At 44.6% G+C, this 72,089-nt stretch overlaps 2 protein-coding genes and 1 non-coding gene across 4 annotated transcripts; 2 read left to right on the plus strand and 1 right to left on the minus strand.

Moving 5' to 3' along the window:
* The first annotated feature begins 418 nt into the window (after positions 1-418).
* On the plus strand, positions 419-20,059 carry gclm (glutamate-cysteine ligase modifier subunit). The gene is made up of 7 exons (XM_033028920.1): positions 419-605; positions 766-831; positions 8,999-9,083; positions 11,661-11,717; positions 15,110-15,312; positions 16,492-16,606; positions 18,250-20,059. The coding sequence occupies exons 1-7, from the start codon at positions 471-473 to the stop codon at positions 18,417-18,419; spliced, it is 831 nt and encodes a 276-aa protein (XP_032884811.1). The 5' UTR covers positions 419-470; the 3' UTR covers positions 18,420-20,059.
* Positions 20,060-24,287: 4,228 nt separating this feature from the next.
* Positions 24,288-44,254, plus strand: dnttip2 (deoxynucleotidyltransferase terminal interacting protein 2). Of its 2 annotated transcripts, XM_033028922.1 has the most exons (8): positions 24,288-24,406; positions 28,304-29,136; positions 31,582-31,720; positions 38,575-38,670; positions 38,852-39,016; positions 40,177-40,286; positions 43,674-43,775; positions 44,039-44,254. In XM_033028922.1, exons 1-7 carry the CDS (start codon positions 24,365-24,367, stop codon positions 43,765-43,767), a joined length of 1,479 nt encoding a protein of 492 aa, XP_032884813.1. In that variant the 5' UTR covers positions 24,288-24,364; the 3' UTR covers positions 43,768-43,775; positions 44,039-44,254. The 2 variants fall into 2 exon arrangements, with proteins under 2 accessions (XP_032884813.1, XP_032884812.1); XM_033028921.1 differs by having other exon boundaries at positions 43,674-44,250.
* A 5,455-nt stretch (positions 44,255-49,709) lies between these two features.
* trnar-ucu lies at positions 49,710-49,795 on the minus strand. The gene is given in 2 exon segments: positions 49,710-49,745; positions 49,759-49,795. It is a non-coding gene; the product is annotated as a tRNA-Arg (tRNA).
* Between the last annotated feature and the right edge of the window lie 22,294 nt (positions 49,796-72,089).

The raw sequence follows: 72,089 nt of genomic DNA on the forward strand, positions 1-72,089 counted from the left end.
CATTCAGCGCTGCGGCAGCGGGGAGAGGGCGGGGTCATGGTCCTGTCATTCAACGTGCGGGCGGGGCCAACGGGCCGCCTGGGCGGTGACGCGCGCGGCCTTGGCGCCTGCGCGAGGAGAAAGCGAATGGAATTTCGGGGGAGGGGGCGTGCCTCCGTACTGCCAATCAGCGCTGGGGCAGCAGGTGGGCGGGGACGCGTTGGCATTGGCGCGTGCGCGGGGGAGAGGTGGGCGGGGCGGGGCTCGCAGGTTTGGGGTGGTGGCCCGCGGCTACCGATCAACGTGGGGGTGGACGGGGCGGGGCCGCGTGCACGGGGAGGAGCTAGTGTGGGCGGGACTAATGGAGAGGGGCGTGGCTCTGGTCCGTCAATCGGTGTGAGGGCGGGCGGAGCGGGGCCCGGCGTGCGCGTGCGCAGTGGCAGCGGGAGGGAGGTGGGTGTTGGGCTCGGGGTCGGCGTGTGAGCGGCGCGATGTCGGCTCACTGCGTGCAGACGGAGGGCGGCAAGCAGCTCTTCTCTCAGGCCTCGGCCGTCTCCATCCACACCGGGAACATCGTCAACTGGAGCCGCCTCAAGAAGAAGTGCCCGACCTCGCCGAGCGAGGAGGTGAGCGCCTCGGGGGGGAGGGAGGGGGGACCGGGAGCGGGACTGAGCAAGGCCTCGCCTCTTCCACCGCTGCTGCGCCGGTCAGGTCGCAAACGGGCCAGGGGGCAGCGACCTGGTGCCGGCCCGCTCTACCTCCCTCTCACTCTCTCCTCTCGTCCAGTTGCAGGACTGTATCCGTGAGACTCTGGAGAAATGGAGCACCCAGGTCAACCCAGAGCTGCTGAAGGTAAGCGACTCTCTCTCCCTTTGCACTGATCCCTGCAGCAGGGGTGGAAATGTCACAGACTAGAGGGCACAGCTTTAGGGTGAGAGGGGCAAAGTTCAAAGGAGATGTGTGTGGCAAGTATTTTTTTACACACAGGGTGGTATCTACCCGCAGCGTGCTGGCAGATACCGTAGTGGTGGAGGCAGATACCGTAGTGGCGTTTCAGAGGCTTTTGGTTGGGCACAGGAGATATGGATCATGTGCAGGCAGATGAGATTAGTTTGTGGCTGGAGGCTACATTGAGGGCTGAAGAACCTGTTTCTTGTACTGACCAATGTCATAGAGCTGTACAGCATGGAAATAAGCCTTTTTGCTTGCCTTGTTCCTACCAACCAAGATGCCCAATTGAACCAGTCCAATTAACCATTTTCACACCTTTTTTGCCCAATTAAGACCAAAGTTGGACCCTTGAAGACTGAAACGGGTGAATTTATTGTGGGGAACTAGGAACTGGCAGACCAATTGAACAGGTACTTTGTATCTGTCTTCACTAAGGAAGACACAAACAATTTCCCTGATAGTGGCCAGAGGATCCAGGGTGAAGGAGGAACTGAAGGAAATTCACATTAGGCAGGAAATTGTGTTGGGTAGACTGATGGGACTGAAGGCTGATAAATCCCCAGGGACTGATGGACTGCATCCCAGCGTACTTAAGGAAGTGGCTCAAGAAATCGTGGACGCATTGGTGATCATTTTCCAATATTCTATAGATTCAGGATCAGTTCCTGTGGATTGTAGCTAATATTATCCCACTTTTTAAGAAAAGCAGGAGAGAGAAAACAGGAAATTTTAGACCAGTTAGCCTGACATCAGTAGTGGGGAAGATGCTGGAGTCAATTATAAAAGATGAAATAGCGGCACATTTGGATAGCAGTAACAGGATCGGTCCGAGTCACCATGGATTTACGAAGGGGAAATCATGCTTGACTAATCTTCTGGAATTTTTTGAGGATGTAACTAGGAAAATGGACAAGGGAGAGCCTGTGGATGTAGTGTACCTGGACTTTCAGAAAGCATTTGATATGGTCCCGTGTAGGAGATAAGTGGACAAAATTAGAGCACATGATATTGGGGGTAGGGTACTGACATGGATAGAAAATTGGTTGGCAGACAGGAAACAAAGAGTAGGGATTAACGGGTCCCTTTCAGAATGGCAGGCAGTGACTAGTGGGGTACCGCAAGGCTCGGTGCTGGGACTGCAGCTATTTACAATATACATCAATGATTTGGATGAAGGGATTCAAAGTAACATTAGCAAATTTGCAGATGACACAAAGCTGGGTGGCAGTGTGAACGGTGAGGAGGATGCTATGAGGATGCAGGGTGACTTGGACAGGTTGGGTGAGTGGGGGGGATGGATGGCAGGTGCAGTTTAATGTGGATGAATGTGAGGCTTTTCCACTTTGGTGGCAAAAACAGGAAGGCAGATTATTATCTAAATGGTGTCAAGTTGGGAAAGGGGAAGTACAAAGAGATCTGAGGGTCCTTGTTCATCACTCACTGAAAGTAAGCATGCAGGTAGAGCAGGCAGTGAAGAAAGCGAATGGCATGCTGGCCATCATAACAAGAGGAGTTGAGTATAGGAGCAAAGAAGTCCTTCTGCAGTTGTACGGGGCCCTAGTGAAACCACACCTGGAGTATTGTGTGCAGTTTTGGTCTCCAAATTTGAGTAAGGACATTCTTGCTATTGAGGGAGTGCAGTGTAGGTTCACAAGGTTAATTCCCGGGATGGCGGGACTGTCATATGTTGATAGAATGGAGCGGCTGGGCTTGTCTACTCTGGAATTTAGCAAGATGAGAGAGGATCTTATTGACACATAAGATTATTAAGGGATTGGACACGTGAGAGGCAGGAAACATGTTCCCGATGTTGGGGGAGTCCAGAACCAGGGGCCATAAGGGGTAGGCCATTTAGAACTGAGATGAGGAAAACTTTTACCCAGAGAGTTTTACCCTGGATACTTTCAAGAGGGAGTTAGATAGAGCTCTTAAAGATAGCAGAGTCAGGGGATATGGTGAGAAGGCAGGAACGGGGTACTGAATGTGGTTGATCAGCCTTGATCACAGTGAATGGCGGTGCTGGCTCGAAGCGCTGAATGGCCTAGTCCTGCACCTATAATCTATTGTCACTTACCTGCCTTGCTGGACCCATATCCCTCCAAATTTAACCTTGTACCTGCCCAAGTCTCTCTTAAATATTGTAATTTTACTGACCTGCCATTTATGGAAGATTGTACCATGTATGCACCATTCTGTGAAAAAAGGTTGCCCCTCATAAATAACTCTTAAATCTTTCCCCTCCCATCTTACACCTATGTCATTGAGTTTTACTTAACCTACCTTGGGGGGGAATTGGTTATTCACCTTATCTATGCCATATCTGTGCTGGAAGGTAAACAGCCCCATCAGAGAATGCTCATTACACATATGCCTTGAGGCTGCTTTATGCACAGCTATTATGCAACCATGGGCCCAGTTAGTCTATGGGATTTTTTTAATTCTTATTCCAGCCGAAGAAAGAACTGGTCACTAATGCGTGCATTCCTTTTATGAATTGACACTGTTAACCTTTTACACTTTCTGAGCTCCTTTTCTGATATTTGAGGCTGTATATGTCTCCATTTGTGGCAACAGAATTTTACTTTCACATTCAAAAATTCCACCTTTATCGTTTGTTTCCACAGTTGATGGCACACTTTCCTCTTTTCGTCTCACTCCAGAGAAATGAGTGCACAAATCTAGGCTGACACCATTTTGGTTCTAAGTGTAGCTGTCAGACGTCCCCATCTGTCCCTGTGGATAATTATCAAACATTAAACGCTATAAAAGCTGGGAAGGCTATTGAGAAGAGTTATGAGTATCTTGCCAGGACTCGAGGGCTTGAACTATCAGGAGAGGTTGAGCAGGCTGGGACTTTATTCCTTGGAGCACAGGCTGGTGCCGAATAATCTTATGGTGGTGTATAAAATCATGAGGGGAGTAAATGCACAGTTTAAGTCTTGCCAAGAGTAGGGAAATCAAGAACCAGAGGACATGGGTTTAAGATAAGGGGGTAAAGTTTTCTTAGGAACTTGAAGGGCAACCTTTTTTTACAAAAAGGGTGGAGGGTGTATGGAATGAGCTACCAGAGTTGACACAGGCACTATCACGATGTTTAAATGAAATTTGGACAAGTGCATGGATAGACGAGGTTTGGAAGGATATGTGCCAAATGCAGGCAAATGGGACTAGCACATGTTCATTGGCATGGGTACCTGGTAGTGGAACTTTTGCAAAGAAGAGAATTATTGCTGGTGTCTGGGCCAATACTTACCCTTTAACTTAATCTATTATCACACAAGGGATCTTGCTTTTTGTGGGAACTTGCTGTGGTCCCTCCTACATTTTCCTTTTTGCTGCATTGACCAAACTCCCTCCTGCATAGCTGAACTAAAATGCTTTCCTTTTCACGTATCTTTCAAGGGAGTTGCCCTTTTTTAGATTAGATTAGATTCGTTTATTGTCATTCAGACCTTTCGGTCTGAACGAAAATTTGTTTCCCTGCAGTCATACATATAATTTTAAAAAATGACAAAAACACACAATCAACACAAATTTAACATCCACCACAGTGAGTTCACCAAACACCTCCTCACTGTGGTGGAAGGCAAAATCTTAAAGTCTCTGTCTCTTCCCTCTTTGTTCTCCCTCTGCGCCGAGGCGACGGTTCAAACTCCTCCGCTGCCTCCGCCACAGCTCCGAGGCCGAGTCAGGTCTCCGCTGCCGCTACCTCCGCCACAGCTTCGGGGCCGAGTCGGGTCTCCGCTGCTGCCGCCACCGCCACAGCTTCGGGGCCGAGTCGGGTCTCCGCTACCGCTGCTGCTGCCGCTGCCGCCGCCACAGCTCCAGGACCGAGTCGGGTCTCCGCTGCTGCTGCCGCTGCCACAGCTCCAGGGCCGAGTCGGGTCTCCGCTGCTGCCGCCACTGCCACAGCTTCGGGGCCGAGTCGGGTCTCTGCTGCTGCCGCCACAGCTCCAGGACCGAGTCGGGTCTCCGCCGCTGCTACAGCTCCGATGCCGCCAGCTCCGCCATTAGGCCTCGGCGCAGACGGAGACGGGGAATACGACCGAAGAAAAGTCGCATCCCCCGAAGGAAGAGGCCAAAGCATGTTTCTCCCACCCCACCCACACACATACACAACTTAATAAAACAAAATTAACTAAAACATGACAAGGAATAAAACGAAAGAAAAAAAACAGACGGACTGCAGGTGGGCCGCAGCTGTTAAGCCAGCGCCGCCATCTTGAATTTTCTGTGAAGTAATGCACTGCAGATGCTGGTTTAAACCGAAGATAGGCACAAAAAGTTGGAGTAACTCAGCAGGGCAGACAACATCTCTGGAGAGAAGGTTTGGGTGACATTTTGGGCAACTTCTCTGAAGAAGGGTCTTGACCTGAAACGTCACCAATCCCTTCTCTCCAGGGATGCTGCCTGTCCCGCCTGCTGGGTTACTCCAGCTTGTTGTGCCCTTTTATGTGATTTTACTTTCCACGTTGCTTTTCTGGTTAACTGTTCATAATATTTTATGCAAAAAGCAAGGAAGTCAGCAGGTCGGGCAATATCTGTGGAGTTAAATGACGGACTATGTTTTGAGTTGGGACCATTCTTCAGACTGTCCCGACCCGATACATTGTCCATTTCACTCCACACCTGACCCCCCTGAATTAATCTAGCTGATTATTGATCAAGATTCCAGCATCTGCAGTCTCTTGTGTGTTCTTTCCAAACTTGGTTATAGATTTACCAATGTGGTTTGCAAGATATTAAACCACTGAAACGCATGAGTTGTTTGTGGTTAATGTTTTTACATTTATAGCTTTTTTTCATTAACAATATCTTATTGCTTTACTATTTTTATTTATGCTTAGCTAGGTGGAAATGGATTCAGGACTTTTTTGATGGGATAATTTAGATTGACTTTCCATTTGTTACTGCAAGAATACAGTTGTCAGGGACTACAGGTCTCATATTCCATGTGGACATAAAATAACCACATAGGAAGTGACGATGTCCAAGTATCCCGATTAAGATGTCTTCCTAGATTAATATTTTATACCGATTATTACCTCATTTTGTCTGTAATTGGATTTCGTTTTTCCCAACTTTTGAAACAATTCATTCGGGTGTCAGAGGTTATGGGGAGAAAGCAGGAGAATGGCGTTAGGAGGGAGAGATATATCAGTCATAATTGAATGGCTGAGAAGACTTGATGGGCCGAATGGCCGAATTTTGCTCCACTTATGGTCTTATGATCAATCTATGATAAAATATTGATTGCTTTGTGTGCCCAAGAGATATGAAACAATGTAATCTTAAGCTTCTCTCCTCTCTTCTGGCTGTCAATGAAGTACTTGATTTGTATTTTATTAACTTTTCACAATACACAATACAATTTATTTGTCACTTGAACCTCATAGAGGCTCAAATGAAATGTTGTTTCTGCAGTCATACACACATGAAAAAAAAGACCCATGACACAACACAATTTACACAGACATCCATCACAGCGCATCTCCTCCTCGCTGAGATGGAAAGCAAAAAAACTTATCTCTCCCCTGCACTCCCCATTCCCCCTCCCGATGTCAGAGTCAAAGCCCCCGGCGGGCGATGGCAATTGTCCCGCGGCCATTAAAGCCACGCCGGGCGATGCAAGGCCACGCTCTGGGTCTTGTTGTTGGAGCCCCCGGCGGGCTCTAGCAAAGTCCCGCAGCCGTTGAAGCCGCGCCGGGCGGTGATGTAAGGCCCCGCTCCAGGCACTCCTCGACCCCGCGACTCGGGCGGGAGAAGTCGCCGTTGCGGAAGCGCCGAAAAGCGGTCTCCCACCAGGGACCCGTGGGCTCCCGATATTACTGTCTGCCAGACCTGCGGTAAGCCTCCAGGGGTCGGGTCACAGCAGCGCGCCACCATCGCTCCTCCCGCTCCGGTCTCGGCCAGCTCCATGATGGTGAGTAGCTCACGGGTGTCCCCCCCCCCCCACACACACACACACACTGGAGCCCCGGGACGTTCCTGCTGGAGGCCGCTCCACATTGCAGCCCCAACGACAACGGAGACCCGACAGGGAAAAGGTCGGGTTCTCCGTGCAGGGGAAAGATTTTAAAAGTTTCCCCCCCCCCCCCCCACACACACATACCCCATCAAAAAAATAATAAAAACTACATTAAAACGGGACAAAAAATAACAAAAAGACAAACGGACTGCAGAGGCCGCTGCGACGTGAGTCGCGCTGCCCACCGGAAACTTTTCTGGTTAACTCTAAGCCTAAATGACGCGCAGACTTGGCAGATCTTGAGGACAAGTGATATGTACAGAGTACTGTGCCCCTCGATGTGGTTACTTTGACTGGTAGTCCTGTACTTTGTCTAAATTATCACTCATTGAGAGTTAGAGCAGGCATTGCTTTTCTGCTGAAGTGCATAGACTTGCTGGAAGAGTTAGAATTAGTGAGTGTTCTAATTCAGGATGTAACTACTTTATGAGGGGCCACCATGTGGGACGGGGTTCATGCTGGAACAGAAACTTAGTTGGGACACAAAAAGACAAGTGCTGGAGTAACTCAGCAGGTCAAGCAGCATCTCTGGAGAACATGGATAAATGACATTTTGGGTCGGAACATTTCTTCAGACTGGTCAGTCTGAAGAACCGCTTCGACCCGAAATGAGCCTATCCATTTTCTCCAAAGATGCTGCCTGACCTGCTGAGTTATTCCAGCATTTGTCTTTTTTTGTAAACCAGTAGTTCCTTATGTCTACACCTCAGCTGGGACAGTTAGATTAAATATTCTCGGAACAAGTGGAGATCGGAGACTGAGAATCCTAAGGTTTTTGCGATACCAGGAAGCAACCATTCACTCGCCAGGATTTGTCCCTGGCCTTCCTCCCCTTCCAGCTTTCTTTCTACCTTCTTCCCGCCCCCCCACACACACACATCGGCCTGAAGGAAGGACCCAACCCAAATTGTCACCTATCCATGTTTAGTTTAGAGATACAGAGCGGAACAGTCCCTTTGGCCCACCAATCAGTGATCCCCACACATTAACATTATCCTTCACACACGAGGGACAATTTAAATTTTTACCAAGCCAATTAACCTACAAACCTGTATGTCTATGGAGTGGGGGAGGAAACCAAAGATCTCGGAGAAAACGCACGCGGGTCACAGGAAAAACATTCAAACTCCGTACAGGCAACCTCCCGTAGTCAGGATCGAACCCAGGTCTCTGGCGCTGTGCCACTGTGCTGCCCTTCTCCAGAGGAGTTGGCTGGGCCGTTAGTTACTCCTGCACTTTATCTTTCTTTTAAACCAGCAACCACAGTTCCTTGTATCTACCTTTTCAAGTGTATGATGGAATACATTCCGTGTCTGAGTGTGTGCAGCTCCAACCTGCAACCCATCTGTACCTTAAACATTTGTTTTCTCCACCACCCAATACATACATAGAAAATAGGTGCAGGAGTAGGCCATTCGGCCCTTCTAGCCTGCACAGCCATTCAATCTGATCTTGGCTGATCATCCAACTCAGTATCCCGTACCTGCCTTCTCTCTATACCCCCTGATCCCTTTAGCCACAAGGGCCACATCTAACTCCCTCTTAAATATAGCCAATGAACTGGCCTCAACTACCCTCTGTGGCAGAGAGTTCCAGAGATTCACCACTCTCTGTGTGAAAAATGTTTTTCTCATCGCGGTCTTAAAGGATTTCCCCCTTATCCTTAAGCTGTGACCCCTTGTCCTGGACTTCCCCAACATCGGGAACAATCTTCCTGCATCTAGCCTGTCCAACCCCTTAAGAATGTTGTAAGTTTCTATAAGATCCCCCCTCAATCTCCTAAATTCTAAATTCTAGCTGCGTTACTCCGCCACTTTCTGTATTAAGCAGCATTTGCAGTTCTTTGTTTCTACTATTTAGCTCACTCTAGTTTCACAGATTCAATACATCACCAATCTGCGTCATAACAAAAGATCATGGTGTTTTTAATAAGGTACTATTTGTAACCCTTGCCTTTTTCAACCCAACGTCACAGGGATTTTTCATCTCCAGGGCATTCCTAATCTCCCAAATTCATTGTCTCCTTTTGGTTTATTACAGGATCCACCTGCTACATTGGAATGTACCATAACGCAGGACGTAGACTCAATAAGCCCCGAGGAGAGGGAGGAGGTGAAAGTGTCAGGTAATGTAGGAATACAAGACCCGAGATAGACACAAAAAGCTGGAGTAACTCAGCGGGACAGGCAGCATTTCGGGAGAGATGGAATGGGTGACGTTTCGCGTCGAGACCCTTATACAAGACCTGAGTTGCTTGTCAGTGGCTGGGTATGTAAGAGTCCAGCTGGATTTAATGCAGGAACATTGGAATATTTTTCAATCCATTTCCTGCACTAAAGTTGCCTCCAGGAAACAATTGGTCTCATTAACTGAACAATGATGAGGAGATGGCTCGGGGCAAGGAAACGGCGATGAGGGTAGGATAGGAGATTGGGAAATGGTGGTTTTGCTTGAATCCCAGGGTAAGCTGCACTTCACTTGCAACTGCTGGGAAAACATTGAAGCTGGATTTGGTTATTTACTGGAGTGCTGCCAGATATATCAAGCCGATGGAAATAAGGGGCTCTCACCAACAGTGCAGATGAAAAAGGCTGTACTATACAACTCTTAAATTTAAATGGCTACCAAAATCTGAGGTTAGTAGCCCCTTTAAAATAAATGTTACTCTTCAACCTCTGGAGCCAAGAGAATGCAAATGAATTTGCATTGGCTTCAAGTGGTAGGATCAGAATTAGGCCATTCGGCGCATCAAGTCTACTCCGCCATTCAATCACGGCTGATCTATCTTTCCCGTCTCCCCATAACCCCTAACACCCGTACTAATCAAAGCAATTTTCTGGTTTTACCCATTAGTGTTTGGGAGAGGGCTTAACATTTCCTTTCATATTTGAAGGTAGTCTTTTTCACTTATGTTCTTTCTCCCCTTTCCTCAATTTGTTGTGCATTTTACCGGAATGCTACATTCCCAGTTATAAGAGTACTTTGGACATCCTTTTCACCTTAAATTGTAAACATTCAGGAAATCATGGAGGAAGGAACTGGCCTGTTTATTTTCCTCTCCTTCTGCAGTCGTGATGATTCCAATAACCATGTTACATTCACAATGAAGCTAGATACATTTGAAAAGAAAGGGGAAACGATAGGGCAAGAAGCTAGAGCAAAAATATCAACATTATCATAGAAGCATAGAAACATAGAAAATAGGTGCAGGAGTAGGCCATTCGGCCCTTCGAGCCTGCGCCACCATTCAATATGATCATGGCTGATCATCCAACTCGGTATCCTGTACCTGCCTTCTCTCCATACCCCCTGATCCCTTTAGCCACAAGGGCCACATCTAACTCCCTCTTAAATATAGCCAATGAACTGGCCTCAACTACCTTCTGCGGGAGAGAATTCCACAGATTCACCACTCTCTGTGTGAAAAAAGTTTTCCTCATCTCGGTCCTAAAAGATTTCCCCTTTATCCTTAAACTGTGACCCCTTGTTCTGGACTTCCCCAACATCGGGAACAATCTTCCTGCATCTAGCCTGTCCAACCCCTTAAGAATTTTGTACGTTTCTATAAGATCCCCCCTCAATCTTCTAAATTCTAGCGAGTACAAACCAAGTCTATCCAGTCTTTCTTCATATGAAAGTCCTGACATCCCAGGAATCAGTCTGGTGAACCTTCTCTGTACTCCCTCTATGGCAAGAATGTCTTTCCTCAGATTAGGAGACCAGAACTGTACGCAATACTCCAGGTGCGGTCTCACCAAGACCCTGTACAACTGCAGTAGAACCTCCCTGCTCCTATACTCAAATCCTTTTGCTATGAATGCTAACATACCATTCGCCTTCTTCACTGCCTGCTGCACCTGCATGCCTACTTTTAATGACTGGTGTACCATGACACCCAGGTCTCGTTGCATCTCCCCCTTTCCTAATCGGCCACCATTCAGATAATAATCTACTTTTAGTTCAAAGTCTATTTCTGTGTAATAAATTCACATTGTTGTGCAGAATTCATCTTGCCTCCCTCATTACTCCTACAGTTTAATGATAAATTTATCCAGCTTGTTACCAGTTCACTGACTTGAAAACCTGGCTGTCATCCCCCAAAAGTCTGATTTAGAACCTTTAATATGCATTCTATCTTTTGTTCTAGCTTTTTCTACATGTTATTTTACTGTTTGTTAGGTGAATTTATGTTGCCCGTTCTCCATGTCCATTGCACCCCGTGCTACACGAAGTCTTAACAAATGCATTGTTCAAGCTAATTATTATTTCATGGCTCTTATTTTCAATGCCACAAAACTTGGTCCCCAATTGACATACTCTGGGACGAAAAATTGCTATCTATCCTGATTCCCCAACACATAGCATTCTGTTCAACTCTTATTTTTCCAAGCGGGAGAGTCCCATGCTGCTTCTGATCCATAAATGGAACCAAACATGGGCAACCGTATGAATGACAAAGATGCAACTTAAATGGTTATGCAGTGTATTGAGTAGGTAATTGATAAAGTCCTTTGGCTCACAGGTGCACTAGCTTTTTTGTGTGAATATTATATTTCAGAATTAAATGATTTCAAGGCAGAATTCATTACAGTTTTGTCCTTGCATTTATACATTTAAAATGACGTGTTAATTACAAATGGCTATTCTATAGGAATCTGTGAAATGCTTCTGTGGTCAAATCAGTTATTTTTTCATATTGCAGCAAAACTTTTTCTCAATGATCCTGGCTCTTCGGGCATCAAGGATGCAGTGGAGAAAGGTATTTACTAAAGTTTTTCATTTCTCTGCTGTTTTTTGGCACATTTGCATGCTTTTTTTAAATGCGTGTTCAACACATTTAGATTACACAGGATGAAGCCAACTGCAGCATTGGTCACTTGGCATTTATTCAGTACTTGCTAGTGCTGAATGCAGTGAGGTGGAAACGTCATGCTGGGTGCTGCTGGTTAATTGTTTTTATACAGTAGTTGTGAACTCATAATTATGACTGCTCTATTGCACTATTGCTGACCACTAGATCAAATTGCCCTCTTAATAGACAATGACAACCATCTTTCTTTGGGTAGGGTACAAATGCAACCATTGGAATGTTTTCCTCTTTGTACCCATTGACTTCATGAAACCCTGATAAAAATGATACCAAATAAATCATTGTTAACGTGATATTGGGGCAGTCACTCTTGCCTCTAGAAATGGACTCATTTAGTTTAGTTTACAGATACAGCGCGGAAACTGGCCCTTCGGCCCACCAGGTCTGTGCCAACCAGCGGTCTCCGCATATTAACACAATTCTACACCCACTAGGGACAATTTTTACATTTATCAAGCCAATTAACCTACAACACCTGTACGTCTTTAGTGTGGGAGGAAACTGAAGTTCTCAGAGAAAACCCATGCAGGTCACAGGGAGGACGTACAAACTCCGTGCAGACAGCACCCGTAGACTGGATCGAATCCAGCGCTGCATTAGCTGCAAGGCAGCAACTTTACCGCTGCGCCACCGTGCCGCCCATTGATTCATGACCAAACTATGGCTCTGGTTTGGAGGTAGACACAAAATGCTGGAGTAATTCAGTGGGTCAGGCAGCTTCTTTGGAGCGAAGGAATAGGCGACGTTTTGGGTCGTAACCTTCCTTCAGGTTTGGAGAGATATGCTCCCAGTAAAATATAACTGGGCATCAGTGAGCAGGTGACTGGTGAGTAAGTGCTGCTTGATAGTTTTGTCAGAGACATAGTCTTGTCGTTTGGCTGATGGCTGAGAGTAGATTTTGGGCAGTTAGCTGAGTTAGACTTCTTTTTGCAGATTTACCCGAGGAATGTTTCACACTTGTCAGATGCTCTTTTCTGGATCATCTTATCTAGAGATGTGGCTAGTTCTGGAGTGCAAGTGGTTTTTTTACTACAGCTGTGTTGTTGTCTTTACCCATAGTCTTTGCTTATTCAGTGCTTTCTGGTTTAAAATTTGGTTGAAATCAAGCCTGCTTTTGTGATGTGGAGATCTCGTACAACTGAAATGAGATATCTGCTCAGCAATTTAAGCTGCATATGTTCGGGGATGCTCCAACCTTGTCCATGTTACTTGCCTATCGATCCCTACCATTGTGGAGGATGGGGATAACCTTGGGGGCATATCCTTTGGGTTCACACGAAAACAAGTAGAAGTAGATGGAGGATACCCACTGTTCATGTATGCATTGGCTGATCTCTCCTGGCCTCTGCTTGGCTCTTTTTCTAGTATAGTAATTTGACCACTATGACACAGTGTATTTACATATACAGGATCGGAGAACTGCATGCTTTAAATATTCATGGTCCTGCTGTTTTGTCTGTAACCCAATTCCTGTGCCAGATCAGTACTGTTATCTGTTGCATGTGCAAATTGCAGCGCATTGGAGCGGCCACTGAACCTAGTTCCAGTGCAATTGTGTCCCAGATATTTTTGTGCCAAATGATGTGGTTTCTGCCACATATTAATAAGGGTAATGCAATTTGAGAACAGATCCAAAATATGGAGAATACTCGAGATCAGCTACAAACTCAGTATCATGGAAGAGTTTAGTGACTCAGTTTATAGTTCGTAACTTGAGATTTCATCACACTTGAAATAGTGCAGTGTATTACCTGAATGGTGTAATAATGTTAATCTAGAACATTTAAATTGAAGGACCCATGGTCTTGATCATTATGCAATTCGCTGCCCTCAAATATATATTCAGGCAAGGGTGGTGATCAGGATTTAACGTGGTACTATTTAGATTACAGATACAGCGAGGAAACAGGCCCTTCAGCTGACTGACCAGCGATCCCCATACACTAGCACTATCCTACATACAAGGGACAATTTATTTGTTTTACTGAAGCTAATTAACCTACAAAACTGCGCGTCTTTGGAGTGGGAGGAAACCAGAACACCCGGAGAAAGCTCACGGAGCGTACAGGCAGCGCCCGTAGTCAGGATCGAACCGGGGTTCTCTGGCGCTGTAAGGAAGCAACTCTACTGCTGTGCCACTGTGTCGCCCCTATTTCAGCCAATTACAAATATTATAATTATACCAAGTGGTATAATTTGTAGACAATTTGCCTGGTTGTCTACAATATGTTAGTTTAATGTGACCACATTTGTTACAGAGATTGTGTATGAATTTGTGTCAGTATTAAGATAATCAGTATCCATGGATTTTTATTTTTTCCTTTGAAAACTACTTTACCAATTTCTCACATGATTTGTTTCATTAGTGAGTAATCTTTGCTCACTGACAATGACATCAGCCACTTAATGTAATGGCACCTGGAAATATATTTTGTTTTTAGTGTCAAATATAAATCAACTGGTGTGAGATTTACATTTGATCAGCTTTGGCATTCGCAAATGGACCCATTATTTAAAGATGCTTGTCGCTACTATATTCCATTCAATTATATAGTCATAAGCATGGAAACTCATCCATGACTACAAAGATCCCCCCTCTAAGCTAGTCTTCATCAACCTGGGTTACTTCAAGAAAAATTAACTACCTCCCACGTATAAAACAATGCAAACAATACCTAACAAACCCTTGTCTTACCAAATGTAAGTATAGCTTATTCCACAGATTCTTCTCTGGTAACTCTCCTATTGATTCCAGGTTTTTCTCTATAGCTCTTAGTTAATAGAAGCACCCCCGTCAGCCACCCTGCAGTCTGTGAGGTGCTGGGCTGCTTGCTAGATGTCATGATAACTCACTTCTCCACAATGTCAAAGTTTCCAGCATTTAATGCGGTCTCCTTCTCATATTCCTTCTCCACACATGCTCCGAGCCCCAGAGATGATTGCTGTTGGGGCAGAATGGAAAGGCAGCGTGGAGCTGGTGTTGGAAGTAACGGGTGATTTATTCAACTGGTCTGCTGGTCTTCTGGTGTCCACCAGTTTAATAAATTACCCATTACTAACACCAACTCTGCATAGCCTTTCTATTTTGTTGCTACACTGCCATCTTAAAAGTTATTTACATGGTAAGCTACCTCTTGATGGCCCGCAGTTTTCCTCTAAAATGGTTCTTACTGTCATCTTATCCTAATGAGGTTCTTATGCTTACCATCTGCATTTATAACCAAAAAAGAGGATTAAAATGTGAGTGTCGAGGAAATAATGGAATTTTGTATTTATTGCAGCTTGCTCAGCACTTGAAGTATCACAGCTGGATTCTGTGATACTTGCTCCTCCTCCACTTGCAGATGGAGCTAGTCTTTCTCTTGCACACCTGCAACCATATTGGGAAGAGCTGGAAACTCTGGTTCGAAGTCAAAGCATTGTAGCAATCGGTACCTCAGATTTGGATAAAGTTCTTTTGGAGCAACTCTATCAGTGGGCTCAGGTAAATCTGGGTTGAGTAATTATGTTGTGTGATTCTGTTTGTAGATTTGGGAAGGCTATTAGATTTTTAAAAAATGTTTTATCTTTTGTGTATATCAGAAATGGCTGCACTCTGCAGCCTGTTTAACATTAAAATAATTAGTACTGCACCTGATTCCACGGCTTATGCTGCCAGAAGATAGGCACAAAATGCTGGAGTAACTCAGTGAAACAGGCAGCATCTCTGGTGAGAAGGAATAAGTGACGTTTCCTGCCGAGACCCTTCCTCCGACTCCGAGTTACTCCAGCATTTTGTGTCTATCCGCTATATAACCAGCATCCTCAGTTCGTTCCTACACATTTTATGCTACCAGTCCTGATTCTTGAGGGATGGTGACAGAAGCCTGCTGCCTCACGGCTCCAATGACCAGGTTCAATCCTGATTTCCCTTGGTGTACATGTGAGCGGAAGAATATGGGAGGAGTCGATGGTGAGACTATTAAGTGGGATTATTGTCAGATTAGTGTTAATGTGTATTTGATGGTCAGCGCAGACTCGGACGGCTGAAGGATATATTTCTGTACCATATTACCCTGTCCTCAAAATGTGTGTGATCATTGAACAATGATGGCTTCCCAGACTGATCTCAACTGTAGTGCTGATGGATAAATAGCGACTGACCTAATTGTTGCTGAGCTTGTACAGCAGATGGAAGGGCTGCCCACAATTCTTGTCAATGATAGACTTTAGATGGATATGCAGGGAATGGAGAGAGATGATCATGTGTAAGCAGAGGAGATTAATTTAACAGCATCATGATGGGCACGGGCATGGTGGGCGGTGAGCCCTGTTCCTGTGCTGTAGTCTTCAATGATAGTTATGCATTGCTTTCCCAGGATGATCTATTCAAAACCATGGACATCGAGGCCGTTCCTTACAAAAACTGATTCAGAAATGCTTCTTTCAAAGGATCTCTATCTGTGCTTTTGACTATTTGGAAACTTGTATTTAATAGTGTTAAAAAAATAAAATTTAATGGGAGAATGTTTAGGTCAGGTTTACGTGGTTTAATTTTAAATTGGAAGTTAATTGTCTGGTAATAGTTTGCTACACTAACATTTCAAAATTGCATGTGTCTTTATCTCATGTTACCTGTAACCCATCACTTTCTTTCCTCCCTTCCCCTCACCCAATATCGTAGGTGAAACCTAGCAGCAACCAGGTGAATTTAGCTTCCTGCTGTGTGATGCCACCAGAGCTCACTGCCTTTGCTAAAGAATATGACATACAGTTATTGACCCACAGTGACCCGAAAGGTGAGACTGCATATATATATATTTGTCTACTTATATGAAATGTAGGCTCTCTGTAGTACGTGGTTGGTAGTAGAACGTAGGTTTCTCTTGGAGATGAGCAGGGGTTCAACTTTCTTTCTTCCTCCCACCTCCACTGTCATTTCTCTTGCCCTGTCCCGATGCTGCAGGGCAAGAACAAAGAAGGACCATTGCGACTCTAATGAGTACCTTGTCAGTGCCAGATACATGGTGACCCTTTGTGTATGGTATGCAAAAATAAATAATTTCACTGTACCTAGGTATGTGTGACAATAAAATATAATTGAATACCATTTGAACATCAGGAAAATCATGAACTAAGCGCAGACATTTTCCTTGGCAAACTCACATGGATGTAGTGCATGAGTGAGCAACATCAGAAATTGGAGGAACAGCACCTCATATTCCGCTTGGGGAGTCTGCATCCTGCGGGCATGAACATTGAATTCTCCCAATTTTGTTAGCCCTTGCTGTCTCCTCCCCTTCCTGTCTCCTCCCCTTCCTCAGCCCTCGGGCTGTCTCCTCCCATCCCCCAGCCCTCGGGCTCCTCCTCCTCCTTTTTCCTTCCTTCTCCCCGCCACCCCCTATCAGTCTGAAGAAGGGTTTTGGCCCAAAATGTTACCTATTTCCTTCGCTCCACAGATGCTACTGCACCCGCTGAGTTTCTCCAGCATTTTTGTGTACCTTGGATGTAGTGCATGTCCTGTCCAAATTTTTTGTTTTAGTGCACTATAAGTTTGGGTTTGTTTGTCACGTGCACTGAAGTACTGTGAAAAGCTTTGTTTTGCCTGCTGTCCATTCAGATCAGATAAATACTATACATAAATACAGTCAAGGTAAATTCAAGTACAATAGGCAGAGCCCAGGGAAAGATATAGAGCAGAATATAGTTTCGACATTATAACACAACTGGTCACAGACTTGTAGTGTAACTGTTCCACAGACAAAGTCCAATGTCTACAATGAGGTAGAGAGCATCTGACTGTACTCTAGCTCATGGAAGGACGTTCACAAGCTTGATAAGAGGGGAAGAAGCTATTCCTGACGACCTGATTATGCTCGCTTTCAAGCTTCTGTATCTTCTGCCCGATGGGACCGGGCAGAAGGCATTTGATTATATGGGCTGCTTTCCTGAAGCAGCACCAGATGGGGTCTAGTCTGTGTGATGGACTGGGCTACATCCACAACTCGCTGCTTGGTGTAATTCAGATGGACTTCAAGGTCCAGTGGTACAACACAAAACTAAGCAGTAGCACATCTGGCCAACATTGAAACAAGAGCTAAACCACTGAAATAATTCGAAAGTACTTGATCCATTACTGTATCTCATTTACTGTGCATAAAAATAGCGTTGCCATCTCAAGGGTGGTAAGTGAGGACTAATAAATCCAGGCCTTGCTAATGGCACTGCTACCCAAGCGTAATTTTTGAAAGTAAACCAGTAGCCATTATATTTTCCTACATTACAGTATTTCTCGATAATTTGCAAGTAAAGCCGTTTGGATTTTTTTTAACTGATGTTAAGTGCTTTTATTTAATAATTTATTCTCTGAAGCATAATTTCTGAGTTGGAAGTTTCACATAATTCAATGCTGATTGTTTTATTTCATTTCTTTTCCTTCAAGAATTGATACCCATGTTAAGTTTTCAAGAGGCGGTGATTGCCAGCATGCAAGATAATCTGGCATATGAATGGATAACTAAGTGGGTACTACGATATTCAGTAATTGTTAAAAGCAGAGGAATTATTAAATCAAAGGGTTACTTTGTATATGCTAAAAGAATTCATTATTAACATCTTTCTCAAGCCAGTTAGTTGGAATAGCACTTTTATGAACCAATTTATGCATGGTATGCAAAGGAGGAATTTCTAGCTGCACTACTGACCAAATGCCTTTTGATCCTTCTTGATCTATGACTGAATCCAAGATAAATTCTAACGGGGGGGGGGATGAACTGAAAGGAATGGTGTGCAAAACCAGATTGTTTTGCACATTTTAGTTGGATTTTATCTATTGATTTAATTGGCTGTTATGTTAAACTTTTCCTTTTTTAAATACTTTTGGTTTAAAGATATGTGAAGACTTTTTTTTGTAGTCCATGTTTTTTTTTTTTTTGGGGACAAGTCATGGGCGCATTCAAAAACACACCAATACAATGCAAGAAAATCTTCAGGTAGGTGCAGTTTTATGGTACACAGTCTACCTGAACTGGCATCAGTCCAAACCTTTGTGTTCAAAATAAATTGGCAAATAGCTAAGTTATTGCGACTTATGCAATTAAACATTTTCCAAGTGGTTTGTTATTGAATTAATTTCCGCGTAACTGAACCTGTGCTACTCTACTAAATATTGTGAACTTTAGATTTATGGGGCATACAAGGTAGTAATGTTTCATAAAATCTTTTTATGGTTTACTGCTATTATAACCAGAAAGCCTTGACGTGGAGTTAATTGTAATGGAGTGAAATATTTTAAACTCTCTCCCACATGCCTATCTTAAATTCTCCACTAACTTCAGATTAGTTAACATGAGGATATGTCTCAACGTGTGAATTCCATTGGTAAGCAGAGGTTAGACAACTGGACCCTGGTGCTCGCCCCGAAAAGGCACACAGAATAACAACAGGCCAGACTCGTCGTTGGTTAATTTTTTTTTTTTTTTCTTTTTTTTTTTTTTTTTGCAAATCACTGACTTTATTTTGTTGATGCCGCATTGCTAATTTTTTGGTTTAACTTTAAAATTAAGACACCATTTCTCGTGCAAGAACAAGGCCAACACACAGTTTATTTCCTGGCATGCAGCATTACTGTTCTGTGGTGTTATCATTTAGTTGGTGAGTTCAGTGTCTGTTAGCTGTGATGCAGTGAACTAGAGGCAGGGTTGTCATCATATTGTAGGTTATATTGAGTTGGACTGAGTAAAATGGCAGTGGATTTGCTACGGGCTCTTTGTCATTGTGTCAAATGCAGTGGTGTTGTCCACCAATAATTGGTGAAATGGGTAACAGTACAAAATGCGGTCATCATTCTGCATGCATGATGTAAGCCGCTGGTTTTTGTGGGGCGAAAACCTTTGAAGAAAAGGCTAAGTTCGAATATAACAACCACAGGTAGTGGTTTCAACCTACACATTCATCCACTTATTACTCTTGAAAATCGACCATAAATCATGGGGATGTACACTGCAGCATTATCCTTAAAAGTTGATTGAAATTGTAACCTGGGGCTACTTTGGCTATAACTTGTAGTTTTAAAATGGGCAATCAATTTTGTGCTTAACATTTTAGGCTGAAGTACTTTACAAGATTGAATGTACAGTAGTTCCAATGAAATAGTAAATATTTGGAAATAGTGAATCTATGAAAATGTTATATTTTGTTTACTTGGCCATGTAATGCATTTTGTGATTTGCACATTAAAAGAGTGATCTAAACGCCGCTGATTTTCTCTTTATTCTACATGTTGTCTCATTCTGTTGGCTGCTTCTCTGCAATGATAATGTGTGGCTTCCTTGAGTCTCTTGGCCATTACTATCTTGTTGCCTGAAAACAAACCTAGCAGTCATCAGAGCTCTCTGAGGTACAGTCCAAGGCTTGATTAGTAAGGGCATCACAGATTATGGGGATAAAGCAGGAGAATGGAGTTGTGAGGGAAAAATAGCTCAGCCATTACTGAATGGTGGAGCAAATGTGATGGGCTGAATGGCTTAATTATGCTCCTATGTCATATGGTCTTGTGGCTTTATGGAAATGAGAATATGAAGGACAAAATGCCTTTGCCCAGTTATTCATAAATTAAAATAGATACAAAAAGCTGGAGTAACTCAGCAAAACAGGCAGCATCTCTGGAAAGGAATGGGTGACGTTTTGGGTCGAGACCCTTCTTCAGACTGGTTAGGGATAAGGGAAAATGAGAGATATAGACAATGATGTAGGGAGATATAGAACAATGAATAAAAGACATGCAAAAAGGTAATGATGATAAAGGAAATTGTTAGCTGTTTGTTGGGTGAAAATGAGAAGCTAGTGCAACTTGGGTGGGGGAGGGATATATATATATATCGAGAGAGAGAGATGGAGAGAGAAAGATCGAGAGAGAGAGAGATCGAGAGCGGTTTGGGTGGGGAGGGATGAGTTAAGATATCTATACTAAGTTGGATTACATGTAATGAGAAACTCTTCCACATAGAGGCTTCACGCAGTAGAGATGGTGAGTTTTACTGAATTATGATAGGATTCATAAAAGAGAAAATGTTAATTCCTTGCAAGTTTACATGTTATGTTTAATTGGGATAGGGATATGCTGGAAATATTTAAAATTTTGTTCTTATAATTTACACGCAATTGGGCGTGTAAAAATACTAGTGACCAAGCAGCAAAAGAACAGGATTATCATGAGGGAAAGAAAATCTAAGCACACCAAGGGCTGATGAACCTGATTGCTTGCAAACTGATGTTCTAGAAAAAATGGCTGCTGAGATGATTGCAAGCATTGGTTATGACCTTGAATTTCCCCTGACGTTATTACTATTCATATTATCACTATTCATGATCGCTCAGCCTAATATTTATTAGAAAAGCCAAGGCCTGCACTCTTGAGATTAGAAGGTAATGAATGTCATTGAGGAAATGACTGAGCACTTAGATTATATGCAATTAGGCAGTCAACATGGGTTTGTGAAAGGGAAATAGCTTTATTTATTCTTTTGAGGCTGCAAATAGGAAGCTAGATAAAAAAGGTTCCACGGGTTGTCGTAATTGGAATTTGAAAGAATTTCATGATAAAGTACATAAGATTACAGTAAAAGATTTACGAGAACGTTGCCAGGACTCTGAGTTTTGGGGAGAAGTTGAGTTGGCTGGGACTTTCTTGGAGCGCAGGAGGATGAAGGGTGATTTTATAGAGGTGTATAAAATCATGAACTGGGCCTGTACTCGCTGGAGTTTAGAAGAATGACGGGGACCTTATTGAAATACAGAATAGTAAAAGGCGTAGATAGAGTGGATGTGGAGAGGATGTTTCCACTAGTGGGAGAGTCTAAGACTAGAGATCATAGCCTCAAAATTAAAGGAAGTTCTTTTAGGAAGGAGATAAGAAATGTCTTTAGACGGTGGTAAATCTATGGAATTCTTTGCCGCAAGGCTGTGGCGGCCTAGTCAGTGGATATTTTTAAGGCAGAGATAGATTCTTGATTAGTGCAGATGTTAGAGGTTATGGGGAGAAGGCAGAAGAATGGGGATAGGAGGGAGAGAAAAATCAGGCATAATTGAATGGTGGAGTAGACTTGATGGGCCAAATGGCCTAATTGTACTGCTATCACTGATGAGAGGAATAGATCGGGTCGCACAAAATCTCTTGACCAGAGTAGGTGAATCGAGGACCAGAGAACATAAGCTTAAGGTAGAGGGGGAAAGATTTAATAGGAATCTTAGGGGATAACTTTTTAACACAAAGGGTGGTTAGTGTATGGAACAAGCTGTCAGAGGAGGTAGTTGAGGCTGGGACTATCCCAACGTTTAAGAAGCAGTCAAAGGTATGTGAATAGGACAGGTTTGGAGAGATCTGGAACAATTGCAGGCAGGTGGGACATATTGGTTGGGGTGGGCAATTTGGGCCGAAGAGCCTGTTTCCACGCTGTATCACTCCATGACTAAAGGGCTTGTGGAGTTGAGTAATATTAGCAGAGATTAGAATTAAATCAATCGGGTCATTTTCCATTTGCCAAGTAGTCACGAGTTCCAGGATTGATGCTATCGGCGTGAGCTTTTTACAGTTACGTTCTTAAAGAGACTACACACATAATAAATAGCTGATAAGAAGAAGCAAAGGTAAGTTGAGGACGAAGAATGTTCAAATATGTACAGGTTGCTATTTAGCAAATATCTGGCAGCTTGTTCCATATACGCAACATCAGTCTGAAGAAGGGTTTTTGCCCGAAACGTCGCCTATTTCCTTCGCTCCATAGATGCTGCTGCACCCGCTGAGTTTCCCCAGCAATTTTGTGTACCTTCGATCTTCCAGCATCTGCAGTTCCTTTTTGAACATCCTGTGTGGATATCTTCGCCGCCATAGCTATGGCATTCCTTCTTTTCGTCCTCATGATTTCCCCAAGTATTATCCTGCATTCCCCATATTCCTCCAGGGATTCACTTGATCCCAACTTCCTGTAGCCTACTCGTGTCTCATTTCGTCTAAGCAGAACCTCAACATCTTGAGTCATCAGGGTTCCTTACCCTTGCCCTATGACTTGCTATCTCACTTCTAAAAGCACCCCTACCCCACGACTTGCCATACGTCCGTTGCCTGCAAACGACCCTTCAAAATTCGCCGTGCTCCAATTTAGAAATTGTCAGATGCATTGCGAAATGGCATCAACCTCCCAGCAAATGAAAAGTCCTGATCCGAAATCTCGACTGTCTATTTTCCCCACGGATGCCGTCTGACCGCTGAGTTCCTCCAGCATTTTGTGTTTTGCCAAATACTTAAATGTCATTGGTTTTCATGGACCTGTGCTTAAGGTTTGCTAAATGATTTCCACCCTTGTAGCAAATAAAACCTTTAAGGGACAAATTGAAAGTGTACATGAAAGATTTGTTTTGTTCGAGATTCCAGCGTCTGTGTCTCCAATGAAGTCGTACAAGGAACGAGTGATGTTTCGGGTCGAGACCCTTCTTCAGACTTCAGTCCCGCTGAGTTACTCCAGCATTTTGTGTCTATCTTCGGTGCAAACCAGCATCTGCAGTTCCTTCCCACGCCTACAACAAGGGCTGGCTATCATGTACTGACCCCTCCCAGTTCATCCTTGTTTGAGAAAAATCGCCTGCATTTATGGCTAATGTATCTCATTATGTGAGATGGACACAAAATGCTGGAATAACTCAGCGGGACAGGCAGCATCTCTGGTGAGAAGGAATGCCTACTCATTATGTTAGACTGCGCATTTTGCACCAATTCAAGAAAATTAAGCAACAACAAAAAAATCAGTATTAAATGAGTACAGACTGCGTCATACCTGCAGAGGATGAAACAAGGCAACACTCGGTTCAGGGCGCTGAGTCCTCAGGATGCGGGTACAATGGTAAATGTGAAGGTTGGCAACAACGTAATGTCATTGGGAACTAAAGTTAAGTAGACATGCATGAATGTATACTGTATAAGTAGAATAAATACTGAATGCCTACGCCACAGTTAACCCGCACTGCGAAAATAGACACAAAATGCTGGAGTAACTCAGCGGGACAGGCAGCAGCATCTCTGGAGAGAAGCAATGGGTGAGATTCGGGTCGAGACCCTTCTTCAGAGGAGAGGGTGTCTAGAGAAATGGAAGGAAGGATAAGGTGGGAAAACGAAGCAGACAATGAGGAAATGTGGAATGGGTAATTGTTAGCTGAGGGGAAGGTGAGAAGGAGGCATAGATAGAAGGGTATCGACCCGAGACGTTGCCCATTGCTTCTCTCCACAGACGCCGCCTGAGTTACTGCAGCATTTTGACTGCAGCATCTTCGGTGCAAACCAGCATCTGCAGTTCCTTCCTACACATGCATTTGGTAACATTAACGCTGCCTCGGCGCGGCTGGTCCGGCGATGCACAGCAAAGATTATAGAGGAGTATCTTTGATGCACAGTCAGTGACAAGCGGTCGGCTCCGTTTGGCGGCGACACCGGGCGGAAGTGTCTGGGGGAAGGGAGGTGGCGGTGTGACGCGGGGTGGCTGGGCTGGGCTGGGCCAGCAGGCGGGATGGTGCAGACACGGAGCAGCCGGCGGGCCCTGGCGGCCGAGGTAGGAGAGGTGAGGAGAGGCCTGGGCCCCGGGGCCTGGCGCCGCTTCCCCGGGCGGGCGGGCAGTGCGGGACGGGGCAGGGCCGGTGCGGGGCGGCCACGCGTGGCCCTGACCAAAGATACTAGATCTCTGGCCCTGACTGAGGGCGATGCGATAGAACTTTCCTCATCCCACGAGGGACATTATCAGCTAACAGTCATATTATAAAAAACACATGAAACATGAAATTAAAGTGACGAGTGGAAAGGATTGGGGATAGAAACATAGAAAATAGGTGCAGGAGTAGGCCATTCGGCCCTTCGAGCCTGCACCGCCATTCAATATGATCATGGCTGATCATCCAACTCAGGATCCTGTACCTGCCTTCTCTCCCTGATCCCTTTAGCCACAAGGGCCACATCTAACTCCCTCTTAAATATAGCCAATGAACTGGCCTCAACTACCTTCTGCGGGAGAGAATTCCAGAGATTCACCACTCTCTGTGTGAAAAAGGTTTTCCTCATCTCGGTCCTAAAAGATTTCCCCTTATCCTTAAATTGTGACCCCTTGTTCTGGACTTCCCCAGGGATGTGCAAAGATTGGAGGAGGAGTCAGTCTGTACAATTATGCAATTGTAGGTTAATTGGCTTGATAAATGTAAAAAACAATGCCCAGTATAAAATTGTCCAACTTTCAGTATAGTGGACTCTTCGGAAGGTGCAAGTCTCAGTCAATAGGTGCAGGAGTAGGCCATTTGGCCCTTCGAGCCAGCATCATCATTCAATGTGATCATGGCTGATCATCCACAATCAGTACCCCGTTCCTGCCTTCTCCCCATATCCCCTGACTTCGCTATTTTTAAGAGCCCTATCTAGCTCTCTCTTGAAAGCATCCAGAGAACCTGCCTCCACCGCCCTCTGAGGCAGGGAATTCCACCCCACCAAAGATCCTATAGCGAGCTATAGGATCTTTGCACCCCACCACACCACAGAAGGGAGAGGAGTTGTACAGTTTGATAGCCACAGGGATGAAGGATCTCCTGTGGGTGTTCTGTGCTGCATTTTGGTGGAACCAGTCTGTTGCTGAAGGTACTCCTCAGATTGACCAGTGTGTCATGGAGGGGGTGAGCTGTATTGTCCAGGATGCTCTGCAGTTTGAGGGGCATCTTCCCCCCCAAGACCACCTCGCATGAATCCAACTCTGCCCCCAGTACTGGAGCCAGCCTTCCTGATGAATTTGTTGATCTTATTGGCATCCGTAGCCTCCTAGTGCCAGAGGCGGTGGGCGGTCAGGCCGGTGAGTGGAGGCCACGTCCGGCACCAACCGTGTGCCCAGCACTTTAGTTTAGTTCATTGTCAGTGGGTGGTATTGTAGATAGCAAAAATGGGTGTCAAAAATTGCAGCAGTTTCTTGCTCGGTTGGGCAGATGGGCTGAGGAATAGTTGATTGAATTTAACACAGAGAAATGTGAGGTGTTGCAGTTTGGGAAGTCCAACACGGGCAGAACCTACACAGTGAACGGTAAGGCACTTGGTAATGTTGTGGACCTGCGTGATCTAGGAGTGCGGGTACATAGTTTGTTGAAAGTGGCATCACAAGTAGATAGGGTGGTCTAAAGGGGTTTGGCACATTGGCCTTCATCAGTTAGAGCATTGAGTATAAAGTTGGGAGCTCATGTGCAGTTATATAAGAAGTATGGCAGGCCTCATTTAGAGTATTGTGTTCAGTTTTGCGCACTTTGTAATAGGAAAGATGTTGTCAAGCTGGAAAGGGTGCAGAGAAGATTTACGAGGATGTTGCCAGGACTCGTGGGCCTGAGCTATAGGGAGAGGTTGAACAGGGTAGGACTCTATATTCCTTGGAGCGCAGGAGGATGAGGGGTGATCTTATTAGAGGTGTACAAAATTATGAGAGGAATAGATCAGGTAGACGCACAGAGTCGCTTGCCTAGAGTAGGGATATCGAGAACCAAAGGACATAGGTTTAAGGTGAGGAGGGAAAGGTTTAATTGGAACCTGAGGGGTAACTTTTTCACATCCTTTCTTCAATTAAGAAATCAAAACTCTGCACAGTAGTCTGGAAGCAGTTGCACCAAAGCCCTGTATATTTATATACAATATCCTTATTCAATGTACTCCAATCGTATTGGAATGAAGGCCAACATGCTGTTTAACTTGCTAATCAATTATTCACATCTATGTTAGTTTTCAGAGACTTGTATAGAAAGACAGAGTTTTCATTGAACATTCAAATATCCCAGATCCTTTCATTTAAACAAAATACTGTTTTTGTTTTATGCACCAAATGAGATAACTTCATATCTGCGTACATTATATTGCATTTGGCATCATCTTACCTTTTCACTCCGCTTATAGATATCCCCTGTATCACGGTACGTGACAATAATGTACCAATATCCATGAAGCCCCTTTGCATCTTCCTCCCCATTCACCAGCCCACCTAGTTTTTTTATTGTCAGCAAATATGGAAATTTGGAATGGAGTGGAAGACTTTATTGTCACATGTGACAAGGCACAGTGAAATTATTTGCTTGCATGCCCAATGTATACAAGTAGAAACATAGAAAATAGGTGCGGGAGTAGGCCATTCGGCCCTTCGAGCCGGCACCGCCATTCAATATGAATAAGTAGTCGCCATTAACAACGGCACTGACAGAGTTACAAAGTACCCCCGCCGGCTCTTCCTTTGGTTCTCCCCCGCTCCGGGTCCTCCATTGTTCTCCCCCTCCCTCACAGCGGTCCCCCTGCGGCAGTTCCCCCTTTGTTCTCCCCCCACCCCACCCCACGGTGATTCACCCATGCCCTCATCGACCACGGGTCGACCTGCGGAGCCTCACTGCCACTGCGAGGCTTCATAGGCCACGAGGCCCCACCGTTGAGGCCCCACTGCCACATCCAGCACCGCCACCACAGCCGAGGTTCTACCGCTGCAGCTGTCGAGGCTCCATTGGCCCTGGCAGGCTTCACCTCCCGGCTTCTCCACGGCCTTCCGGGAGGCGTCTGCCACCACGGCCTCCTGGGAGTCCTGTGGGGACGAGTTGGGCCTACTGGATGGGTTCCAGTCTGTCCGCATCACGTCAGATTTGGCATTTGTCATTTGATACCTTGAGCCAAATCGTTGATGTAGATTGTTAATAGCTGGGGCCTAAACACCAATCCATGCATACTGAGAATGATCTGATTCTTTGTTTTCTGCATCAGTTCCCAGTTAGTATATTTCCCACCCTCACCTCCCCCCATCCCCATCACCCTCCAATGTTGTGCTCTAACCCAGTTGACAAACCTCTTGTTTTAGGGCTTTATCCAGATACTCCAAAAGCACTGGTTCCTCCTTATTAATACTAGAAGTCATCTCCTCAAAGAAGTCCAATAGATTAGTCAAATAACATTTTCCTTTCAGAAATCCTTGCTGATTTTGCTCAGTCATATTATTTATTTTCACAGTATTCTATTAAAGTATCCTTCATCATGGGCTGTAGCTGACAATAGGCAAATAGTTCAGTAGTTTATATTTTTCTTACTCCCTTATTTGTTATCTGGGTAGGATATATTGCCAGACAAAAGCTTGCTAATTACAGAGATCGGTGGTTTAATGTTCTGTTAGTTCTGAAGGGAGCAACCTATTATTAGTTTATAAATTTTCTAAACAAATAAAGATCGTTATTTTACCTGGCTCTCTCAAAGTAAAAGTAACAGTTTCAGTCCGAAAGAGCTGGCTGTGCAAGCTGCAGCAAAAAAAGCACCAAAAATTGTGTTACTTGTGAGATACAAAAAATGTTAATGTTGACAATAAATTCAAGAAAAAGGAGTGAAGTTTGATATTTTAAAGCCTACCCAGAATTATTCATGTTCCATCTCGAGTGAAAAATCAAAAATGAATCCATGTCTTTTTTTTAAGGAGGCCGAACCGAGAACAAGATCGCCCGTCAGTCAAAGGAGGACTAGAAGTAGCAGGCTTGAAGCTAACGCAATAAGCCCGACTGAATCTCAACGCAGGGATAAGGAGGGGGATAAAGAGAAGCATCTTGTTCAGGCTGAATCGCAGCCCAGTATTGTGCAGCCAGCAACACCCCCATTAAAGTGTTCAGAGAACATTGTTATACAACTCTCCCAGGCGGAGCCCGAAAAGAAAAATTTAACCGAATTAGAAACGTATACAATTTGTATTGAAAATGATGAGAAACAAATTGTGCAGACTGAATCGCAGCCCAGCCCAGTCCAGTCAGAGGTACTCGGTGATCAATTGGAATTGGCTGACTCAAAGTGCTCTGACGTAGAAAATAATGCAGACATTGAAAAGGAAAAGTTGACTGAAGCTCAAAAGGCAAATAATCACGATAATAAAGGAGGCGATTTAGAGAGCAAGACCCAAAGTGGGACTCCAGCTGTTATAGATTTACTGCTTAGCAGTGATGAAGACAAAGATACTCTGAGTGATGGCAGTAGTGATGTGGTGCTGGTGGAATCCAGCGAGAATGTTATACCTGGAGCCTCCACTACTCCCCCTGTAACAACGGCCAGTCCTGCAGCAAATGACACCAACATGTTTGTCATTGACACACAACCTGGACTAGATCAAGATAGAAAATTTTACTTGGACTCAAGTGAGGAAAGTGGAGCAGAATCTGGGGACGGAGACGAAAAATCGGACAAAGAGGAAGAAGATGATTTTATTGATGAAGATGAAAATGAGAATGATGAAGATGACATTTTGAAAACCAAATCTAAACTGTAAGTATGGAATAGGTTTGAAAACATGCATTACACTTGTAAAGCAGCAAATTATATTGGCAAATAAAAATGCTGGAGAAACTCAGCGGGTGCGGCAGCATCTATGGAGCGAAGGAAATAGGCAACGTTATTGGCAGTTGTTAAATAGATTGCAGATTGGATTGTGTTCAAATCTACCTAATACCCCTACTTGCTATATTCTTTCCCAGTGCTCATAAGGTCATAAGTGATAGGAGTAGAATTAGGCCGTTCGGCCCATCAAGTCGTACTCTGCCATTCAATCATGGCAGATCTATCTCTCCCTCCTAACCATATCCTCCTGCTTTCTCCACAAACCTCTGACATCTGTACTAACTACTGCTGACGCAGTGTTGAGTCCATCAGCAGAACACAAGCATCTGTTCTCCATCTCATTTCTGGCATCCCCGTTGCAAAGTGTATTTGCGAAAGGCAGAGTGACGAGGGAGTGCTTTCTACAGAATCACCGACTTTTGTTGGCTAGAGTGACTCTTGGCCAACAAAAAAGCACTAAATGAGAATGCAATGGACACCTATCATTGCATGCTAATAAATCACAGCAGAAGATCTATTTTTAAGATGCATAGACAATAGAGTCCAGGAATATCATGGGGCTTATTTTTCTGATCTTGGCAGCCTGGAGGAGTTATTCAGCTAACAAGCAGAGTAATTCCAATCTAGGTAAATAACATTTGGACAACTATATGTGAAGTGAGCCACACTGCCTTTAAAGCAAATCTCTCTGTACCATGGTCATCGTCCCATATCCACACCTACATAACCCTTTGCACTACCGTACACAAAATCCTAACAAAATGTATCCCGTTTATACCAATGTTTCTTGTTAGCTGGTCTGTTTTGTTGGAATGACTTGGGACTTTGGAACAGCTGCATGGAATATAGCATGGAAACAGGCCCTTCAGCCCACCAAGTCCGCACCGACCAGCGATCACCCCAGTCCAAGCACAATTACCTAGATATAAGATAGATAGATATAATTTAGATAGATATAATTTATTGCCACACAACCAGGGTTGGTGGAAATTTGGGTTGTCAGCAGCAGTACAATAATAAAGAACACACAATAAACCTGTAACACAAACATCCACCACAGCATTCATCACTGTGGTGGAAGGCACAAATTTGGCCAGTCCTCCTCCATTTCCCCCCCGTGTACAGGACCAGAGTCCAGTCAGTCCAGGATCGGCTCTTCCTCACCGGAGACCGCGGCTTTAGATTGTTGTAGGCCGCAGGCCGGCGGTCGAGATTTAAAGTCCCCGCCGCGGCCAGAAGCACCGTAGACTGCAGGGCCGGCGGTCGAAGCTCCCCTCCAGGGGTGATGGTAAGTCCATGCCGCACCCGCGGTAGAAGTCGGCCGCGGGCCGGCAGTGATGGCTTCTTCTTCCCCCGGGTCCCCCACGAGGGATCCCGGCTGTAGACGCCGCACCAGCTGGAGCTCTGCAGACCGCGGCTTCAGGCTGCGACTTCAGGCTGCCGGCAGCCCCGGGGCAGCGAAACGGAGCGCTCCCCTCCAGCGAGGGCTCACCCGCTCCACATCGAGAGTCCACGCAGCGCCCGCTGCTGAAGCCCCGGGCACGTCTCCGGGAAAGGATTCTAATACACAATAGGGACAATTTACAATTTTAATGAAGCCTATTAACCTACAAACCTGTATGTCTTTGGAGTGTGAGAGGAAACCGGAGCACCCAAAGGAAGCCCATGGGTTCACAAATGGAACGTATAAACTTCATACAGACAGCACTCGTGGTCAGGATTGAACCTGGGTCTCTGGCGCTGAAAGACCGCAACTCTACCGCTGCCCTCCGTCTGTGCCATGTTTTATCGTACTTTGAAGGAATATCATTAAAAATAATTTTCAATCTTTACACTTGGGTATTGAAAGTAAAATTCAAACAATAAATATCCATTCAGCCGAAACCTAGAATAGATCTGTTCATCTGAACAAAATAATATTTGGTTCAAACTAAAATAACGATTCTGTTTAATTTCTGGCCAAATAAGCCAGCTGACATCGGCTACATAAGAACAGCAGCAGTACTACATTTGGCATTTATTTCACCAGTTAACATTACTGTTTCACAGTGGGCTTGCAAGTATTGATCAGGGATCACATTTCCCATTCTTGTTCACACCAGCAAGTGCCTAACACATTCAGTGCTGTTGGAAAGACTCATGATATTCATTCAATGCAGGCAGAGCATTGATGAGCGGGGACAAATTAATGCTCACTGCTTTTCAGTTTAAGATGCAAACTAATAGAGGTTTACATACAAACTAACATAGCCTTCCAACATTAACACATGTCTTAAAATCTGGTTCCCATTTTGAATGTTTAAAGTTCACATTTAAGTTGTGTTGAGGCACTTTGGCCATGTTTATTAATGGAACCTTGTTTATATGTTGCAGCATAAACTCCTCAAGCAGTATTGATACAGGGCTAAATCTCAAGGAACTGGGTGGCCTTTACATAACTTTTGATGCGGACAAACAGGGTGCCAATTCAAAAGCAGTACAAACAATTAAGGATCAAAAAAAAGAAGATGAGGTGAGTTGCATTTGCTACATTTTGACTTTTTGACCCGCATTCAAGTTCAGTGAAAAGCACTGCAGGTATTGGAAATGTAAAATAAAAACAGGCAGATGGCATCTGCGGAGAGAGGAAATAATAATAATAATAATAAATTTTATTTATGGGCACCTTTCAAGAGTCTCAAGGAATCCTTACAAAAATTTAGCAGGTAGAGGAAAAACATGTAAGGGGAATGAAATAAATAGTAGAGACATGATTAGTACACAAAGTAAAGACAGAATACAATTCAACACACAATATGAGGCAATTAATGCACAGATGAAAAGGGAACTCAAATTGGGAAAGCTAGCAGTCAGTGTGTGAAGCAGGGGGCAGAGAATGGTAGCACTCTGACCCAAAATGTAGGGGAGAGAGAAGAAAAAGAAAATAATCAGAGAATAAGAGAGGGTGGGTTTCTTAAATGTGTATATTTTAATGCTAGGAGCATTGTAAGAAAAGTGGATGAACTTAGAGCCTGGATTGACACCTGGAAGTATGATGTTGTGGCGATCAGTGAAACATGGTTGCAGGAGGGCTGTGATTGGAAACTAAATATTCCAGGATTTCGTTGCTTCAGGTGTGATAGAATTGGAGGGGCAAGAGGTGGAGGTGTTGCATTGCTTATCAGGGAAGATATTACAGCAGTGCTTTGGCAGGATAGATTAGAGGGCTCGTCTAGGGAGGCTATTTGGGTGGAACTGAGAAATGGGAAAGGGGTAGCAACACTTATAGGGGTGTATTATAGACCGCCAAATGTGGAGCGAGAATTGGAAGAGCAAATATGTAAGGAGATTGCAGATATTAGTAGTAAGCACAAGGTAGTGATTGTGGGAGATTTCAATTTTCCACACATAGACTGGGAAACACATTCTGTAAATGGGCTGGATGGGTTGGAGTTTGTAAAATGTGTGCAGGATAGTTTTTTGCAACAATACATAGAAGTACCTACTAGAGAAGGGGCGGTACTGGACCTCCTGTTAGGAAATGAGATGGGTCAGGTGGCAGAGGTATGCGTTGGGGAACAGTTCGGGTCCAGTGATCACAATACCATTAGTTTCAATATAATTATGGAGAGGGACAAAACTGGACCTAGGGTTGAGATTTTTGATTGGAGAAAGGCTAACTTTGAGGAGATGCGAAAGGATTTAAAAGGAGTAAATTGGGACAGTTTGTTTTATGGGAAAGATGTGGAAGAGAAATGGAGTACATTTAAAGGTGAAATTTTAAGAGTACAGAATCTTTATGTCCCTGTTCGGTTGAAAGGAAATCGTAAAAATTGTAAAGAGCCATGGTTTTCAAGGGAAATTGGACACTTGGTTCGGAAAAAGAGGGAGATCTACAAGAGTTATAGGCAGCATGGAGTAAATGAGGTGCTTGAGGAGTATAAAGAATGTAAAAAGAATCTTAAGAAAGAAATTAGAAAAGCTAAAAGAAGATATGAGGTTGCTTTGGCAAGTAAGGTAAAAGTAAATCCGAAGGGTTTCTACCGCTATATTAATAGCAAAAGGATAACGAGGGATAAAATTGGTCCATTAGAGAGTCAGAGTGGCCAACTATCTGCAGAGCCAAAAGAGATGGGGGAGATATTGAACAGTTTCTTTTCTTCGGTATTCACGAAGGAGAAGGATATTGAATTATGTGAGGTAAGGGAAACAAGTAGAGTAGCTATGGAAACTAAGAGGATCAAAGAAGAGGAAGTACTGACACTTTTGAGAAATATAAAAGTGGATAAGTCTCCAGGTCCGGACAGGATATTCCCTAGGACATTGAGGGAAGTTAGTGTAGAAATAGCAGGGGCTATGGCAGAAATATTTCAAATGTCATTAGAAACGGGAATAGTGCCGGAGGATTGGCGTACTGCGCATGTTGTTCCATTGTTTAAAAAGGGGTCTAAGAGTAAACCTAGCAATTATAGACCTGTTAGTTTGACGTCAGTGGTGGGCAAATTAATGGAAAGAATACTTAGAGATAATATATATAAGCATCTGGATAAACAGGGTCTGATTAGGAACAGTCAACATGGATTTGTGCCTGGAAGGTCATGTTTAACTAATCTTCTTGAATTTTTTGAAGATGTTACTCGGGAAATTGATGAGGGTAAAGCAGTGGATGTTGTGTATATGGACTTCAGTAAGGCCTTTGACAAGGTTCCTCATGGAAGGTTGGTTAAGAAGGTTCAATGGTTGGGTATTAATGGTGGAGTAGCAAGATGGATTCAACAGTGGCTGAATGGGAGATGCCAGAGAGTAATGGTGGATGGTTGTTTGTCAGGTTGGAGGCCAGTGACGAGTGTGGTGCCACAGGGATCTGTGTTGGGTCCACTGTTGTTTGTCATGTACATCAATGATCTGGACGATGGTGTGGTAAATTGGATTAGTAAGTATGCAGATGATACTAAGATAGGTGGGGTTGCGGGTAATGAAGTAGAGTTTCAAAGTTTACAGAGAGATTTATGCCAGTTGGAAGAGTGGGCTGAGAGATGGCAGATGGAGTTTAATGCTGATAAGTGTGAGGTGCTACATCTTGGCAGGACAAATCAAAATAGGACGTACATGGTAAATGGTAGGGAATTGAAGAATGTAGGTGAACAGAGGGATCTGGGAATAACTGTGCACAGTTCCCTGAAAGTGGAATCTCATGTAGATAGGGTGGTAAAGAAAGCTTTTGGTGTGCTGGCCTTTATAAATCAGAGCATTGAGTATAGAAGTTGGGATGTAATGTTAAAATTGTACAAGGCATTGGTGAGGCCAATTCTGGAGTATGGTGTACAATTTTGGTCGCCTAATTATAGGAAGGATGTCAACAAAATAGAGAGAGTACAGAGGAGATTTACAAGAATGTTGCCTGGGTTTCAGCAACTAAGTTACAGAGAAAGGTTGAACAAGTTAGGGCTTTATTCTTTGGAGCGCAGAAGGTTAAGGGGGGACTTGATAGAGGTTTTTAAAATGATGAGAGGGATAGACAGAGTTGACGTGGAAAAGCTTTTCCCACTGAGAGTAGGGAAGATTCAAACAAGGGGACATGACTTGAGAATTAAGGGACTGAAGTTTAGGGGTAACATGAGGGGGAACTTCTTTACTCAGAGAGGTAGCTGTGTGGAATGAGCTTCCAGTGAAGGTGGTGTAGGCAGGTTCGTTTTTATCATTTAAAAATAAATTGGATAGTTATATGGATGGGAAAGGAATGGAGGGTTATGGTCTGAGCGCAGGTATATGGGACTAGGGGAGATTATGTGTTCGGCACGGACTAGAGGGGTCGAGATGGCCTGTTTCCGTGCTGTAATTGTTATATGGTTATATGTTATATGGTTATATGGAAGGGGACGTGGGGCTAAGGATAGGCAGAGGTGAAGAGATGGGTCTTGAGGCGGGACTGGAAGATGGTGAGGGACACGGAATTGCGGATCAGTTGGGGGAGGGAGTTCCAGAGCCTGGGAGCTGCCCTGGAGAAGGCTCTGTCCCCAAAACTGCGGAGGTTGGACTTGTGGATGGAGAGGAGACTGGCTGATGTGGATCTGAGGGACCGTGAGGGTTGGTAGGGGGAGAGGAGGTCAGTGAGATATGGGGGGGCCAGATGGTGGAGGGCTTTGTAGGTGAGGATCAGGATTTTGTAGGGATCCGGTGGGAGATGGGAAGCCAGTGGAGTTGTTTGAGGACTGGAGTGATGTGATGCCAGGATTTGGTGTGGGTGATGAGTCGGGCGGCTGCGTTCTGGACCAGTTGGAGTCGGTTGATGTAGGTGGAGCTGATGCCAAGGAGAAGTGAGTTGCAATAGTCCAGTCGGGAGGAGATGAAGGCATGGATGAGTCTTTCAGCAGCGGGAGGTGTGAGAGAGGGTCTGAGTTTGGCGATGTTGCGGAGATGAAAGAAGGAGGTTTTAATGACATGGCGGATGTGAGGCTCAAGGGAGAGGGTGGAATCAAAGATCACGCCAAGGTTGCGGGCCTTGGGAGATGGGAAGACAGTGGTGCCGTCGATGATGAGAAATGTTCAGATTGATAATCTTGCAATATAAGTGCTTTCATTTGAAGAGATGAGGGAGGATGAAGAGAACAAAGAGAATGGCTGTGTAGAGTTTAGGCCATAGAGACTGATATGAATGCAAACTGACAGGGGAAATGGAGATCTTTATGTTGACAGCAGGTTATGCAGCATTCTACAGAGATAGGAATTCAACAATTAACGATAACTAGTTTACCCAAGTTGTCACCTGATCTGATAAAGATTATCAATGTGTCACATTGGTTCAATTGTTCTGCCTTTACAGATGCTGCCTGACCAAGTGGCTTTTTCGAGAATTCTCTTTAATTTCAGATTTCCAGCCACTGCAATACTTTGCAGTTCTGGCACTGTGCATCTTTTTGTCTCTCCTGCCCTTGTTCATCTCCATTGTGATCATCTGCAAGCCTTCGCCAACCTTTCCTGGGTGGCACCAACACCTAAGGAACACTTTTTCTCTTGGTCTCCACCTTATCATAGATATTTTGTTTGTATTTCCCCTTTCTCTGCAACTGAAAACATACTTGTTTTCTAACTTAACTGGAATCATATGAAGAGTCAATAACCTGAAATGTTACCTGGGTTTCATATTTCTCATATATTGCCTGGCCTGTGGGGTAATTCCAGCACTCTTTTCTTTTTCCGTCTTTCAGGTTTTCCTGCCAACCCACGATTGGCGATACATTATCTCTATGTTGGGCATGTGATTATTTACTTCTGCCGTGTCAGACTTTAAACTGGAGCCAACCTCTCAGAGAGAGTGTTCTAGATTCAAAGTCAATTCTATTTGTCACATGCACGCGAAGGTGCAGTGAAATGAATTTGCCAGCAGCGAAACACTTAAAAAGAACACACAATCCACAATAAAATTTAACACAAACATCCACCACAGCATTCTTCAACCGTGGTTCACCCGTGGTCGGGGCCATGAACCCTCCGTAGTCGCCGCTACGGACGGCCCGATGTACAGGCACTCTCGTCGGGATGATTGAAACTCCGACGTCGGGAAGGTCGAACACGCTCCGCGGCTTGGAGGTCCCGAATCGGCACTTTCAACTACACAACAAATAATTTCCTCAGAACCCCTAAACCGCATGCCTTCTGCTTTCAGATACCTCTGCTTTGAGGAAATGTGCTGTATTATCTGCTCTATTGCTCGTATACCTCAATCAGGTCCCCCTTTAAACTCCTCTTTTCCAAGTAAATCAAATCTCTCATCCGAACTGAAACGCTCCATTCCAGGCAACGTGCTAGTGATTCTCCTCTATACTCTCCAGTGCAATCATGTCCTGCCCACAGTTGTGGCATCTTGAACTGCACGCGTTACTCCAGCTGCCACCTAACCAATGGTTTAGTTGTACCTGTGTAAAATTCCTTAACTCCAGCCTTCTGTCTGCTTCCTGTTTCCCCAGACTTGTTCACTTAAATCCTGGCAAAGGCTTCCTTCATAGATCTGATGTCATCAGAACCTCCACTGCCTCTCGAATTTGCATCAGGTGCCCTTGTGCTTGGTGACCCATGTTGGCTTCTGGTCAAGGCCTTGATTTCCTATTATTAAATATCGCTCGTGGTCTTGCCACTGTAATCTCATCCGACAACCTCTGGATCTTTCCAAGTTTAAACATTGCACTTGGCAGTCATACTTTCAGCTGCTCCTTATAATTTCCTCCTCCGGGCTTCTTTCCTTTTCTATCTTTCTGACACACTTTCTGAATCTTCTTCGGCCCTCCATTGACCAAACTTTTAGCATCCATTCTAAAAATGTTTTAATGTATTTTATTTGTTAAATGACAATAGACAATAGGTGCAGGAGTAGACCATTTGGCCCTTCGAGCCAGCACCGCCATTCAATGTGATCATGGCTGATCATCCTCAATCAGTATCCCGTTCCTGCCTTCTCCCCATATCCCCTGACTCCGCTATTTGTAAGAGCCCTATCTAGCTCTCTCTTGAAAGCATCCAGAGAACCTGCCTCCACTGCCCTCTGAGGCAGAGAATTCCACAGACTCACCACTCTCTGTGAGAAAAAGTGTTTCCTCGTCTCTGTTCCAAATGGCTTACTCCTTATTCTTAAACTGTGGCCCCTGGTTCTGGACTCCCCCAACATCGGGAACATGTTTCCTGCCTCTAGCGTGTCCAAGCCCTTAACAATCTTATATTGCCCTTCCAAATCTGAGGAAGGACATTATTGCCATAGAGGGAGTGCAGAGAAGGTTCACCAGACTGATTCCTGGGATGTCAGGACTTTCAAATGAAGAAAGACTGGATAGACTCGACATACTCGCTAGAATTTAGGAGATTGAGGGGGGATCTTATAGAAACTTACAAAATTCTTAAGGGGTTGGACAGGCTAGATGCAGGAAGATTGTTCCCGATGTTGGGGAAGTCCAGGACAAGGGGTCACAGCTTAAGGATAAGGGGGAAATCCTTTAAGACCGAGATGAGAAAAACATTTTTCACACAGAGAGTGGTGAATCTCTGGAACTCTCTGCCACAGAGGGTAGTTGAGGCCAGTTCATTGGCTATATTTAAGAGGGAGTTAGATGTGGCCCTTGTGGATAAAGGGATCAGGGGGTATGGAGAGAAGGCAGGTATGGGATACTGAGTTGGATGATCAGCCATGATCATATTGAATGGCGGTGCAGGCTCGAAGGGCCGAATGGCCTACTCGTGCACCTATTTTCTATGTATCTATGTATATGTTTCAATGACTTGACATGATTTGCTTTGTTAAGGATGCTAAATGATGCACCTTGTTGCAGTGTGGTATTTGTGTAAGTGATGGCAGTTCCTGCAAGAACATTTTTGTAATTTGTCCTTTCTGTTCTTTAGCTATTACGAAATAGCATCCTGACACCAGAATTTGAAAAACGATATTGTGTTCCGACCATAAACGTGTCTGAACGCCAAATGAAAAAGAAACGCAAAGTAAGTAGCGAGGCCAAAGATTCTGATCTCCATGTAGCTACTGCTTGGAAAACTCTGTCAGTTCAGAGAAATGCATTGAATTTCAAAATCAGTTTAAATCAATTAAAACACATTAGTTTGTTTGGATCATTGTGCTCTTTAATGGCATCCTATTGATTTTTTGGAATTCTTACATGTTTAGATAGAGCGTGCAAAGACTGCAGGGGACAGCTGGTACAACATGAAAGCTCCTGATTTAACAGACGAGTTGAAAAATGATCTGCGGGTCTTAAAAATGAGGGGTGCCATGGACCCCAAACGCTTCTACAAGAAGAATGACAGAGATGGTTTCCCTAAGTATTTCCAGGTATGGTCACGGTAAATGAGCAGTGCAGTATTAATATTTTAAAAAATTATTTCTATTGTTTGGGTCATACCATGTAACAGAGTTTATTGTACAGTGCACAGCATCCGTTAATGTCCCTGCAGCAGCCTCAGTATGCTGCTGGCAATAACATCTTGGAGCAAGCTAGTTAGCAGGTTACCAAGAGCTGACATCAATGTAATAGTCCATCTCGGTAGGTAGACAAGAATGCTGGATAAACTCAGCGGGTGAGGCAGCATCTATGGAGCGAAGGAATAGGTGACATTTCGGGTCGAGACCCTTTTTCAGACTGAGGAAGGGTCTCGACCCAAAACGTCACCTATTCCTTCGCTCTATAGATGCTGCCTCACCCGCTGAGTTTCTCCAACATTTTTGTCTACCTTCGATTTTTTCCAGCATCTGCAGTTCTTTCTTAAACAGTATATCTCTGTAAACTCCCCCAAGAAGACATACCGGGAACTCCATAACTGCATACAGTGTTTTAGAACTAATATTGATCTGATCTGCCGATTATCACCAATTAAGGCTTCTAAGATAGACGCAAAATGCTGGAGAAACTCAGTGGAACAGGCAGCATCACTAAATTGAAGGAATGGGTGACGTTTCGGGTCGAGACCCTTCTTCAGTCAGTCTGAAGAAGGGTCTCGACCCGAAATGTCACCCATTCCTTCTATCCAGAGATCCTGCCTATCCCGGTGGGTTACTCCAGCATTTTGAGCCTATTTTAAATTTAAACCAACATCTGCAGTTCCTTCCTACACATTTAAGGCTTCTACTTCTGTTGATGTAGAAGAGGGGGAACTGCAGGTAGTTTTCAAGAACTTATCTGCAATCCTCTGCCTTATCTAACTGGAACTGCAGGTTCATTTGAAGGCATGATGGACACTGAGTCTTCAGTTACCCACGAATACACAGGGTGCATGTTATATGCCAGAGACTAAAGCTGTCCCTCTACAGTTGAGGAACGAGTAACTTTGGAGAATTGGTACCCCTAAATGAAGTATACTATTAATATGTATTACTACTTTACAGTCTGGCTCAAATGTTTTTAGATTGTTAATTCACCCAAGGATATGTGCACCAGCAGTTTTTTTTGGAAAGATATCTCATGATTACTGCATTGTGTAACCACTTGCTCATAGGTTGGCGAAATTGTAGAAAATCCAGCAGATTTCTATCAATCTCGTGTGCCAAAGAAACAGCGGAAGCAGACAATGGTGGAGGAGCTTCTGGCCGATGCAGAATTCCGACGGTATGTCCTTTTATTTACATGGGAACAGGGAGAAACCATCTGGTCTCAGCAGCCATTTCTGCCCTTTGGCTAGATCCCATCTGACCTCTGTCTGCTCCATTTAATCTTCCTTTGATCCATTCTTTACAATTGTCACGGCTCACGATGACAAGATGATGCTCAGCACTTCTGAATTGCTCCCATCATTAAAGCCATATGTTCAGCTGCGCAGAAACAGGACCTGCAGCCCAACCTGACCAGGCTGATCATTAGGCCTGCCTCTGCTAGCCGCATTGGCCTGCATTTGACTCGTATCTCTCTAAACCATTCCTATTAATGAACCTGTTCAAATGTCTTTTAAATGTTGCTGTTGTACCTGCCTCAACCTCTTCCTCTGGCAGCTCGGTTCATACACCCACCACATGTTGTGAGGAAACTGTTGCTGCCCAGATCCCCTTTGAATCTTCCCCCTCTTGCCTTCGATCTATGGCCTCTAGTTTTAGACTCCCCTATGCTAGGAAAACGGTAACCATTTAGCTTATCCATGCCCCTGGTGATTTTATTTTCATTTCATTTTATTTATTTTATTTATTGTCATTCGATAAAACCATACTTCCACATGAATCATGAACAAAATTTGTACTCGGGTCTGAGCAGCGTAATAGTGCAGTAAGACATCAATAACGTGCAGTAAAGACATCAATAAATTCTAACATATAAAAAACTTCCACAATAAAATCTAAATAATAATGAGCCTATGAATAAATAGTAAAAAGTTAAAAAAGCAGCATGGTTAAAAGACAGCAGCATAATAATGACCATAGCATTGTAAAGATCTCCCCTCTGGCTCCTACTCTTCAGGGGGGAAAAGCCCTAACCTATTCAATCTCTCCTTATAACTCCATCCTTGCAGTCCCAGTAACATCATCCTGAACCTTCTCTGCACCTTTTCCAGCATAATGGCATCCTTCCTAGAGCAGGACGTCCATCAATACACACGGTACTCCAACCGTGACCTCACCAACGCCTTGTACAATCATAACATGACATCCCAACTCTCGTGTAGGAAGGAACTGCAGATGCTAGTTTAAACCGAAGATAGACACAAAATGCTGGAGTAACTTAGCGGGATAGGCAGGATCTCTGGATAGAAGGAATGGGCGACATTTCTGGTCATGACCCTTCTTCAGACTGACTGAAGAAGGGTCTCGACCTGAAACGTCACCCAATCCTTCTATCTAGAGATGCTGCCTGTTCCGCTGAGTTACTCCAGCATTTTGTGTCTATCTCAACTCTCGTGCTCAGTGGAGAGTGTTTCTCAATATCATACAGCACTAAATCCATTAATTGATTACATTTCAAAATTAGATTATACCATATTTTTTAAGTTCAAATGAATGTTAGTCCAGGCTTATCAAAAATCTCCTGAATTTAACTCCTCATGGCTGCGTCGTGCTCATGAATTTTTAAATACACCTTCGGTAGTCAGTGTGCATCTTTGCTGGGTTGCAGTGCTCAGAAGCAAAGACTTTATGATTTCCCTTCTGAATTCCTTGAGATAGAGGTAAACATTTTGTTTTATCCTTTCTGAAGTCCACTTGTATCTGTGCACTGACTTTTAGTAAATTGTGTACATTTACATCTGATTATATTCACTATTAAGAAACGATTTCAATTTATCTTTCTTGACTTGTAAATCAAAGTTCACTTTTTATTGTGTTGTCCACTCATAGTTTGCCTGTGTTCCTCTAACTACTTGCTCTCTATATACTGCACCTCACACCTTAGTGTCAACGGTACCCCAGTGTACACTTTTGGGAATAATGATAATTATACTTGAAGTAACATCCTTACTCCTTAGGATGTTATTTTAAAGTTACTCCTTAAAATAGCAGCCCAGTGTGTTATGAAAGTTGATGTTCAATTTTCAGGTCAAGAATAGTGAATAATTTTATCTAAATGTATGCTTGCTATTAAATGACATTTGAATGATTAATGAGTTCAGTGCTGTCTGACACTGAGAACCTTTACTCCTCTCAGTTTCCTTCTAACTAATTGCCGACCCACGTTACATAATTCAGTGCTCTTTATCTGCATTCTTTTTAGTGGAACCTTATCAGCTATCTGTCAAGGTTTGGATTATGTACACAACATCCAGAGGCGATTCATCAGATTAATGAGTTCCTAAAATTAAACTCCAGTTTTAAGAATGATTTTTCAATTTTTCAGGAATTAAGAATGCCATTATGCAGATTGAAACTTTTTTTAATAGTCCCCTTTCCTTTACTGAAGGTAATAATGTTTTGGGCATAATTTCAGGAAATATAACCCTTTGACACCTTGCACAAAGGGTTCAATTTTGTTTGTGTAGAAAGGAACTGCAGATGGTGGTTTATACTGGAGATAGATACAAAGTGCTGGAGTAACTCCAGTGGGTCAGGCAGCATCTCTGGAGAAAAAGGATGGGTGGCGTTTCGGGTCGGGACCCTTCTTCAGACGTTTCGACCCGAAACATCACCCACCCTTTTTCTCCGGAGATGCTGCTCCAGTATTTTGTGACTATCTCCCATTTCATTTGTACTGCCTTTTGAATGTGAGAGATGGCAAAGTAGTCAATGATTGAGCCTACAGGAGCCGCCCACATCTCTTTCTACTTCCCAGTCACTGCTCCCTCCATGATAGAGTGGAGAGTCAGGGCCCTTGGTCCTTTGTGCTTTTCAGGCACCACGTGTGAGAGAACCTGCATGAAGTTTTGATTTACTGTACTTATATTCACTTCGGTCACATGCGAGATTAGCTTTGACTTGTTTTTCTAAAGTAACACGAAGTTAAAAAGAAGAATTTTAACTTGTGGATTTGGGTTTCAAGACAATCATGAGTAACCCTTGCATAAACTGGGGGGGGGGGGATGTACAGTGCAGGGTAGAAACATAGAAAATAGGTGCAGGAGTAGGCCATTCAGCTCTTCAATCATAGCTGATCATCCAAAATCAGTACCCCATTCCCGCTTTCTCCCCATATCCCTTGCTTCCGTTAGTCCTAAGAGCTACTCTCTTGAAAACATCCAGTGAATTGGCCTCCACTGCCGTCTGTGGCAGAGAATTCCACAGATTCACAACTCTGTCACATCCTACCACAACCAGCGAGCAGTCCTGATCTACTATCTCCCTAAGTGGTGACCCTTGGACTATCCATGATTGGACTTTGCTGGCTTTGCCTTGCACTAGACGTTATTCCCTTATCATGTATCTATACACTGTAAATGGCTCGATTGTAATCATGTATTGTCTTTCCACTGACTGTATAGCACGCAACAAAAGCTTCTCACTGTACCTCGTTACACGTGACAGGAAACTAAACTGACAATAAACTAAACTGTTCACTGTTCTTTGTGCATTTTCTTTCCAGATACAACAAGAGAAAATACCAACAGATCATGATAGAAAAAGCAACGCTTTCTGCGGGCAAAAAGAATCGCAAGAAGAAGAAATTTAAAAAATAAAACCCAAAGTAAAACACGCCATATTTTTGATGTATTTTCATACCAGTGTACATTTTTTTTAAATTATAAAATGACAGAACTACCAGCTCTCCATTAATAAAGGCAAGTTATTGGCTACAAGTGGTTTTGGAAATAAAAACTTCGACGATGCTAAGATATGCATCATAAATGATTTTCCAGCCCCCAAGATATGAAGACGTTACATAAAAATAGATAACGAAATTCCACGGATTTATTTAGATTTTTAATCGCATTATATTGTTTCTTGTAGATGCAACTCGTCAGACAGATGTTGAGTGCACATTGCCAAGAACAAGAAGCTTTGCTGCATTTATAGATCAAAGTCCTGATCATTTTGTCTGATTGACTGGCAATTAAATTTTATGAACCAAAGAAGTTTTTTTGTAATTGCCCTGACTTGAAAATGATTTATAGCACTATATTCATCTGCTGACGTCTGTAAAAATGAAATCTGTTCTTGATGGAGCGGAAAGTGCTTTCTGATTCGTATGCAAGATCTTTTCCAGCACAACTAAAATGAAGAAAGTCTCTGTGGAGGAATAATGAGCCAGGTTGACTGGCCCCACATTTGCCAGCTTCGTACCTTGAATTTCTGTCCTCGGAGGGTTTTGTTTTACAAATCCTCACTGAACCCCCAATGCAGTGCACCATTCTATCCTAGGAGAAACATGGAACTGCAGCTGCAGTTTACAAAAAAACGACACAAAGTGCTGGAGTAATACAGTGGGTCAGGCAGCATCTCTGGAGAACATGGATAGGCAATATTTCCGTCTGAAGAAGAGTCCCCACCTGCAACATCCATGTTCTCCAGCGATGCTGTCCTTTTTAAAAAAGAATAATTCCCTCTTCCTGGCAACTCCCATACAATGTCAGCCTCATTGGTGATAGGACTGGCCTTCAATCATACTGATGTAATCAGCTTTAATGACGCATTACATCCACCCCTCCCCGCTTCTCCCACCCCCCCAAAAAATATTATTTCAAGTTCCTCACAGTTTGGTTTCCTGCTTTTGGATCCGTCATGAAGACCAAGGAAGGCTCAGTTACGCAATGTGGTGAGCAACATTTTCTCAACCAAAATCAGCCGCGCTCAGTTGGTGCAGTCACTCCTGGGTGAAAACCCCAAAAATAGTGCCAGAAAATCCATGGGCATTAGCAGTAAGTGTGGCCAGCTGCAGGTTTGTCATCCAGGTGTTTGGATACTGGCTCATCTGACCATTTAACTGAGAAAGGCCTGATCCTGTGCTTTAAAGGCTCAGAATGAGCCAACGCACATTAGAGGAACAGCACTTCATATTTCGCTTGAGCAGCTTACAACCCAGCAGTATGAATTATTGATTTCTCTAACTTTAAGTAACCCTTGCATTCCCCCTCTCTCCCTTCCCCGTTCTAGTGTCGTACTATTTCACTCTCCTGCATAGTTTGTTTGTATCCACTGGTTATCACCTTCTCCACAGCCAACTGCAGACCATTGTCAGAGCTGCCAAGTAGTACGGATTTTCCGTATTTTGTACGGAAATGCAGTAAGAATACAGATGTACGATTTTGCTTTGTAAAATAAGTTTTTTTTTAAATCGGCCCGACTTCCTGTTTCATCTTGCTGCTTAAAAAATGCAAGGATATTAAAAGTCATACTGTGCCTCTAAAAATGTTAGCAAATTAAATCTATTAGTATTTTAAATTTCGAGATCTGGATGATAATTTTTGTAAGCTTTGATCTGCCTGTCCCGCTACAGGTTTAAACAGCGCTGTCAGTTTAGCGCGTGGGGATTTAAACGAACAGCGCCATGGGTTCCAATTATAGCGCCACCAGCTGGAGCACTATTGCCTTTACACATAGGGAGGTTGCACGCAGTCGAGGTCACGACCCGTGACCCGTACTGTTGTCACGCAACACCAACTGGAGCACACGCAGTGAACAACAGGTAAGCATTTACTATGGTACACAAAATTGCTGGGGAAACTCAGCGGGTGCAGCAGCATCTATGGAGCGAAGGAAATAGGCGACGTTTCGGGCCGAAACCCTTCAGACTGATGGGGGGTGGGGGGGGGGGAGAAAGAAGGAAAAGGGGAGGAGGAGGAGGAGCCCGAGGGCGGGCGGATGGGAGGGTGAGAGGAGACAGCTAGAGGGTTAAGGAAGGGGAGGAGCCAACAAGGGCTAGCAAAATTGGGAGAATTCAATGTTAATGGCATACGGACGCAAGGTCCCCAGACGGAATATGAGGTGCTGTTCCTCCAATTTCCGCTGTTGCTCACTCTGGCAATGGAGGAGGCCCAGGACAGAGAGGTCGGATTGGGAATGGGAGGGGGAGTTGAAGTGCTGAGCCACCGGGAGTTCAGGTAGGTTATTGCGGACTGAGCGGAGGTGTTCGGCGAAGCGATCGCCCAACCTACGCTTGGTCTCCCCGATGTAAATCAGCTGACATCTAGAGCAGCGGATGCAGTAGATGAGGTTGGAGGAGATACAGGTGAACCTTTGTCGCACCTGGAACGACTGCTTGGGTCCTTGAATGGAGTCGAGGGGGGAGGTGAAGGGACAGGTGTTGCATTTCTTGCGGTTGCAACGGAAAGTGCCCGGGGAGGGGGTGGTGCGGGAGGGAAGGGAAGAATTGACGAGGGAAGCATTTACTATGGCTGGCAGCACAGCAGGCCCTTCTTCTGGCCCAGCATCCGGACTGGTTACACACGGGCCGTCTATCCCGCGGCCGGGGGTGGGAGAAAGGGGTGGTTGGGGGGGGGGGGGGGGGAGGAAGAGGTTGGGGTGTTGGTGCAGCACGGTCAGTGACTGGGTGGGTGGAGGGAGCAGACCGTCCCCAACTCTGCTGCAGCTGATGTTGCCCAGAGACGCGGCCCCGCTGCCCCCGGCCCTGCTACACCTGGTCCTGCTCCCCCGGCCCCGTGTGGGCGCTGCCGACCCACAGCCCGTGACAGTGCAGCCCACGGGGAGATGGGGCGGAGGGCGGCCGTGGCCGGACAGCGCTGACCCCGGGGGGGGGAGAGTGGGGGCTGTCACGAGGGATGCGCTCCTTCGGCCGCTTACACCTTGGTGCTCGGGTTCAGAGCAAATATACTGATACCTTCCCGCTTTCAATGACAGTGCCCACAAATATTTATAGCGTAAAAAATTACAGTTTCGGCGTTTTTTAACAGGTAAGAAAGTACGCGTTCCGTGTGTTAACTGTGTGTGCCGAGGCAGCCATGTCCTCCACATGGATTGAACTGCTCCGTGCGTCACGCCCTTTGACCCGATTATCATACGTGCAACCCCCCTATAGTGCAGTAGGCTTTAAACATAGCGCTATGGCCTCAGCGCTATGGGTCACAGAAGGAGAGAGGGAGAGGGAGGGAATAAGAGAGAGGGAGAAAAAAAGGAAGGAGGGAGGGAGAGGGAGGCTTCCAAAATTGCTTCTACATCATCATCTGGTGCTAAAAGCAGGAAGCAGCCGTTCAAACAGAAGTATACAAAGAGATGGCAATGAATGCACTGACAAGTAAGGTGCGTAGAAGATGTCAATTGGTAGTAAAGTTGTGCATTCTTGTACTCTTACATGGGTATGACCGCACATAAAAAAACATTTTTTTCAGCAAAATGGGACGGCGTACAAATACTGATTTCCTCAGCAAAATACTGATTTTCAGGTACTAGAATACTGAACTGCTCTGACAAAACTTGGCAGCTCTGCATTGTGGGCTCCAACTTTCCTTTATCATCTGGCTTGCTTTGAGATTTGTTCTTTTCATACCGTTCATTCATTTGTTTTTTGTACATTTTCATACTTCTCCCCTGACTCTCGGTTTGAAGTGTCTCAGCTTGAAATGTCACCTTTTCCATTTCTCCAGAGATGCTCCCTGACCTGCTGAGCTACTCCACATTTTGTGTATGTCTTCTGTGTTAACTGATAACTGCAGTTCCTTCCTACACTATATTGTGCCATGCTCTCCTTCCACAAATGCTGGCTGACTCGCTGAGATTTTGTTAGTATTGATTTTTCAATAGCCCAAGAAGATGCTTTCAATTAATCATGTTTGTAGTGTTCAGTAGCCTGAATATTACTATCCTTAAACTGGCAGGGGATGAAGGGAGTAATGTGTAATGTGTTCATGATGAAAGATCCAATAAAGATTTCGAGTGAAGATGAACGGGAAGAGAAAATAAAGGCCTGAAAGCTGAGCAGAAGTCATTTGCCAATGCAAAGGTTCGGCGATACCAAGCCTCCAGTAGTATGACAAGTGGAAGATCAATGGTTTAAGTGACTGACGCAAGCCATTTTGGCTGGAAAGATTGTTAAGTGCAACAGCTATGGTTTTTGGCTTAATGTATTCGGTAGATTTCATCATGGGATGAGTGCTTTTTAAAAAATTATTAATAAATATGTCTATTTGGTTCTGCTCACATGCTGATAGTTATATTGTTTTGCCAGCCATTATATTCTCAAAATGTTAGCAGAACCCTTCAATTGAAGTGGTTGTTTGATTTGAGAAATCAAGCAGTATATGTGGCAATTAGTCGAATCTCATTCAAACTTGTCCAGTTCTAAATATGAGGTAGTTAGTAGTAGTCTCTTGTACTGGTCTATTCCAATTGCATACTTAACAAATATATTGGATGATTTGAACTTTTGAGCAAAAAAATCAAACTTGTTTTATCAGGGCAAACTTTTTAAGGCCATTGGGTAATGAAGATGTGTATATATATTGTGCAAACTGTCATTTAATGAATCGCCATTTTCAACCTAATCCTATATCTAGGCAATACAGATATCATTATCATATATATATGTTATTCCGATTACTATGTAAGGTGTCCTTGAGATGTCTGAAAGGCGCCCATTAAATAAAATTTATTATTATTATTATTATTATGTTCTTTGGTCAAGCACATTGGTCAAGTCAGGATAAATGTATTATTATAATATGCACCAGTATGGTGAGGTACAGATACGATGAAAATTGTTTATAATGGTTTTGGGAACTTAATAAAATGGCTTAAACATCATCCTTGTGAGATCAAGTAATTTTAATTTCAATCATAGTCATTCTTTTGTCACAGATCATTAGACTTCTATAAACTTTTATCTGGGCAAGCCCATCACACAAAAAAATGCCAGGAAACGGCACAAAAAGATTAAATCGGAAAGTTCATTAAATTAGGCTTTAGTGATGTGTGTATCAAAAAAAAGTAAGAGATAACCATTTTATAGTGACCCATCGTTTTAATCTCCAAGCACAAAAGAAACGATAAGAAACTTGAAATACAGACCAATTCCCCTCCTGGGATAAATAAATTTGTGTCGCATCGTTTCGAAACTCTGGTTTTCTGGAGTGTGAAACGGTTTTATTCTGGCACCGTTCAAGTTTTTCAGCAGCATCAAGTTTGCATACTTTCACTTAGAACATGGGATTCACTGGGGAGGGTTCGCCATATGGAAAATAGCAATATGGACTTTTTTTAAGGACGTAACTCCTCTGTAACGAGGGGGGTGCGCTATATTTCATGAAACACAATATTCTGACTGTGTTAACTCTCTTATTTTCTGATTTAAGCGTTATTTTATCAGCAATAAATAATGCAAAGTGATTTTACAAGCCTTGGGTCAGGCATCCGATTAGAGTATTCTCGGAGCATTTTGTCCAGCGTTTTCAGCTTTTATTTCATATTTCCAGAATCTGTACTTTTTTTTGCATTGTCATTTGTGGAATCGTTAGCCAGCTGAAGAGACAAAAGAAAAACACATCAATTATCCGGGGAAATGTAAAGCACAACATTCCTCTACTCACTGCTCTGTTGCAGCCAGCAGCTAACTAACTCCCCGCCCGCTCCCATTTGCCACCCGTTATCGCCCTGCAATGTTTCGGTTGTGCAGTGTTATAGAAGAAATGCAAAGAGAAACAAATATTTAAACCCGTAAAGTAAAAATGAACGACTCCGCCGGGACTCGAACCCGGAACCTTTGAATGCCTTCAGCCCACTAGAAGTCCAATGCGCTATCCATTGCGCCACGGAGCCACCTGTTGAACTTACCCCGAAGCTCCACATGGCTCGACATCGCTAGCGCACAGTTCATTGATACAGTTATGTTGCTATAAAATGTAACCAATTCACTGTATCCATGTTCTATTTTTTTAGGGAGAAGCTGGATTTCTGCAAACAACCTACGCTGCAGGCTTTGTTTTAATATCCTAAAAATAATTTCCACTTATTTCTTTCTGCAGCATTTTGTGACGAGGTTCTAGCATTGTGGGAAATTGAGTTCTAGGAGACAGCGTTTCACTGAAAATGTCCTCAACATCCCTACAGTTGAGGAAGTGAGCTGCAGTTGGCCTGAGAGATGCAACAGACAATAAATTTTGTTTCAACAGTGGCATGCGAGGAATTTGATTAATTTCCCAGTTGCCAACTGGAGGAACTAACCTAACTTATACATTTAATCTGCTCCACTGTGAAATCTCCTCATTTGAAGAAGTTCTCCTATCTCCGACGAGAGTTTTGCAGTGCCCTTTCTCTGTGATTCCTCCTACTCTCCAGCTCAATCACTTGTTATCACCCTCTCCACAGCCAACAATGGACCATTGTGGGCCCCACCTTTCCTTGATCATCGTTGCTGGCTTTGATTTGTTCGTTTGAATACATTTCATTCATTTGTTCTATGTACCTTTTCATATCTCTCGTTTCTCTCTTTCCTGACTCTCAATCTGAGGAAGGGTCTCGACCCGAAATATCACCTATTCCTTTTCTCCAGAGATGCTGCCTGACCCGCTGAGTTACTCCAGCTTTTCAGTTTATTGTCACGTGTAACGAGGTACCGTGAAAAGCTTTTGTTGCGTGCTAATCAGTCAGCAGAAAGACAATACACGATTACAATCAATCCATTTACAGTGTGATAAGAGAATAACATTTAGTGCAAGGTAAAGCCAACAAAGTTCGATCAAGGATAGCCCGAGGGTCACCAAAGAGGTAGATAATAGCTCTGGTTGTGGTAGGATGATTTAGTTGCCTGATAACAACCGGAAAGAAACTGTCCCTGAATCTGGAGGTGTGCGTTTTGACACTTCTATACCTGTTGCCTGATCGGAGAGCAGAGAAGAGGGAGTGGCCAGGGTGCAACTCGTTCTTGATTATGCTGTCTGCCTTGCTGAGGCAGCGTGAGGTATAAATGGAGTCAATAGAAGAGAGGTTGGTTTGTGTGATGGTCTGGGTTGCGTCCACAATTCGTTGCAATTTCTTGTGTTCTTGGATGGCGTTGATGCCAAAGCAAGCTGTGAGGCATCCTGATAAAATGGAAATGGTGCGTCTGTAGATGTTGGTGAGAGTTGTAGGGGACATACCAAACTTCCTAAGCCTTCTAAGAAAGTAGAGGTGTTGATGTGCTTTTTTGCTTGCTGCTTCAATATTGATGCTCCAGGAGAAGTTGTTGGTGATATTGACTCCTAGGAATTTGACGTTTTCAACCATCTCTACTTCGGCCCCGTCAATGCAAACTAGGGTACGTGTACCGCTTCGCTTCCTGAAGTCGATCACTATCTCCTTTGTCTTGCTGACATTGAGAGAAAGGTTGGTGTCTTGACGCCTGGACATTAGGTTCTCAATCTCCTTCCTGTACACCGTCTCATCATTATTTGACATACAGAGGGTGGCGAATACCTAGAACACACTACCAGAGATAGTGGTTGAGGCAGAAATGATAGTGGCATTGAAGAGATTTTCAGACAGGCATGCAGGGAATAATGGTATATGGATTATGTGTAGGCAGATAAGAGTTGGTCTTGGGCATTGAGTTTGGCTCAGATATTGTTCTGGTGCTGTACTGTTCTATGTTCTATATCAAGTGCTGAATTTATTTATTTTTAATGCAGATGCTGGAAATCTGAGATAAAAACTGAATATCAGCAGGTCAGACAATATCTTTGTGGCTTTGTTCAGGATGGGCATCAGTTGCCGCCCAGTGAATGAAGCAAGGCATTGTTGAAATGCAGTTATCACACATCTGGAAGGTTTTCATATTTTTTCCTTTCCTTTCCGTCCCTGAATCAGTAACTCTGTTTCTCTCACCACATATGCTGCCTGACCAGCCGAGTGTTTCCAGCATTTTCTGATATAAGGTGCCATCTGGTTGGTCATTTCTTCACTCTATACATGCATCTGACTCTCTGACCCACAGCCTCAATTTCCAAAGCAACAAAAATGAGGTTTATCTGAACTTCCATATGACTGAATGTAATAAAAATGAACGGCAAGTGCTGGTTTATACCAAAGATGTGTGAAGAAGGGTCCTGACCTGAAACGTCACCTATCCATTTTCTCCAGAGATGCTGCCTGACACGCTGAGTAACACCAGCATTTTGTGTCTATCTTCCAATTCACGGATCTGTTTATGATAACTTTGGTCCTCCTGTGTAGTTGATAAGTTGAACCAATATATCAATCAATCAATCAATCAATCAATCAGTTTTATTCATCACATACACATATAAGTGCAGTGAAATGTATTTGCCAGTAGTGGCACAATCAAAAAAGAACACACAATACACAATAACATTTAACACAAACATCCACCACAGCATTCTTCGCTGTAGTAGAAGGCACAAAGTACAGTCAGTCCTCCTCCATTGTTCACCTGTGGTCGGGACCATAAACCTCCGCAGTCGCCGCTACGGGCGGCCAGATGTACAGGCCATCTTGGTGGCAAAAACAGGAAAGCAGACTATTATCTAAATGGTGGCCGATTTGGAAAAGGGGAGATGCAGCGAGACCTGGGTGTCATGGTACACCAGTCATTGAAAGTAGGCATGCAGGTGCAGCAGGCAGTGAAGAAAGCGAATGGTATGTTAGCTTTCATAGCAAAAGGATTTGAGTATAGGAGCAGGGAGGTTCTACTGCAGTTGTACAGGGTCTTGGTGAGACCACACCTGGAGTATTGCGTACAGTTTTTGTCTCCTAATCTGAGGAAAGACATTCTTGCCATAGAGGGAGTACAGAGAAGGTTCACCAGACTGATTCCTGGGATGTCAGGACTGTCTTATGAAGAAAGACTGGATAGACTTGGTTTATACTCTCTAGAATTTAGGAGATTGAGAGGGGATCTATAGAAACTTACAAAATTCTTAAGGGGTTGGACAGGCTAGATGGAGGAAGATTGTTCCCGATGTTGGGGAAGTCCAGGACAAGGGGTCACAGCTTAAGGATAAGGGGAAAATCCTTTAAAACCGAGATGAGAAAAACTTTTTTCACACAGAGTAGTGAATCTCTGGAACTCTCTGCCACAGAGGGTAGTTGAGGCCAGTTCATTGGCTATATTTAAGAGGGAGTTAGATGTGGCCCTTGTGGCTAAGGGGATCAGAGGGTATGGAGAGAAGGCAGGTACGGGATACTGAGTTGGATGATCAGCCATGATCATATTGAATGGCGGTGCAGGCTCGAAGTGCCGAATGGCCTACTCCTGCACCTAATTTCTATGTTTCTATGTTTCTATCTCGTCGGGACGGTCGCGGCTAGAAGCTCCGCACACCGCAGCTTCAGGATGTAACAGTCCACGGGCCAGTGATCGGAGCACTCCCTTTTGGCGACCCTGGCAAAGACTCGCCCGTTCTGCGATAAAACATCCACGCTGCGCCCGCTGCTGAAACTCCGTGCCCGACTCTGGGAAAGGCCGCACCAATCCATGGTGTTAGGCCGCGTGGAGGAGGCGACCAAAAGCAGTTCCCCCCTTATCCCCATCCCCCCCACCCCCCACACAAGACACACCGAGAGACACTAAAACAAACCTTTGGACGCACTAAAAACCCCCCAAAAAAGAAATAACGAACATGTTGCTGGCAGGGCAGCCATCTCCCAGCGCCCCCACCGACCCGTTGTCTGTTATATATCTGTTTTACCTTAACAGAGCATGGAATACAGGCAAATAAGTGACAGAATGGAACTGATGGGCATGATGTCAGAGCTGGCATTGACTGGACGGGCCGAAGAACCTCACATGTTGTAAGAAGTTCTCAGTTATAAATATGAGTTATGCTATCTCTCTGACAAGCTTCCCCTTCTCTGACCTATTAATAAAAGTCCTAATGTAACCCTCTCACTCTTGTAACGCCGTAACTTTAACTGTTCACTCGTTGATGATTTCCAGAATACCATATAACCATATAACCATATAACAATTACAGCACGGAAACAGGCCATCTCGGCCCTACAAGTCCGTGCCGAACAATTTTTTTCCCTTAGTCCCACCTGCCTGCACTCATACCATAACCCTCCATTCCTTTCTCATCCATATGCCTATCCAATTTATTCTTAAATGATACCAACGAACCTGCCGCCACCACTTCCACTGGAAGCTCATTCCACACCGCTACCACTCTCTGAGTAAAGAAGTTCCCCCTCATGTTACCCCTAAACTTATGTCCCTTAATTCTGAATACATGGGAGCTTCCAATTCATTGGCTTTCTGATGAAAAACACAATGTCATTATAGCCTTATATTTTAAACATTTGATCCAGCGGGCGAGAGAGGATAGAGTTAAGATGGATCTTAGCATCTTTTTAATCTGTTAAAACAATGTACAAAAATCATTAAAGATAGCCTTCTAATACCTGCCCTCCCACTCCACTCCCACCCCTCCTTAATTAAGACGTCATTGGCTCCCCATGATAAATTGTCTCCTCAACTTTTCCTTCCTTGCAATAACATTTGATCAAAATCTCTCTCTCAAACCAAACAAACCAGAGACCCAAGTTTTATCCTGACCTTGGGTGCTGGCTGTGTGGAGTTTGCACGTTCTCCCTGTAGCTGAGTTGGTTTCCTCCAGGTGCTCTGGTTTCCTCCCACGTCCCACAGACGTGCGGGTATGTAGGTCAATTGGCCTCTGGAAATTGCCCCTAGTGTGTGGTGAGCGGGTGAGTGGCATAACATAGAACCAGCGAGAAAGAATGATCGATGGTCTGGGCTGAAGGGCCTATTTCCTTGCTATATCTCTAAACCAAACTAAACACAACTAACTTTGGTCACTGTATTTGTGATGCATTTAGGTTTTTCTCAGTCAAGGATGTCAAGGATACTGCGTTTGTTTTTTGATAGACATTGTACAATGGGCATAGGCTAAATGCGAGGGGTTTGCCAAATAGACAGATGACTGTAAACTGCTGAAATATAGAAACAAAGAATTGCAGACGCTGGTTTATACCAAAGATCGACACAAAGTGAAAGGCTTGGATAGAGTGGATGTGGAGAGGATGTTTCCACTAGTGGGAACATAGCCTCAGAATTAAAGAACGTTCTTTTAGGAAGGAGATGAGGAGACATTTCTTTAGTCAGAGGGTGGTGAATCTGGGGGGCTCTGGAGGCCAAGTCAATGGATATTTTTAAGGCAGAGATACATAGATTCTTGATTAGTACAGGTGTCAGAGGTTATGGGGAAATGGCAGTAGAATGGGGTTAGGAGGGATAGATCAGCCTTGATTGAATGGTGGAGTCGAATACACTTGTTGGGCCGAATGGCCTAATTTTACTCCTATTCCTTCTGAGTATGTCTGAAGAAGGGTCTCGACCTGAAACGTCACCCATTCCTTCTCTCCAGAGACGCCTGTCCCACTGAGTTACACCAGCCTTTCGGGTCATTTTGGGTCAGGACCCTTCCTCAGACTGTAAGTAGGGGGTTTGGGGGAGGATGGTGGGTGAAGAGCTGGAAGCTAGAAAAGATCACAGCCAGCTACAAATGACCTGCGAAATGCTGGTGCAGCTCCAGTAACTTCAAGTGCCCTCTGATGGCTGGTTATCGCTATTGCAGTTGCACACTCCTCCACCAGGGGTCAGTGCTACGCCTGGCAGAGGAAGGAGTTCCCTGCTATACAGGATGAATGGCATTGACCTGCTTTGCAGTCCTGTTCTCATTTGACCTTACTTCCCTCACCGCCCTTAGGACTTTGCTTAGGACAGACGGAATTACTTTTTTCCCTCTTCACATCTGTGCAGAGAAGCTCTTTTCCCGTGCAGTGGCTCCAAAATATGTGAATTACCTGCCTCTCTGAATTTGTTCAAATTAAATTGTGCAGGACAGCTCAAAGCAGCTGCCTTCTGCAAGATTATGATGTGTTGTAGTCAGGTATTACATGACCTGATGAACAAAAGAGATCATAGAGGGTGGTAAACATTGTCACTGCTCCATAAGTACTGACCTACCCCATAGCTATAGGAGGCACTGCCTCAAAAAGGGTCTTGGACAATATCATCCAAGACCCTTACCACCCTGGCACCATCACGCTCTCATCTTGCTACCCCCCATTGGGAAGAAGATATAGGAATCTGAAGAAGGGTCTCGACCTGAAACGTCACCCGTTCCTTCTCTCCAGAGATGCTGCCTGTCCCCGCGTGAGTTACTCCAACATTTTGTGTCTATCTTTTGCTTATTACATATTGTCTGTATGGCATTGTGTAACAGGCCTGTTGTGGTCGGTGCATACAACAATTAAACATTCCTGATATTTTCCTCTTGCGTTGACTTTTGTTGGAAGGGCCAGCTGTGTCATTAGACCTTGTTACACTCTACAGACTCTACACTTCACTCTTTCAATAACCAGAGCAAAATGACAATGAGAGGGTCCAGTTGCCATGGAGAAATTGCCTCCCTACTCCGACAACCTGAATTAAAGGATTCAATCAAAATTATGGGACTTTTTTTAGGAAGGAGATGAGGAAATGAATGCATTTCGTTGTCTCTGTACTGTACACTGACAATGACAATTAAAATTGAATCTGAATCTGAATCTGAATCTGAGGAGAAATTTCTTTAGTCAGAGGGTGGTGAATCTGTGGAATTCTGTGGAGGCCAAGTCAGTGGATATTTTTAAGGCAGAGATAGATAGATTCTTGATTTGTACAGGTGTCAGAGGTTGTGGGGAGAAGGCAGGAGAATGGGGTTAGCAGGGATAGATCGATCAGCCATGATTGAATGGCGGAGAAGACGATGGGCCGAATGGCCTAATTCTACTCCTATTCCTTATGACAACCTACCATGCTTGTGATGTGATGTATGTGGCTTCTGCATTAGCTGGTGTGTCAAATGTAAATGAATGCGGGTTCTGCTACAACTTTGCGTAATATTATTTAGGCCACAGCACAACAGTTAGGCAGTGATTTCTCACCCTCATGCACACAACTTGGACTACTCATAGCAGGCACCTCAAAGTTCTGCAAAGGTATCTCCAAATCCATTGGCAGGAGAAGCAAACCAACATCAGCGATCTGATCCAGGCAACTCCTTTAGTTTGAAGAAGGGCCTCGACCCGAAATGTCACCCATTCCTTCCATCCAGAGATGCTGCCTGTCCCGTTGAGTTACTCCAGCTTTTTGTGTCCATCTTCCTTTAGTTTAGTTTAGTTTAGAGATACAACGCGGAAACAGGCCCTTCAGCCCACCGAGTCCGCACCCACCAGCGATCCCCGCACATGAACACGATCCTACACACACCAGGGACAACAAAAATATAACAATTAGTTGTTGCATATATCACGTTTAATAGTTGTACAACAGCAGACTACATTTTAAGTACAGGGTGGCGCAGCGATAGAGTTGCTGCCTTAAAGTGCTTGCAGCGCCGGAGACTGAGGTTCGATCCCGACTACGGGTGCTTGTCTGTACGAAGTTTGTACGTTCTCCTCGTGTCCTGCGTGGGTTTTCTCCGAGATCTTCGGTTTCCTCCCACACTCCAAAGACGTACAGGTATGTAACGTGAATTGCCTTGGTACATGTAAAAAATGTCCCTAGTGTGTGTAGGATAATGTTAATGTGCGGGGAGGTGGGCCGAAGGGCCTGTTTCCATGTTGTATAAACTAAACTAAATTAGACATTATGTGGCTGACCAATATTTACACAGACAACGGAGATTTGTATGACACAGTTCCCTGAGTTTGTATAAGAATTTTTTTTTAAAGAAATGAAGTGGTTCTTTATTTGAAGTCCCGCATTTATCACACAGAGATTCCCTCCGGGTGCTAGATAGTGTCCTGGGACCCCATTCTTCACCTGGGATAAATAGACAGTAGAATGATGGATTTTACGCTACTTTGGACAGGTTCATTCTCAGGCAGCAAGAATACTTTACACTGTAGACTGTGATCCACGTCCGAAAACACAACAATGAACCTTTAAATCCGATCCTCCCTCGAGCTCTGAGGAGTCTGTCAAGTAATTCAACTGGCGTATTAGTTGAGCTTATTTCATTGAACCTAATACTTTTTGTCGTCAACTTTGTGGAGGAGATTTTTGACTGTGGTTTCTGTGCCTTGCGAAAAATGAACAAGGCATTTTCATAAGTTCATAAGTGATAGGAGCAGAATTAGGTCATTCATCCCCAACAATTTTACTCCGCCATTCAATCATGGCTGTTCTATCTTTCCCTCTTAACCCCATTCTCCTGCCTTCACCCCATAACACCTGACACACGTACTAATCAAGGATCTATCTATCTCTGCCTTAAAAACATCCAGTGACTTGGCCTCTACAGATTTCCGTGGCTATGAATTCCACAAAATCTAACCACTCTACCGGGACTCGAACCCAGAACCTTTGAATGCCTTCAGCCCGCTCGAAGTCCAATCCGCTATCCATTGCACCACAGAGCCACCTTCTAAATAGACAATAGACAATAGGTGCCATTCGGCCCTTCGAGCCAGCACCGCCATTCATTGTGATGATCATGGCCAATCATCCACCATCAGTACCCTGTTCCTGCCTTCTCCCCATATCCCTTGAGCTCTATCTAACTCTCTCTTGAAATCATCCAGAGAATTGGCCTCCACTGCCTTCTGAGGCAGAGAATTCCACAGATTCACAACTCTCTGTGTGGAAAAACTTTTTCCTCATCTCCGATCTAAATGGCTTGCCCCTTATTCTTAGACAAGGCTCTCATGCTCAAAGTAAACAGTAGCTGTCGACTCCCAGGGTCCCAGTGCTCAACTCCACACGTCATTGTCTTGTAGAAAGGAGAAAGTGGAATGCGCAAAAAATTCTATTCACACTTAGTCATCAAATCTGTTATTTTATGGCATATGAAGATGTTTTGCAAATGAGTGGTAAATGACTGTGTCTGAATCATTCCGAGGTTCTGACTCTGCTGAAATGCATCCCGCAGCTGCCTGCGGCACTCCAATATTTTGCCAAGTTCAGGGAATAAAATGGATGTTATCATGTTCGGCGCAGTCATTGTGGGCCGTGGGGTCCGTTCTTGTGCTGTGCTGTTTTTTAGTTTAGAGGCAGAGATACAGCGCGGAAACAGGCCCCACGGCCCGCCAAGTCCGCGCCGACCAGCGATCCCCACACACGAACACCATCCTAGGGACAATTGACAATTTATACCAAGCCAATTAACCTACAAACCTGTACGCCTATAGAGCCTGGGAGGAAATCGGAGAACCCGGAGGAAAGGTACGCAGTAACAGGGAGAAAGTACAAACTCCATGCAGACAGCATCCTGTAGTCAGGATCGAACCCTTTTCTCGACAGATCACCCAGCTGCAGTCCTAACGCATGCCTTTCCGCTCCATCCCACTAACAGGAGAAGGCAAACTGGGGTCTGGCAGTGATCAGAGGTCTCCCTAAGGCCAGAACTCCAGCCTGGGATGTTCAGGGTTGCCACAGCGTTAACAAGTTTAGTTTGGTTTTGTTTATTATGGTGAAAAGCTTTTTGTTGCATGCTATCCAATCAGCGGAAAGACTATACATGTGGATCGCAATCTGGCCATCCACAGTGTTTAGATACAGGATAAAGGGCAGATTTAGTGCAAGACAAAGTCCAATAAAGTCCAAATAAAGATAATGAGGAAGATGGTGGATCAGGACCACTCTCTAGCTGGTGAGAGGACAGTTCAGTTGCCTGATAATAGCTGGGAAGAACCTGTCCCTGAATCTGGAGGTGTGCGTTTTCACACTGCTGTACCTCTTGCCTGATGGGAGAGGGGAGAAGAGGGAGTGACGGGGGTGAGATGGGTGTACTTATTCCCATCTCACTGGTCAATCCTTCAGGTTTACTGGACTTTTCAGAGCTGAAAAAAATAACCAGCTTCATTTATGTAGCAGAAAAGAACTGCAGATGCTGGTTTACACCGAAGATAGGCCTACAATAGCTGGAGTAACTCAGCGGGACAGGCAGCATCGCTGGATAGAATGGATGGGTGACGTTTCGGGTCGAGACCCGACCTGTCTGAAAAAGGGTCTTGACCCGAAACGTCACCCGTTCCTTCTCTCCAGAGATGCTGCCTGTCCCGCTGAGTTACTTCAGCATTTAGTGTCTATCTTCATTTATGTAGCGCCTATCACAAAATCTCAAAGTGCTCCCAGTCTGACCTGCCCGGTGACATTAGTTTAGTCTTCTTCAGTTTAGTTTAGAGATACAGTGCAGAAATAGGCGCTTCGGCCCACCGAGTCCACACCGACCAGCAAACTCCGCACATTAACACTACCCTACACACACTATGGACAATTTACAATCAACATACAAACCTGTGCATCTTTGGAGTGTGGGAGGAAACCGAAGATCTCGGTGAAAAGCCAAGTGATCACAGGGAGAACGTACAAACTCTGTACAGACAGCACCCGTAGTCGGGATCGAACCCTAGTCTCCGATGCTTGATGCGCTGTCAGGCAGCAACTCTACCGCTGCGCCACCGTGCAGCCAATAGTGAACCAGAGCAGTCCAAGACTAACTCAGAATGTAACAATAGCAAGCAAGTCGCAGGAAGGGCCCTTATCAAACTTACATGGTGCAACATTGGCAGCTGAATATGTCCAACATTGGCAGTAAAACATTCCAGTTCTTATATACTGAAAGCTTTATGATCTGTTGTAGGAGTGGAAGAATTGACCTATAAAGACAAAAGCATCTTTGTTAGTGTGTGTAGGAAGGAATTGCAGATGCTGGTTTACACCAAAGATGGACACAAAGTGCTGGAGTGACTCAGCAGGTCAGGCAGCATCTCCGGAGAAAAGGAATAGGCAACGTTTCGGGTCGAGACCCTTCTTCAGACTGTTTGGTATTGTTTATACCTATTTATTCTTTTAACAGGATATGGAATTCCTCAACAAAAAAATAGGGTTTCTCAATAATTAATTTCCACCAATTAAACACCAGAATTTCTCTAATTCAAACCATTTCAATCTCACGTTGTTCGAAGTCATTTATTAATAGGTATTTACCATTTTCTATTAAAAGAAAAACTATCTCAAGCTTTTAAGCTGTCCTTATTCAATCATGTGTAGGAAGGAACTGCAGATGCTGGTTTACACCGAAGGTAGACACAAAATGTTGGAGTAACTCAGTGGGTCAGGCAGTATGTCTGGAGAAAAGGAATAGGTGACATTTCGGGTCCAGACCCTTTTTCAGTACATAGCAAGTATGAACAAGGGTCTCGACCCGAAACGTCACCCATTCCTTTTCTCCAGAGATGCTGCCTGACCCGCTGAGTTACTCCAGCATTTTGTGACTATCTTCTTATTCAATCATGTTTAGTTTCTGTGCTGACATATATGGCTCCTCTGTATATAGAATGTGAAAGGATACACACTACCGGAATAACTCAGCAAGTCAGGCACCATCTCTGGAGAACGTGGGGAGGGAAGGGTCTCGACCTGAAACGTCACCTGTCCATGTTCTCCACAGATGTTGCCTGACCTGCTGAGTTACTCCAGCACTTTGTATCCTTTTGTGTAGAAACCAGCAGCTGCAGTTCTTTGTTTTGAACTAACATGTAAGTTGTATATACCTGAAATCGGTATGTAATTATTAATAATAATAATGGATGGGATTTATATAGCGCCTTTCTAATACTCAAGGCGCTTTACATCGCATTATTCATTCACTCCTCAGTCACACTCGGTGGTGGTAAGCTACGTCTGTAGCCACAGCTGCCCTGGGGCAGACTGACGGAAGCGTGGCTGCCATTCTGCGCCTACGGCCCCTCCGACCACCACCAATCACTCACACACATTCACACACATTCACACACAGGCAAAGGTGGGTGAAGTGTCTTGCCCAAGGACACAACGACAGTATGCACTCCAAGCGGGATTCGAACCGGCCACCTTCCGGTCGCCAGCCGAACACTTAGCCCATTGTGCCATCTGTCCCATGTACCGCGATACAACTAAAATCTATATTTGTGTGACATCCAGTGTAATCATACTATGTATGAATATAATCAAAAATATATTTTTGTGTATAGATATATGATATATACATATTGCATGTGTGTTGCATGCGTACATATTTTGTATGGGTATATATTTTATTTTACATGTAGATGATGTCCTCATGATATGAAGTAATATGGTTCGATCTTCACTACGGGTGCTGTCTGTATGGAGTTTGTACTTTCCCCCTGTTTCCGCGTGGGTTTTCGCCGGGTGCTCCGGTTTCCTCCCATATCCCAAAGACGTACAGGTTTGTATGTTAATTGGTTTGGAATAATCATAAATGTTCCCTGGTGTGCGTGGGAGAGCGTTAGCGTACGGCGATCACTGGTTGGTGCGGTCTCGGTGGGCCGAAGGGCCTGTTTCCGTGCTGTGTCTCTAAACTCAACTAAAAAAGACTAAGCAGAAAGGTGCCTGAAGAATACGGCAGATGTGTATCCACCCCCTGTGTATAAATAAGGTGCACCGATGTATGTGACCGTTTGAAATGGATACACATTGTATGAAGAAGGGGCTGAAAGTGATGGAAGATGGAATCTAATTTGAAAGAGAACAGGACTATCTCGGTTTCACGGCGACTCACTTTCCTGTCTGAGTCAGGGTGTCAGGATGTGCCTGCCCTGCCCCAGGGCATGGTAATCATCAAAGAATCGCCCCCTTGTGTTGTCCAGTATCCATTCCTCTTTGCTCAGTCATCAGACCCGCCCGGATGGCCTTACAAAGCCCACTTCTGATAAACGATGCCTTTGCATGTTATCAACTCTAGTTCCAAAGACTGGGAGGGAGGCCCCATCGGGAGAAGCTGCTTATCTTTCAGAGAAGGTACTGATTCACGCGGGGAGTTGAGATCTTCTACCGATGCTCACATCAGCCAGAGACAACACAAAGCCTGACACAAAATGCTGGAGTAACTCAGCGGGACAGGCAGCATCCCTGGAGAGAAGGAATGGGTGACGTTTCGAGTCGAGACCCTTCTACAGACTAGAGTCATGAGGAAAGGGAAACGAGAGCTATAGACGGCGATGTAGAGAGATATCAGTATCATCATCCTTTTATTGTCATCATGCAAAGCAACAATTGTACAGTGCAAAATGAGAAGACGTTTCCCAGGGAATACCGGAGCATCGCACATAAAAACTTAAACATTTCACGCATAAATAAAAACGATAAAAAAACAATCCAGTTCCTGATAAAAACAGTACGAATAGTTTAAAAAATGCAGGTAAAAAAAAGCAACATTAAAATACAAGTATATATACTTGTGTATATATATATCAATATATAACAAATGAAAAAGATATGCAAAGAAATAATGATGATAAAGGATAAAGAAAGCAGGCCATTGTTAGCTGTATGCTGGATGAGAACAGGGAGCTGGTGTAACTAGGATGGGGGAGGGATGGAGAGAGAGGGAATGCGAGGGTTACTTGAAGTTAGAGAAATCAATATTCATTCTGAAGAAGGGTCTCGACCCGAAACATCACCCATTCCTTCTCTCCAGAGATGCTGCCTGTCCCGTTGAGTTACTCCAGCATTTTGTGTCTATCTTCAATATTCATACTACTGGGTTGTAAGCTGCCCAAGCGAAATATGAGGTGCTGTTCCTCCAATTTGTGTTTAGCCTCACTCTGACAATGGTGGAGGCCTAGGACAGAAAGGTCAGTGTGGGAATGGGAATGGGAATGGAAATTGGAGTGTTTGGCAACTGGGAGATCAGGTTGGTCCAAAATCGTAGGTTGACGATTTTCTTCAGTGCTACAAAAACAGCATTAGTCCACTCACTACACAGCAGAGCATGTACGAGTTTGAGCATCATGAACATAATGTGTGATCAATTTGATATTTCCATTTAGGGTTGTGCAGTGGCACAGCTGCTGCCCCACAGCGTCAGAAGCCCAGATCAGACATTGGTTGCTGTCCGTGTGGAGTTTGCACTTTGTCCCTGTAGCCGTATGGAATTCCTCAGGTTGTTCCGGTTTCCTCTAACATCTCAAAGACACGCGGGTTTATAAGTTAATTGTGCTCTGTAAAATTGCCCATAACGTGTCGTGAGGGGATGAGAAAGTGGGATAATATTAGTGTGCATGGGAGATCGATGGTTGACGTGTACTCAGTGGGCTGAAGAGCCTGTTTCCATGCAGAATCTCAGATTCAGATTCAGATTCAGATTCAACTTTAATTGTCATTGTCCGTGTACAGTACAGAGACAACGAAATGCATTTAGCATCTCCCGGGAAGAGCGACATAGCATATGATTTGAATAAATATTTACATTAGCATATATACAGACATAGTGTTTTTCCTGTGGGAGGAGCGTCCGGGGGTGGGGGGTGATTGGCAATCACCGAGGTACATTGTTGAGTAGTGTGACAGCCGCAGGGAAGAAGCTGTTCCTGGACCTGCTGGTCCGGCAACGGAGAGACCTGTAGCGCCTCCCGGATGGTAGGAGGGTAAACAGTCCATGGTTGGGGTGAGAGCAGTCCTTGGCGATGCTGAGCGCCCTCCGCAGACAACGCTTGCTTTGGACAGACTCAATGGAGGGGAGCGAGGAACCGGTGATGCGTTGGGCAATTTTCACCACCCTCTACAATGCCTTCTGGTCGGAGACAGAGCAGTTGCCATACCATACTGTGATACAGTTGGTAAGGATGCTCTCGATGGTGCAGCGGTAGAAGTTCACCAGAATCTGGGGAAACAGATGGACCTTCTTCAGTCTCCTCAGGAAGAAGAGACGCTGGTGAGCCTTCTTGATCAGAGTTGAGGTATTGTGGGTCCAAGAGAGGTCATCGGAGATGTTAACACCCAGGAACCTGAAGCTAGAAACACGTTCCACCTCCGTCCTGTTAATGTGGATGGGGGTGTGCGTGCTGCCCCTGGACTTCCTGAAGTCTACAATGAACTCCTTGGTCTTCTTAGAGTTAAGGGCCAGGTTGTTGTCAGCGCACCATGCTGCTAAGTGCTGGACTTCCTCCCTGTAGGCCGACTCATCGTTGTTGCTGATGAGGCCAATCACCGTTGTATCATCTGCATACTTGATGATGGTGTTAGTACCATGTACAGGTGTGCAGTCATAGGTGAATAAACTAAACTAAATTGCTAAATAATATTCCACAAGCCCACAGGCAGCATGTGTTGCTTTTGCGAGGACCTGCAATTTTCAAGTTGCTTGATTTTAATAGACAATAGACAATAGACAATAGGTGCAGGACCAGGCCATTTGGCCCTTCGAGCCAGCACTGCCATTCAATGTGATCATGGCTGATCATCCACATTGGATTTCCATTCAATGTCCTGCAGTTAACTTTAACTCTCTACATAATCAATCCACCGAAGATCTTTCCGCAACGGGGGCGACACGGTGGCGCAGCGGTAGAGTTGCTGCCTTCCAACTCCAGAGACCCGGGTTCGATCTCGTCTACGGGTGCTGTCGGTGCGGAGTTTGCACGTTCTCCCTGTGACCGCGTGGGTTTTCCCCGGGAGCTCCAGTTTCCACCCACACCCCAAAGACCTACAGAGTTACAGGTAAATTGTCAATGGTAAAATTGTAAATTGTCCCTAGTGTGTAGGATAGTGCTAGTGTATGGGGATCGCTGTTGGTCGGCACAGACTTGTTGGGCCAAAGGGCCTGTTTCCGTGCTGTTTCTCTAAAACTAAAACTAAAAAACTGGTAGAAGTTAGACCTTATCGAGGTGTACAAGATCATGAGAGGAATAGATTGGGTAGTTTTTTGTGCCAGTGATGGGGAATTGAGAACAGGATGACAAAGGATTAGTGTGGGTTTTAAGAAGATTTAATAGGAACCTGAGGGGTAACTTTTTTACACAAAGGGTGGTGGGTATTCAGAATGAGCTGCCACAGGAGGTAGTTGAGACAGTTGTTAAGTTGAAGAGACATTTGGACAGGTACATGGATATGATAGATTTAGTGGGTAATGGGTCGAGGACTTGTGTAGATGGGGCATGTTGGCTGGCGTGGGCTGGTTGGGCTGATGGGTCTGTTTTCACGCTGTATCACTCTATGACTCTCTGGAGCGACAGTGGGGGAGGTGAGGAGGTTGTCTCCAATACAGCAAAAGCATGGCAACCATGTGGATAATAAGCTGCAAACAAGGTGATCTGCTCAGTGAGTGAACGGGAGCAGTCAGAGGGTGAGAACATAGACCAGAGAAAGTAGGCCTGTTTCCATGCTGGGTGACTATGATTCTAAGACTGTCTAACATGAACCTGCATTTAGTAGTTGTTGGAATAACGTCACTGCAAAACCTTGACCTCTGATACCTCATGGCTATTTCAATATATGAAAGAGCTTGGAATTACTAAATGAGTGTCACGGGTGTAAGATATTATGAAGCTTGTGATATCATTGTCTTTAAAGTTGGTGTCAGTTTTATTGAAACCATTACTCAGCAAATACATTTATGCTGCTCGTAAACCCCATGTTATCACTTAGCTCATTAGATTGCTTGAGTTTAGTACCTTGTGGCCCCCAGCACTTTACTTAGCAGCGCAATAAAGTGTTCCTTAAAGAGAGGGTTTATCCTGTAAAGAGATGGTATATTCGGTAACTACAAAGCATACAGAAAGATTGTATCACAGTATTTGGAGGCCTGACCTATATGGGTTATGTAAAGTTGTCAGCTCACTGATTTCTTTTTAGTCCATGGAGTAGGGTTTGCAATGTGTTTCTTTTGTGTAGTGAGCAAGAGAAATGAAACTTGACAGCTGTCACACAAAGTGGAATGAGCAATACGCAGCGCACAGGGAAATTGTGGCATAACGTTAGTATTAGTTTTTAGTTTGAAAGATATAGAATGAAAGTCGGTCCTTCAGCCCACCGAGTCCATGCCAACCATCGATCACTCATTTACACTAATCATTGAGTCATAGATTCATACAGCACGGAAACAGGCTCTTCGGCCCAATTTGCCCGAACCGAACAAGATGGCCGATCTACGCTCCATGTTTGGCCCATATCCCTCCAAAATGTGCTTGTTTCCAAATATTCTTAGATCAAGGTGCTTACTTATTGACCTGAGATGATCACTCAGTTTCTTTCTCCACATACGCTGCCTGACCTGCTGAGTTTAGTTTAGTTTAGTTTGGCTGTTTAGTAGTTTCTTTTAGTTTAGTAGTTTAGTTTGGTTGTTCAGATTAGTTTAGTTTAGTTCAGTCTGGTTGTTTAATAATAATAATAATTAATAATAATAATAATAATAATAATAATAATAATAATAATAATAATAATAATAATAATAATAATAATAATAATAATAATAATAATAATAATGCATTTTATTTATGGGCCCTTTCCCTATCCTATTTCCTTTCCTATCCATGTATCCATGTATCCAAACCCTTTCCTATCCATGTATCTTTACAAATGCCCTTTAAATGCTGTTAAAGTACTTGCCTCAACCACCTCCTCTGGTTAAAAAGACCCTGAGCATTCACCCAAACTTTTCCCCTCAATGTTTATTAAGAAAAGAAACGGACTGCTGGAGGAACTCAGCAGGTCAGACAGCGACCGAACAAGGAAACGCCGTCCGCAGAAGATAGCACACAAAATGCTGGAATAACTCAGCGGGTCAGGCAGTATCTCTGGAGGGAAGAAATGGGTGACGTTTCGGGACGAGACCCTTCTTCAGACTGACGTTTCGGGTCGAGACCCTTTTTCAGACCGCCCTTCACAGATGCTGCCTGACCCGCTGAGTCCCTCAAATCAATCTGCTCACGACTCTAGCTGCTGCAGTGAACTGTTGCTTGGAAAAGTTAATCTCATGGACTCCCTGCACTGCATGGCAGGGATTTGCAAGTTGTGGTGCTGAGTTTAAATCACAAGCAGCGATAAAGTCAACGTTGCCTCTCCCAGTCCAGCTCACTCCTCTGGTATGAAGAATTCCACTGAGGAGCTTATCAGCTTTGGAATGCAGAGGGAGGTGAAGCCGGTCACTTCTGGAGGGGTGAGGAGGGGAGGCATTCTCCCTTAGTGTTTTGTGTTCATTACTGTCACGTGTACCGAGGTACAGTGAAACGTTTTTTTATTGCGTGCCATCCAGTTGGCAAAAAGACTATACATGATTACAGTCAAGCTGTCCACAGTGTCCAGATACAGGATAAGGAGAAGGGTTTCGGCCCGAAACGTTGCCTATTTCCTTCGCTCCATAGATGCTGCTGCACCCGCTGAGTTTCTCCAGCATTTTTGTGTACCTTCGATTTTCCAGCATCTGCAGTTCCTTCTTAAACAAGGGGAATAACATATTGTGCAAGATAAAATCCGATTAGAAAGATAGTCCAAAGGTCTCCAATAAGGTAGATGGTAGATAGATACAAAATGCTGGGGTAACTCAGCGGGACAGGCAGCATCTCTGGAGAGAAGGAATAGGTGACGTTTCAGGTCGAGACCCTTCTTCAGACTGATGTATGGTCCGGACTGCTGTGTGTGTAGGGAGGAACTGCAGATATTGGTTTAAACCGAAGACAGACCCAGACGTCACCTGAGTCTGAAGAAGGGTCACCTGTTCCATTTCTCCAGAGATGCTGCCTGTCCCGCTGAGTTAGTCCAGCCTTTTGTGCCTGTCTTAGGTCATGGCCGCTCTCCAGTTGGTGAGAGGACAAAAGCATTTCACTGTACCTCGGTACCCGTGACAATAAACTAAACTATGCTAAACAGTTCAGTTGCCTGCTAACAGCTGGGAAGAAACTGCTTTTTTATTTTCAGACGAGTTCAATAATCTCGGTGATGTTGGTGCCTGGAATTTGAACCTTTTGAACTTGAAGCAGATGAGGAGCGCAGTCAACCATCGGGATGATAGGGTAATATAGAGCATGTCTTTTAATTGCAAGCACCGGTTCCCTCCCCCACTGTCAGGACTCTGCCCAGCAGGTAGAAACCTGGACACATTCCACTGGACTGAGCCTGCAAGAGTTTAGTTTAGTTTAGAGATACAGCGCAGAAACAGGCACTTCGGCCCACCGGGTCCGCGCCGACCAACGATCCCCGCACGTTAACACTATCCTACACACACTAGGGACAATTTACGCCTACCCCAAGCCAATTAACCTACTAGCCTGTACTTCCTTGGAGTTTGGGAGGAAACCGAAGATCTCGGAGGAAACCCGCGCAAGTCACGGGGAGAAACGTACAAACTCCGTACAGACAGCACCCGTGGTCAGGATCGAACCAGGGTCTCTGGCGCTGTAAGGCAGCGACTCTACCGCTGCGCCATCGTGCAGAGGCAGAGGCAGTGCTCAGCTTCAGACATCCTCACCTCCATGTGAAGACCCTTTCAACTGGACGCACTGAAGCTCGGAGCAGCCAACGTCAGGGCTCTGTGGGGGTGGACCACAGCCTAGGGTCCTTCCGCTGCTGGAGATTGGGGGACAGAGTGTGGTGGACAGGCCCCTCAAACCAGGGAAAGGATATCACCTCAGGGTGACACATGAATGGCAAGGCAGCCAGGTATAATGATATTTCTGTGAACACTACCCAATACTGGCAAAGATGCTGGAGTCAATTATTAAAGAGGCAATAATGGTATTAAAGAGGTAATAATGGGGCATTTGGACAGCAGTGAAAGGATTAGCTCAAGTCAACATGGATTTATGAAAGGGAAATCATGCTTGACTAATCTGGGTGAAAAAGTTTTTTCTCACCTCAGTCTTAAATGACCTCCCCTTTATTCTAAGACTGTGGCCCCTGGTTCTGGACTCGCCCAACATTGGGAACATTTTTCCTGCATCAAGCTTGTCCAGTCCTTTTATAATTTTATATGTTTCTATAAGATATCCCCTCATCCTTCTAAACTCCAGTGATTACAAGCCTAGTCTTTTCAATCTTTCCTCATATGACAGTCCCGCCATCCCAGGGATCAATCTCTTGAACCTACGCTGCACTGCCTCAATCACAAGTTTGTCCTTCCTCAAATTAGGAGATTAAAACTGTACACAATACTCCAGATGTGGTCTCACCAGAGCCCTATACAACTGCAGAAGAACCTCTTTACTCCTATACTGAAATCCTCTTGGGAGGGGGAGGGGGGCAATGGAGGAGTTACTCGAAATGAGAGAAATCAACGTTCATACCACTGGGTTATAAGCTGCCCGAGCTAAATATGAGGTGCTGTTCCTCCAATTTGTGTGTGGCCTCACTCTGACTGTAGGAGGCCCAGGACAGAACGGGAATGGGAAGGGGCATTAACATATTTAGCAACTGGGAGGTCACATAGGCCAGGGCGGACTGAGTGCAAGTGTCCAGCTAAACGATGGTCTGGCCGATATATAGGACCCAGGGAGTCAGTCTCAGTCTACCCCACGGCAGAAGGGGGAGGAGTTGTAAAGTTTGATAGCCACAGGGATGAAGGATCTCGCATCTTGGTGGAACCAGTCTGTTGCTGAAGTTACTCCTCAGGTTGACCAGTGTGTCGTGGCGGGGGTGAGCTGTATTGTCCAGGCTGAGGAGCATCCTCCCCTCCAAGACCACCTCCCATGAATCCAACTCCGCCCCCAGACTTCCTGATGAGTTTGTTGATCCTATTGGTGTCCGCACCCTTCGCCCTGCTGCCCCAACAGACTGCAGCGAAGAGGATGGGACTGCCTACGACCGATTGGTAGCACGTGTGATGATAAGGTATCATCCATTCATTCATTCATTCATTCATTCCCTAGAGTTTCCTGGCCGGGCTGGCTCAGCAGTTCACCAGATAAACGTCCTTTCCCATTGACTGCCCCTTGGGCAAACGCTGTCAGATTCATCTACACTGAGCAGGCAGTCAACAATGTGAATTAGGTGCCAGCTCACGCATTTACAACCAGAGGAATTTAGATATGAATTACTGAAGCGTATATAGACAGTGAACTGGTTCACTTAACTTGTCGGAAGCCTGAAGGGAAGAATCCCTGTGAAGGAAGGAAGGAACTGCAGATGCTGGTTTAAACCGAAGATAGATACAAAAGGCTGGAGTAACTCAGCAGGATAGCCAGCATCTCTCGAGAAAAGGAATGGGTGGGTGACGTTTCGGGTCGAGACCCTTCTTCAGACTGAAGAAGGGTCTCAACCAAAAACTGAAGAAGGGTCTCGACCCGAAACGTCACCCATTCCTTCTCTCCAGAGATGCTGCCTGTCCCGCTGAGTAACTCCAGCTTTTTGTGTCTATCTTCGGGAAGAATCCTGTGCCAGGAATGATGTTAGAAATGTAAGCGGAGGTATGACACATGATCCAAACCCGAGCTAAATGAATTTGGCTGAGAAATTCCTGCAGCCAAGGTGTGACATTTATGGAGACACATCGAGACTGCAGGTGTTGGAATCTTGAGCAAAAATAAGCTGGACGTGCTTAGCGGGACAGGCAGCATCTGTGGAGGAGAATGAGCAGATGATATTTCAAACACAAATTGCCAGAGTAACTCAGCGGGACAAGCAGCATCTCTGGAGAGAGGAACGGGTGATGTTTTGGGTCAGAACCAACCTGAAGAATGTTAAGTGGAACCTGTAGGCAATGAGTAGAAAGGAACTGCAGATGCTGGTTTAAAATGAAAATAGACACAAATAGCTGGAGTAACGCAGCGAGACAGGCAGCATCTCCGGAGAGAAGGAATGGGTGCTGCCTTGTCCCGCTGAGTTACTCCACCTTTATGTGTCTATCTGCAGGAAGTGATGAGTCCCATTTGCGCCTCATTTACGCATCATTTGTAAATGAGGTTGACACGTGGGTGACGCATGCATAGCGCATGGTGAGGCGTGGATTCGCTTGCGGTGGCGTGCGGTATCGCGCGGCGCTCCAGGAATTTGTAGTGTAACAAAATCCTCGCGCGCCACCTGCATGACGTATCGCATACGCACGCTGACACATTGGCGTCGCACGCTGGCGTCCCGACGTCTCACGTGTATCGCGTGGTGACACATGGTTACGTCACCGTGCGTCGACGTCTGTAACCATGCGTCGCCGCGCGCTGCAGGGTAATCTAATGACGACCCGCGCTCCGGACGGCTGTGCTGACGCGTGATTTGCACGCCGACGTCGCGCATTACGTCGCGTCGCCCTATTTTACTTATGACGCGTAAATTAGGCGCAAATGACGGCCAAGTGGGACAGGCCCTTAACTTTTCAATGCAGCAGGTCACAGGTTTGTT

Source organism: Amblyraja radiata, chromosome 10 (assembly GCF_010909765.2).
Source record: "Amblyraja radiata isolate CabotCenter1 chromosome 10, sAmbRad1.1.pri, whole genome shotgun sequence".
Taxonomy (NCBI): Eukaryota; Metazoa; Chordata; class Chondrichthyes; order Rajiformes; family Rajidae; genus Amblyraja; species Amblyraja radiata.

Excerpts from the sequence above, each read along its gene's own strand:
- gclm (XM_033028920.1), top strand. The coding sequence starts at position 471 with ATGTCGGCTCACTGCGTGCAGACGGAGGGCGGCAAGCAGCTCTTCTCT. Across the intron at positions 11,718-15,109 it reads CAAGGATGCAGTGGAGAAAG|CTTGCTCAGCACTTGAAGTA; the intron begins GTATTTACTAAA and ends TATTTATTGCAG. Across the intron at positions 15,313-16,491 it reads AACTCTATCAGTGGGCTCAG|GTGAAACCTAGCAGCAACCA; the intron begins GTAAATCTGGGT and ends CCAATATCGTAG.
- dnttip2 (XM_033028922.1), top strand. The coding sequence starts at position 24,365 with ATGGTGCAGACACGGAGCAGCCGGCGGGCCCTGGCGGCCGAG. Across the intron at positions 31,721-38,574 it reads ATCAAAAAAAAGAAGATGAG|CTATTACGAAATAGCATCCT; the intron begins GTGAGTTGCATT and ends TCTGTTCTTTAG. Across the intron at positions 40,287-43,673 it reads GCCGATGCAGAATTCCGACG|ATACAACAAGAGAAAATACC; the intron begins GTATGTCCTTTT and ends TTTTCTTTCCAG.